The sequence below is a fragment of the Schistocerca serialis genome, chromosome 11, assembly GCF_023864345.2.
Source record: "Schistocerca serialis cubense isolate TAMUIC-IGC-003099 chromosome 11, iqSchSeri2.2, whole genome shotgun sequence".
Taxonomy (NCBI): domain Eukaryota; kingdom Metazoa; phylum Arthropoda; class Insecta; order Orthoptera; family Acrididae; genus Schistocerca; species Schistocerca serialis.
The window spans coordinates 138838492-138910580 of NC_064648.1; the positions used below are offsets into that span (position 1 = coordinate 138838492).

The following is a 72089-nucleotide window of genomic DNA, read 5'->3' on the forward strand; positions in this document are numbered from 1 at the left end:
CACTCATACTTCGTTATATTGCCTCATGGACAAAAAGAACACAGAATTTCTAAACTTTCCGAATGATATTAGTTACAATATAAAATCCAGTATAGAAAAAGAGAAAGAAGTTGAAATATTTTAAAATGTAGGGCTACTTAGAAAATCCACAGATGTTAGGCACAGAAGGTTTGCAAAAACCTCATTCACACATGTGGATACATTCACAAAAATTCCAGTCATTGTCCCAAAATGAAAAGAGCAGTAATGAGAACATTGGTGGGCTTGGCTTAAATAATGTGTCGCCAGAGTAGTTGGAGGAACGCTCCGACCATTCAAACACTACATTCAGAAGAAATCATTAATATGAGAAAGAGATAAATAGGGCAATAAGTCCATAAAGGTATGGAGCTTCTCGTGAAGAAGAAACAAAGGTTTACTCCCATTCGTAAAAGCAGTCATGGTTCACATGATCAGAGTACGAGGAATACATAGTATTGATGCAGTGTTTATACCAATTACGAAGGATCGTGAATATTTTGAACACTGTAAAGAATGTACGGCCAGCACTTACCACAGGAGGAATCTATAAATTGTCTTGCACACACAGTCAAGCACACATGTGTATTACAAACAGAAGTACTCATTTCTGGCTTAAGGAACAGAAGAGCAGTTGTCATCTGCGAAACAGCAATAAATCGGCAATACAGAACCAATATTACTGTGCTTGAATTTACAGAGAGAGCATTCAAATTCCAAAGCACGAAAGCCACTTTAACGGAAAGAAGAATGAGAGAAATTAGACTAGTTGCTGGCCTCAGTGCTGAATACAGAAACCAGCGCCAAGTGTTCCTCAGCAGAAGCTCGACAACACACGCACTCGTGACTCTGCGCTCTTAAGCAGCCGTCTGATGACATCACAGGCCGACTGTGGCAGGGACCGAACAAACAGTTCAGCTTGTAGAGTTTATAGAAGTTTCAAACTGCTGCCTTTTCAGCCTCTGAAGATGTCTCCAGCATTTGGAGACGAAACGTTAGAGACCTTTCCATTCTTTTTTTTTTTTTTTTTTTTTTGAGTCATCTGTCTTCTCATTCGTTTGATGTGGTCCACTACAAAGTCCTCTCCTATGCCAGCCTCTTCACCTCAGAGCAGTACTTGCGACCTATGTCCTCAATTATTTGCTGGATGTATTCTCCAATTTCGTACCACGGAAGTCATTCCCTGATGTCCTAGCAGATGTCTTATCATCCTGTCCCTTCCACATATTCCTTTCCTCTTCCATTCTGCGCAGAACCACCTCATTCCTTACTTTGTAAGTTGACCTACTTTTCAGCATTCGTCTGTAGTACATCATCTCAAATGCTTTGAATCTCTCCTGTTCCAGTTGTCCCACAGTCCATGTTTCACTACCATTCAAGGCTCTGCTCCAAATGTACATTCTCAGACAATTATTCCTCAAATTAAGGCCTATGTTTCATACTAATAGACTTCTCTTAGTCAGGAATGCCTTTTTCGCCGGTGCAAATCTGCTTTCGATATCCTCCTAGCTCCATCTGTCATCGGTTATTTTACTGCCTAGGTAGTAGAATTCCTTAATTTGATATACTTCGTGACAATTAATCCTGATGTTATGTTTATCTCTGTTCTCATTTCTCCTACTTCCAATTCCTTTCGTCTTTCTTCGATTTATTCTCAACCCATATTTTGTACTCATTCGACTGTCCATTCCATTCAGACCATCATGTAATTCTTCTTCACTTTCACTTTCAGAATAGCAATGTCATCAGCGAATCGTATCATTCATACCCTTTCACCTTGAATTTTAATCCCACTCCTGAACCTTTCTTGTATTTCCATCATTGCTTCATCGATGTACATACTGGAAATACGGGCGAGACGCTACATCCCTGCCCACATCCTTTTTAATCCGAGCACTTCATTCTTGGTCATCCACTTTTATTGTTTCCCTCTTGGCTTTTGTACATATTGTGTATTACCTGTCTCTCCCTACAGCTTAACCCCGTTTGTCTCAGAAGTTCTAACACGTTGCGCCATTTTACATTGCTCAACGCCTTTTCCAGGTCGACAAATCCTATAAACGTAACTTTATCGTTCTTCAGTCTTGCTTCTATCAGCGACAGCAACGTCGGAATTGCCTCTCTGTTGCATTTACCTTTCCTAAGGCCAAATTGATAGTCATCTAACTCATCCTCAATTTTCTTTCCCATTCTCCAATATATTATTCTTGTCAGAAATTTGGATGCCTGAGCTGTTAAGCAGACTGTTCGATAATTGTCGCACTTGTCAGCTCTTGCAGTCTTAGGAACTGTGTGGATGATATTTTTCCGAAAGCTAGATGGTATGTCGGCGGACTCATACAGTTTACACACCAACGTGAATAGTCGCTTTGTCGCCAGTTCCCCACAATGATTTTAGACATCCTGATGGAAAGTTACCTATCCCTTCTGCCTTATTTGATCTTGTCCTCCAAAGCTCTTTTAAATTCTGATTCTATTACTGGATCTCCTATCTCTTCTAAATCGACTCTTCTTTCTTCTTCTATCACATCAGGCAAATCTTCTCTCCTAATGGAGGCCTTCAATGTACTCTTTCCATGTATCCACTTCCTCCTCCTTTTTTGACGGTGAAATTCCCACTGCACTCTTCATGTTAGCACCCTTTGCTAACAATTTCACTCAAGGTTGCTTTGACTTTCTTATGCGCTGACTCAGTCCTTCCAACAATCATTTCTTTTTCGATTTCTTCACATTTTTCAGGCAGCCATTTCGTCTTAGCTTTCCTACACATCCTGTCTGTTTCGTCCCTCAGGACTTGCACTTCTGTATTCCTGAATTTCCCTGAACATTTTTGAACTTCCTTCTTTCATCATGGGTAATAAAAGAAATACTCCAGTTATTTTTTTATTTCCCATGGTTTCTTCGCAGTTACTTTCTTTGTACCTATGTTTTCCTTTCCAACTTTTATTATTGTCCTTTTCAGAGATATCCATTTCTCTTCAAGTGGACTGCCTACTGCGATATTCCTTGTTGCTGTATCCATAGCCTTGCAGATCTTCAAGAGTATCTCGTCATTCCTTAGTACTTCTGTAACTGACATATTTGCGTATCGATTCTTTTTGACTTATCTTTTAAACTTCAACGTACTGTTTATCATTACTACACTCCTGGAAATTGAAATAAGAACACCGTGAATTCATTGTCCCAGGAAGGGGAAACTTTATTGACACATTCCTGGGGTCAGATACATCACATGATCACACTGACAGAACCACAGGCACATAGACACAGGCAACAGAGCATGCACAATGTCGGCACTAGTACAGTGTATATCCAACTTTCGCAGCAATGTAGGCTGCTATTCTCCCATGGAGACGATCGTAGAGATGCTGGATGTAGTCCTGTGGAACGACTTGCCATGCCATTTCCACCTGGCGCCTCAGTTGGACCAGCGTTCGTGCTGGACGTGCAGACCGCGTGAGACGACGCTTCATCCAGTCCCAAACATGCTCAATGGGAGACAGATCCGGAGATCTTGCTGGCCGGGGTAGTTGACTTACACCTTCTAGAGCACGTTGGGTGGCACGGGATACATACGGACGTGCATTGTCCTGTTGGAACAGCAAGTTCCCTTGCCGGTCTAGGAATGGTAGAACGATGGGTTCGATGACGATTTGGATGTACCATGCACTATTCAGTGTCCCCTCGACGATCACCAGTGGTGTACGGCCAGTGTAGGAGATCGCTCCCCACACCATGATGCCGGGTGTTGGCCCTGTGTGCCTCGGTCGTATGCAGTCCTGATTGTGGCGCTCACCTGCACGGCGCCAAACACGCATACGACCATCATTGGCACCAAGGCAGAAGCGACTCTCATCGCTGAAGACGACACGTCTCCATTCGTCCCTCCATTCACGCTTGTCGCGACACCACTGGAGGCGGGCTGCACGATGTTGGGGCGTGAGCGGAAGACGGCCTAACGGTGTGCGGGACCGTAGCCCAGCTTCATGGAGACGGTTGCGAATGGTCCTCGCCGATACCCCAGGAGCAACAGTGTCCCTAATTTGCTGGGAAGTGGCGGTGCGGTCCCCTACGGCACTGCGTAGGATCCTACGGTCTTGGCGTGCATCCGTGCGTCGCTGCGATCCGGTCCCAGGTCGACGGGGACGTGCACCTTCCGCCGACCACTGGCGACAACATCGATGTACTGTGGAGACCTCACGCCCCGCGTGTTGAGCAATTCGGCGGTACGTCCACCCGGCCTCCCACATGCCCACTATACGCCCTCGCTCAAAGTCCGTCAACTGCACATACGGTTCACGTCCACGCTATCGCGGCATGCTACCAGTGTTAAAGACTGCGATGGAGCTCCGTACGCCACGGCAAACTGGCTGACACTGACGGCGGCGGTGCACAAATGCTGCGCAGTTAGCGCCATTCGGTTGCCAACACCGCGGTTCCTGGTGTGTCCGCTGTGCCGTGCGTGTGATCATTGCTTGTACAGCACTCTCGCAGTGTCCGGAGCAAGTATGGTGGGTCTGACACACCGGTGTCAATGTGTTCTTTTTTCCATTTCCAGGAGTGTATAAAAGGTAGCGCGGTATGGTCTTTCTTGTCATCCAAATGGCACAAGAGAGACATGGCAACGTCTTGAAAACGTGGTCTTATAGTGGAAGTGCTGCTCGTGACTATGGCGCCAAGGAGCAGACGGTGAGCCATGTTGTGGGGGAGCGCCCACTCCATGCCTTTGAAGGCGGTCTGCTGTGCTTGTCCAATCATAGTTCTGGCTGCATGTTTGTATGTGAATTCTTGTATTTCGTCAGAATTCATCAGTTCGCCAGAATATGTTAGCAGACTCGCATACCAGCCGTAATTTACGCCAGAATTCCTGTCTGACACCTCGATTCGTCTCTAATGTGCTGGCGACCTCTATCAATGGGAAACGTAAAAGCTGGAGAAGGGCAAGTTGAGTTTAGTTTTCACTATTCTATTCTACAAAATACAGTCAAGTTTCAGAGTATCATCTGTCACATAAGCTGACTCCATTTTATTTTGAAAGGTTGAACAACATGGAATGGAACATGACAACGCTGCAAACGGACGATCTGAGGCATCATATCCTGTCCCAGTCAGCGCATGCTGTTCGACTCGTCACAAGAGCCACGTTCAGCAGGGCGAATTGTGAGTGGTGGCGTCATGTTCAGTTTCAGTGGAGGAATAAACCTGGTGAGTATATTATTTGGAAGTTCGTTATTGTTAAATAAAGTGTAATGTGCTCATTTAGGTTTTCTATAAAAACTCTCGTCGAAGTTAGTCAACACATGGTGATGGAGTTGCACTACATTTGAAAATTCTATTCTAATTAAAGTGCACAGAAATAAAAACATAAGAACTAAATAATAATCACACTGGAGAAAAGAAACAGTTACCTAATCACAACCGATTGCATCTAACAAGAGAAGATGACCAACCTGGTCTCACATACAAAACGCACACTTGTAAGGTGTGAGCCCCAGCTGTCTATGTCGCGCGGAGATTTGCACCACGATTATGACTGTACGCAGTTAAGACCTTCTGAACACATAGGTTTTCAACGCTCGTGTACCACTTGTTTCTGGCACGCTCCACTGCGTTCGCCCATTGTCCGAGCTCGAACTACTGTACGGTACGGTGAGTAAGAGGTTCGCGTTTATAGTGCCGGTGAACCGACAAGCGACAGTGTGGTACCTCCAGGAGCAGTATACAGCGACGGTCAAATTGCAACGTTTAAACGTTAAAGCTCGCGACAGTTGTGACCGGTAAGCGTCGTTATATGTGGCTATTCGACTAACTCTTACACGAGGCAAAAGAAACTCTATGAGCGTTTCTTTGTGCTACTATTTGTACCTTGCGATTCAGTTGCGGCAGTCATAGAGAAGACCCGTTAAATGGAGAGAAGAATAGTTGATTGACGTTAGACTATTCTTTATGAGAGGATGGTGGTGACAATGATGACGATACCCTTTCACCACGATCATTGTCGTCAAACAACTTCATTGGCACAATGCGACGGAGACGTAAAATCACGAACTGACTGTTTAGGAAGCTTGCTTTGAAGAAGTAATATTGTCAGATTTCACCTTGCCTCTGCCCGTAACAGAGATCTGTGTGTGTGTGTGTGTGTGTGTGTGTGTGTGCGTGTGTTTTACAAAAAACTGCTGCAGAATATGTCCTAAAATATTGCTAAACAGTGTTAACCATATATGCGCATGGCATTGAAATACTATCTGCTCATATTGCTTACCCGTTTTTCAAGTTAAATAACATGTGTTCTACTTGAAGAACAAAGTTTCGAAACACATGGGGCAGACGTGACCGGCTCCACGCACGTCTTCCCACACTTGCGACATGAAGCGGGTCTGAGGGCTCTGGACCTCACCCCGCTGCACAGTACTCTGCACTCGTGCATCAGGCAGCTGCAGTGGGGCGCAGCCAGTGGCAGGCAACCTGCACCTACAGAACTTTAAAAACTCTGCATTCAAGACGTCTGAAATGAGAATTACCTTAAGTACGGCCATTTATTTTAAGAGAGAGCGGGTGTTTGGCATCTAGGGTTGAGATCTCGCAAGTGTACTTTTTTCTCCTTACAAAACAAGGTCGAGTTAGTTATGTTTATGTGGAAGGTTAAAAGCAATAAACATGAAGGTTGAGGACAGATTTCATTCGGTGTCACATAAAGAGAGATCATGGTGACACAGGAGTAGAGCACACCGCCTCTAGCCCTGACAAGGGCCTGAGTTGGCCGACAAAGAGAGTCCACGAGTCTCTCCAGTTGTGTCGTGTTCAGCTGACGTCACTCAACAGGTCCTGTAGAGCCGCCAGATCGCAGCGACGTTGAGACCGCCGCTGTCCACACGCTGGAGCCAGACATCTGCTGTGAGGCTGAGACCGGATGGCTTAGCGGGCATGTCGGGATGCGGCAGGACGGCTGAGTGTTCGGCAGTCCAGCCAGGAGCGTGTCCACGCGGTCTGTGAACACGGCTGCTGTCTTGGGAGCGTCCCCAGGGTACTCAGCACGAAGGTAGCGCACAGGTCCGGATTAAAAAATCACTATGCGATGTGATGCGATCCAGACTGCTCGCTCACTAAACTTCAGCACAGATCTCTGACACGTGACGTTTTAAGACTCCCGTTCATTGTCGTTGCGATAAAAGTGACAATGCAGGAAGGTACTGTAACTTTTACGAAATTTTTAGACCTTTAATGCCATATGCTACAGAGCGTACGGGGATCCACTACACTATGCCAACCCCAGCAGAACAGACACTAAGAGTCGCAAGAAAAGACAGAGCCCATGTCCTTAGAAATTGTGTAAAGTGCGTTATAAAAAGTAGCGAAATTTGGCACATTGTGTACATTTATTTACTTCTTTATGCGTTTATTCCACCTGATAAAATTAAGGCATTCGTGCACTCTCTTATATATAACCTGTCATCTCAATGAGTCAACATTACGACATGCGAAGTACACGAGCAGCACACGGTAGTGATAATTATACTACTTTTGCTAATAACAACAACAACAATGGAGACACATAAGAACACACGTTTCTCTTGATGGGACATGCACAACTGTTGATACACATCCCAGTGATAAAATCAACTGCTGATGTACAATTTTGCAACTGTAGCAGGTATTATCACTGATGACAGAAATTAATGTATGGGGTTTCACAAATTCCGCATGTTATGCTTTACATCAGAATACACATACTAAAAAAATTGTAGCTCTGCATGTTTAAGTTGACTTAGATGTAAAACAGTGTAACTGTTTCAAACTGTGGATGCATTACTTTTACATGTTCGTTGGCCTTTCTTTTAACAAATTACATAATGATAAAAATATCAAAACTTTACGTATTGCAATTACGTAACATTATTGCTTCAGTACAAACAGTCATGACTGCACACGACGTTTGGCCTTGGAGCGGAGTGGAAGAGAGGGGAGTCCCTTTCTCTCTCCCTCTGTCGCTCTTTGTTTTAACTCGCAACCGTCGGTAGCTATAGAAAACTCTCGCTTCCCCACGGGAGGTATGCTTCCAAAAGGATGGAGGCACAGGAAAGTTCCATGTGAGGTAACGTCGTGGTGAGGCTCTTGTTAATACTCGTACTTCTGTATTTATGGGAAGAATTTTCCGATTATCTACGTCTAGAAGTCGAAATCTATCGTTTTGTAAATCCTGTTCGTAGATTGTGTGGCACCCGTAGGGCCAGATATAAGCTCAGATCTCAGTTGAATTGCGATGAAGAGTGGATAGGAGTTTAAGAGAATTGTCTGGAAGAATAAATGCGGAAAGCAGTGGGACACTGAAGTGGAGGGCATTCATGAAATGCCTCTGAATTTCTCTTGGGCTGTAAATGCTATGTTGATGAATATCACACAGGCAGTTCATTTGAACAGGAATGGACATCTATGAAAAGGGCATCACAGAAGTTGGACAAACAAAGATAGATATAAGGAGCTAATGGAAAAGAAACCTTGGGAAACAGAAAAAAACACAGCAATTGATCAGCAAATCATTGGCGAAAGTGTCAACCAAGAATTATTGATATACCATTAGACACAACCACGAAGATAAGAGCAGATACTTGCAGGCCTATCGCACAACTAGCATAACACCCCATGTATGGAATTTGTCGACAGCACTAATATATACAGAGGAATGGAAAAGATAATAGAGAATATGATAGATGACGATCATTTTGACTGTCAGAAGGCTAATAGCATGAGAGGGCGGTACGTCTGATATTGTGACTGATGAGGGAAGCAAAACTTGGAAGATAAAATGGCCACATTCATCGGCCCTATAGACCTAGAAAAAGCATCCGGAAATGTAAACTTCTGCAAGATGTTCGAAATATTGAGAAAAATGGGAGTAAGTTGCAAAGAAATACGGCTGATACGTACAAGAACCGAGAGGAAACAATAAGGTTGCATGACCAAGAACAAAATACTGTCCCATCTTCCTACCAAAGCGTTTGGTATGTTCCATTCTTCACCGATTCTGCTGAGAACCTCATCATTTTTTCTTTTATCAGTCCATCTAATTTTCGACATTCTTCTCTAGCACCACATCTCAAACGCTTCGATTCTCTTTCGTCCCTGTTTTCCCACTGTTCATGTTTCACTTTCATAGAATACTGTGATCAAAACTTAAGGGGTAGATTTTGGGAAAGTCACCCAGAACTGTGGGTCAGGGGAAACTTACTGTACGAGATGGGAGGGGAAGACTAATTGTTGAGGACTGCATCGGACGAGATTTGAAAACCTAAGAGCTTAAGACAAGATGATACACACGACAGAGATTACTGCCAAAACATTGATCACAAGTTATTAAGAGTGAGAAGGTAAGCACATTGTACATAACAGAGGTGGGATGGGGCGCTGAAAAATAGATGGGAATGACAATGAAAGATGCAGGAAACTGAAACGGAGTGAATCAAAGAGTAGTTACAGTGATAAAAAGCTGGATGGCGAGAACCAAGGACACGTTGAAGAGTTCGTTCTCACCTACAGAGTCCTGAGATACTGGTGTCTGGGGGAGGAATCCAGGTGGTGAAAAAGGCGCTGGTGTCACGATTGTCACGTTGTAGACCATGCTCTGCAACAGGATATTGTGAGTTACCAGTATACACCCTCAGCCTATGCCCATTCATCCTAAGTGATAATGTGATGGTAGTCATGCCTATGTAGAAGGCTAAACAGTGTTTACGCAGTAGCTGGAATATGACTTGTATCTTTTCGCAGCTGGCTCTCCCTTTGATAGAATATGTTTTGCCAGTTACAAGGCTATTATAGGAGGACACACTCTTGTTAACTCGACATCAATGTTTTAGCAGTAATCTCTGTCTTGTATATTACCCTATCTTCCACCTTTAAGCTCCCTGGATGCGGTCCCCAACATTCCTTCTCATTTTGTACGGTAAGTCTCCTCTTAACCGCGGTTCTGGGTGACTTTCCCAAAATCTACCCCTTTTCCCCCTTTTCCTAGACCTGTCCAGTCCTTTTCCTTAACCCTTCTTCCTTCCGTTTCAACCCTTTTACCTTCAGAAGGAGCCACTGGCTCCGAAAGCTTGCCAGTCACAACAGTTTCTATGTGTGTTCTGCCGCTGCTTCGTGAGTCCATTCTTTTATCTATCCTATTAAATAATTTTATCAATGATTGTTTGATTTCGTTGTTACAAAACTGACAGTTGATGTTAGTTGACTTCGTTTGGTCGTGAACATCCTCTTTGAATGTTCTTCTCTACTCCTTATGTTCTCTTTCATTTTTCCACTATGAGTTACTTTGTCCTTGGTTAAAATGGCTCTGAGCACTATGGGACTCAACTTCTGAGGTCATTAGTCCCCTAAAACTTAGAACTAGTTAAACCTAACTAACCTAAGGACATCACACACATCCATGACCGAGGCAGGATTCTAACCTGCGACCGTAGCAGTCTCGCGGTTCCAGATGCACCGCCTAGAACCGCACGGCCACTTCAGCTGGCTACTTTGTCCTCAAGGTAGCAGAATTCTTTCAGTTCGTCTTGATCCTCGTCTACAATTCTGACAAGTTGAACACTGATCTGATTTCTGCTAGACATCATTAATTTAATCTTTCTTTGGTTTAGACTTAATTCATAGAGTCTACCCATTAGATTGTTCATTCTACTCAACATCTCCTACTGTTACCTCTGACTTCCATTGAGAACAGCAATGACATCAGCTATTCCTGTCACTGATAACCTTTCAACATGAATTTTAATTCCATTTTTGAACCCCATTTTTAATTCCGGCATTGCTTCTTCGATGTACAGATTGAATCGTAGGGGCGATTAGATGTATGTCTTTTACCTTTCCTAACCTAATCTGTTTGTTATTGGTCTTCCTATTTTATCCTCTAGTTTGATGTGCAAATTGCACGTAACCCTTCTTTCCCTAGAGGTTACACCCATTTTCCTTAGAGTTTCGGAAGTCCTGCAACATTTTAAATTATCGTACGATTTTTATCTAACTACAAATCCTACGGACATGCCTAGATTGTCCTTAAGTCTCGCTTTAATCATCAATCGCCAACTGAGAAGTCCTTCGCTGATGCCTTTATCTTTCCTAAAACCAAATTGATCGTCATCTAGCACTTCCTCAATCTACTTCTTCCTCTTATATACATATTCTTGTCAGCAACTTGAGTGTGAGAGCGCTTTAGGTAATTGTGCGGATGTCCTCGCACTTATGTGTCGAACATACAGAACTATGTGAGTGATATTTTCAAGAGATACTGATTGTTTATCTGGAGAACTAGTTTGAATAATAATTGGGCTTCGAAATTTTCGAAATTCCTAAGAACTCTTCCATATGCCTTCCACATGATTTGATCGCGAGTCTTCCTGTTTGTTTCTGTGGGCTGCAGAGGTAGGCATCTCGACGACCGCTGCTTCCCGTGACGTCTCACGAGGCCACCTGAGGACAGAGCAGCGTCGACCTGACCGCCACAGGCAGAAGCGACTCCCGCCGCTGAACACCACAGAACGCCCTACACTATGCTGCTTGTGGTGTGGTGTCAGTGGTAGCTACAGATCTCAACCCAGGTTACACTGGTCTGTCTGTGATGGCTGGTGAACTTCTCCCAACCCGTGGCTATACATTCTGCAGTCGTTGCCCTACAGCCAGATGCCAGTGTAATGTGTCGGTACGATGCTCTCAAGTCCCTCATGCCGATGACTCGTTTTTTTTTTTTACAAAGTCATTAAGATGCACGTTCTTTGGACTTTCGATTTGCGATGAGTAATTCCAATAGCATTAGGAACAGAACAAACATCGTGTACACACATCATTCTCCATCTGTAGCAGTGTCTTTTTTGTACTGAAAATAGGCTCGCATAAGAACGAAATGCCAAAAATCTGGCACAGGCATAAAAATAATGCAGTATTTTTCTTAAAGACGTTGTGTCTGCCAATAACTGTAACATTATTTGTTTTCACGACTACATTTTCGATCCTATGCCCTTTATACAGGTATACAGCAATAACCGAAAAGTGAAGTGCAGATGGCATGTATAGAACGCCACTATCCTCCCATACATGAGGCAATTATATTACAAAAAATGCTAAAAGCAGCACATCACTTGCACCGGGCCACTGGAGGTGTCAAAATTTACAAATCTTCTGACGTGTGTATATCTCACTGTTGTCTCTGTATGTTGAGTCTCCTAACTCAGAGTGTACATCAACTTTAGATGAGCGTAAGGATCATAGCAATGGCTTAAGGTAAATTTATTGTTACTGATGTTAACTTCACTAACATGAATCTCCTCAAATCACTGTTCATGTTGTTTATACGACATCTGAGGCGGTTGGTGGGGAACATATTCACAAGTAGTTTCTTCTTTGCCCTTAGCAGTGATTGTACATGCCACAGTAAACGTTTTATACCAGAGTATCTTAATATCGTGTTTACATTTGTTAACAAAATTTGGCATTCTGTTTACGATACAAGCATTTGGCGTAAAGAAAAAGATAAGACATTTCTTTATTGTGATAGTGCGTAATAGTACATATGGTATCCATCGTCAAAGGCTTACAGTAGCTTGGCTGCTCATAAAAACATGGCAGTAATAATCATATATATATATATATATATATATATATATATATATATATATATATAATTTCACACGTGTATTCTTTGTACCACATTAACATCACAAAGGTATAAATCGCATTCACAACAACTTTCGTACATGAATTGATCTGGTGGACAAATAAAAAGAAAAAGGAGTACAAAAAAAGAGATAAAAACATGTGATGGGATACATGTCACACATTACAGAACATTATGTGTATCATCATGTAATTGTAAAATGTACTGTTAATATGTAAGGTACTGTACCAGTACAAATGTAGTCATACATTTCCATGCTCCTTAGGAAGTTTAGGCCGAGAATGGCTTTTTCAGCTACACTTGCAAAACACCTTATTCAATTTTTTACTGAATTATTAAAATATATTACTTATGTTAAAATAAATACATCCTAAATATAAAAACGTTTATGAGTGGACATAATTCTTCCTCATTTCCATACATATCATACAAGTCACGGGAAACATAGTAAAGACTACTCATATTATAAAACCAGCATAGACACGATTCTGTGCAAATCGTTACGTCCTATGCTTGTCAGTATGTCAAAGTCAAATAGCCAAACTATACATTCTCATTTATGTTACTTTCTATTATTAGCACGTAAAACTGACTGGAATTTATCTCGAGGTCTCTTATTTCTTAAATCTGTCTTATTGTTGGGCAAGCCGTGTGGGTGATTTTTGAAATAGTTGTATATTTCCACTTCTTCAGGTATTTTGATACGTCTACCATTAGGCTAATTTTTATTACTGGATCTACGTTAGGTGATGGTACTCCTCTCTCTTTGCTTGATGTGCTCTTTAAATTTGTCGTTGGAATATGAGCTTTGTAACGTCCGGTCAAGGTGTCCGTGCTGTAACTCATACGATTACTGACATTGTATATTGATCTAGTTTCAAAAGGTAAATGCTACCTGCATACGCTTTGTGGGGGCAGAAAGTGAAAGCTGTGCTTCCTACAGAAGTCTGATGCACTGGCTTGTTCACCAGTCCGGCGTCTCACCTCTTGTGCAGATCTGCAGGCCCAGGCGGCTGTTTTCCGGGAACGCCTCTCCAGCTACTGGCGGGACGTGGGGCAGCTGCTCTCACACGGTGCGGCGCACGCCCCACAGCTGTTGGTTCCCCTCGCATTCGAACGAATGGTAAGTGGAGTTTTTTCCTCCTCTTATAAACTGTATTATACGTACAGAGGGTGAGAAAATGACACACACCACCTGGCCAGTTCTTGGAGAGTGTTTCTCAGTTTACCTGCTTCACACTGTAGCTATCTTTGGCTCTCCAGTTCTAATACTAACCTTCTGGAAGAATTCTGAACCAACCTCTACTTCTGTGAGCCTTTTGGGGCTATGATACAGAGAGGCTAAGTTCGGAATGGTTAGAGATCGAAGAAAATCGTCTGTATCTTTCTTTTCTCGTATTTGCTAGCTACTTCTTTTACAGATTCAGATAACTTTACATCCAATCCTGCTTTACAAGCTGAAGCATGTTAGCTTCATATGTGGTGGAGAGTGGTCTAGAGTCTCAGTGTGGCATTTCAAGTCTCCATCAGCATCTTCTCTTCCTAAGAATCTCCATATTGAAGGCCTATAAAATTACTTCTGCTCAACATGGAGGTTCGTCAACTTCAAATCTCCTTATTAACCTGTATACATACCACATAAATCATACATTTCGACACAACTGTTCAACGACTTCCCACCTTAACATTCACGTGACCATTTCCCAGGACTCCATGACCAGACGATAGCGCAGCTGACACTTGTGGCTCGACGCCATTGGCGGCCCCCTGTGCTCACTACTGCCAGCCAGCACTGTCCGTGTGACACGGCAATGCCCCAGCCGCCGCAGCCATAGAGGACGCGCGTCAATAACGAAAACCTGCAGTTGAGGTCCACCAGTTAGCGCGTGTTGCGTCAGCGAGTGACTTTGCTAAAGGCACTGTGCTACTACAGTCACAAGCGGAATATCTGGCGAATGCGTCAAGGCCAATGAAAATCTGTGCCAGGCTAACGTGAAACCGGATGCTGCTTTCTGAGAGCATTCATCTCAGTCGTTAGCCTCTCTGCACGTGTCTCGTGGCCTAACTCGAACCATTATCGAGTCTGAAATCTCTGCCTATGATTTATGAACACTACCACCAGTGATTTTCCACTACCGAGAATAACAGCTATGTGGTCTTAACACATACACTGGACTCGCATTCGGGAGGATGACGGTTCAATCCCTTGTCCGGCCATCCTTCCCTAATCCGATGAGACCGATGACCTCACTGTCTGGTCTCCTTCCCCAAACAACACAATCTTAACACATAGAATGGCCACTGTGCATTATGACTGTTTGGATTTTGGCAGTAGTATACATGGAAAGCAAAAGGACGCAGTATGATCTGTGTCTTTGTGTAACTTTTTGTGGCGTATGTAGCAACGTGCAAGTCCCTAAAATATCGTGTGAGCCTCATTTTGGATCCTTTGAGAAGAGAATTACGCGATACCTTAGTGAACTGTAAAGGTTCTGAGTACATTAAATCTTTTTCCTATAAATATTACGGATGTTTGCTGGATGGTAATTTCAAAGATTGATAGTTGCAGGTTCCGTATTAAAGAATGGTTTCTGCCTACATCGTATCATGTCCTGTCATTGCATCTTGTTTTCGTTACCATCATCCATGCATTTCACTGTAGCAAAGGCAATTTACCTGATACGTATCCAATATTTTGTAGAGTTACTACCTCATAGCTTGCGAGAACATTTAAAGGACGACTTCTTTATTACATTTGCGGTGCAGCTACGCTTCGTTGATGATACACTGCACCTGCTTAGGAAAAGTGTAATTGCGAAAAGTTATTCAGTGAAACCAATGTTGTACAGATAGATTCGATTTAAGGCCACACTTTGCTTTCTGAATGAAACTTAAGTCTTCCGACAGCTGCAGCAGTCTTGAGGTATTCGTATTCGAGATAATTCTTCTCGTGGTTCTTCACTACAGCCCTGCAGAGAAGTACGGCAGGGCGTGCTGTGGCCCAGGTAGCGACGCAGCTTACGATTTTGACCCTGTGCCCCTGGTAACTGGGCTCTCACATAATACTGTGTACAAATATGTATGTATGTATGGTCAGAATAGTTCAAATGGCTCTGAGCACTATGGGACTTACTAGGTCATCAGTCCCCTAGAACTACTTAAACCTAACTAACCTAAGGACATGACACACATCCATGCCAGAGGCAGGATTCGAACCTGCGACCGTAGCAGTCGCGCGGTTCCAGACTGAAGTGCTTAGAACCGCTCGGCCACACCGGCCGGCATAGATTAGGTCTAGATGGCAGAAAGAGCAGTGCCGCCATGGCAAGGACGACGGATTCAACGTATTGGAAGGTGCCGATTCAAAAGTGTGCAGCACCTTCCAATTCACTGCTCCTGCACAACGAGGGAAATTCTGAATTTTATTTTCCGTTTTCTATACTGCCTATCGACGTACGGGTAAGAGTCGACTGCAGTCACGTGTCACCACTACAGTGATTTTGGGTCGGTCCGTACGCCGGGCCCCTACTGTGTGAACTCGCCCCGTGTCGCTCGCTGGCCTCCCTCGCCCTGTGTTGCTGTGACGCCCACAGCCGGGCTGGCGGAAACTGGAAGCGGCTCAGACCGCAAACGGGATGTTAGCTGCCCGCTGACGGCTAACCGCATGCTGTCACAGCGAGGACGTGACGCACGTCCCACGCACGCACACACACACACACACACACACACACACACACGTAAACGCGTGCAGTATTCCTGGCGCACATCCGCAAAGCTCTACTTACGCAAATACGAATTGGAGGTGATAAATCGCGATCCCGTCTAGAATCGGTCGGCCATGTGTGTATATATGTAAATTTAAAAAATATTGTATTCGAAAAGGATTTCTTTTTTCTCTGGCTCCTGCCATCAATATAAAACTGATAAAGGAGGTATTTCAATTAAAAAATATGAAAAAGAAGAACAACTGTATTGTGAAAACAACTGAAAGCTTTTTAATTTCCATTTTTTCTCGTATTTGTTATATACATAACAGTTTTGTTATTTCGTAATTGATTCATTACAATATACACATTCATTTGTGAATAAGGTAATTTTTTAATTTCCAGTGTCTATTAAACAGTAATTAGTAACTCAGACAGAGAGAGAGAGAGAGAGAGAAGTTTCTAGTGTGTACACACTTAGAACAGCAAAAGCAATGGCAGCTCAAAAACAATACACAAACACACACACAAACTCACACACAGACGCACCATAAACATATAAAATACTTTCTTTACACGGATGCATATCGTACATGTTCCACACGAAATATATACTCTGTCTCTCTCTCTCTCTCTCTCTCTCTCTCTCTCACACACACACACACACACACACACGCACACACACATGGACGCACGCAGTGTGCAATGAAACATTCATAATCTCAAACATGCAGTCAGAACTGTGACGAACAGTTCATCAAACTATTCCACACACACCCAGTCAAGTGGAACACCTTTTTATCTTTTTACTAACTAATAAACCCACCCAGACACATCAGTAAATAGTCTGGGTGCAGCAGATTTCCACACCTATGCCCCCCGATCAACCACTTGTGATCGTGGTAGGACACCCCTGCTTCCAGCTGGAATTGCAGTATATACCTCAGTATATAACCTCGATCGAAAGGTCTCCTGATAAGCATTTGTGGCGCAGCGCCAATGCCCTAGAGGAGGCGCCTGTTGAAGTCCCTGAACGTGAAAGTCTTTCAGGCTGTGCAAATCACCGTGTTTGTCATGCAGACTTGTGGGATAGTCCAGCTCTACCTCTACGACATATCCCTCAACAGCATCAGCGGCCACATATTTGATCTCTTTCCTCAGTCTGGTGATTTCCCCTTTGGACATCCATCAGAACCCTCCAAATGGTAGACGTTGTTGCATGGTTTGCCTGTAGAGACCGTTTACATCCAGGTAAAGGATGATACTGAAATCGTCAGACAATCTGTACTCCCCGTCGATCATTTGCAGGTTATTTGCCTTGGCATACCTGCGCACACGTTGGCATGTTCCAGGAAGACAAGCATGTCAACGTTGGTCAAGAATTCGATGCTGGCTTGTGTCTTTCTTAACATGGCATCCCACGAAATCTCATCCCTATGCTACAGAACTTCTCGATGTTGTCGGTCAGATGTACATTGGTGTTCATCATTTTACATGTTCTGATAAATCAGAGATGCCGTCCTGCCATTCATTCACCAAGTGCCTGTTTTTTGCATTCATTATGGAAATGCCTCTTAGTTTACTAGAGAGTCAAGATATTCGTATGGAAAGACCTCTTCTCCATCACAAGCTGAAACTCTACACCATCGAGATAAGTGGCTCCCTTTGCTACGAATATCTTCAGGACATATTGGTTCAGCAAATTTCTAAAGAGACATGAGCATGAAGCGTTGTGAATCCAGGAAGTGGTGTGATCCTCTGTGAAGCGGCATGTATTTGTCAACGGTGTCAGCAATGACACTGATCTTATCATCCTACTACCCAGACTCGTCAAAGTGCTGAGTTAGAAAGTGGGCATCATGCTCACTGAAATTGTGGAAAAGATGGCTGTGTGCTGTGGCAGTTACATGGGTTGTCGGCTGCACTCTGGTACTTCCCCGTTACGTGGCAACAGTCTCTACAGGGAGCTTCCTCACCTCTGTCCAGTCACAGTCCCCAGGTATAACGATCAGCTACCTGCTTGTACAGCGCATCATTCTCCTTCACGTTGGTCATGAGGACGTTTTCACTATAAATGTTATAAACGTCCCAGACAAGACTTTCAAGCTCAGTGAGCAACCATCTTGCACTATTCCCTTGACATAAGATTTTAATTTTAGAGTTATACGTGCACAGAACTTGATGGGTAGCCATATGTCACAGTCATCATTTTGTGACAGTGATATGGGAGGCAGAGGCACCACGTTCACACTGTACCACAGGAGCTAGGAGGCGCTCTAAATCGACGTAAACGACGAAGGGACAGAAGTGTTGGTGGGAGGCATTCTTAAACTTCTAGAACCGTTTATCCTTGATAATCATTTCCACACATATTGTTTCCTGGCTCTAGCAGTCAATCAGGTCTTTCAAGATACATGCTCTTGGTAAACGAGACATCCACAGCAAAAATGTCTTGCACCTTTTCTGTTTTCATTTCAGAGGAACGTAGGTGGGACATGCATTTGACCCAAACGCTGTGTTGCTTATCGCCTTCAGAGATTAGAAGCACGTCTACACTTTTTGGATGTTTCTCAGCTAATATGGACAAGAAGAAGGGACCACCTAATTTACGCTTGACTTCTTTGTCGATGTGCCACACAGTGTGTTAATGTTTGCCTTCTCCTTATGGCTTTCCAACATATACGAGAAATTAGATCGTCAGTGGATATCTGGTGTTTGTTGTGTATCTGTATGCCCTGCATTTTTAGGGTAATTTCTATCGCTAGCGAGAAGCAACCATGGAAATCAATTTAAATTCCTCTCATCATGATTCTGGGCATTAGGACATGCCTTTTTTAGCAATATGTACTTCTGAAGAGAGATGTAACTGGACCTGACAATAAGTTCATCAAAATCTTATGAACATAAATCAAGGCAGAGCATACAGCTGAGTGTCTTACACGACCCCCTTTCCTGCACCTCAGAAAAGTGACTCAGTATGACCGCTCTGGTATCGACTCACCCCATGGTGTCACGACAGCTCTCCCCCTAACTTGGACAATGCTCTTGCCCTCAACAACACGTCGAACTCCTAATAACTCTGCACACCAGAAGGAGAAAGAGACGAAGTTGATAAGTATCTAAGGAAGGAGAAATAAAAACCCGTATTCGTATAATAATAATAATAAATTCTGAGAACTGACACGTAAAACTGTTGTTGTGTTCATTACTGGAATACACTTCCAGCAACTCATCATCAGTGGGCATGTTTGTCATTAAGGGCATATCCAGCATGGGTACTAGAGGAGGTGTATGACGTCGGCAGGGGAATGTGTCTGAAAGAATATGGACAAACCCAAACGAAAACACAGGTGCAAAAGAACTAGTAGCTGGTGCTCGTGTCTAAACACCGATGTTCGCATTGAGAACGTCTACAAACTAGAGCATCCCAAAAATAACAAACAAAAAATTTAATACTGTAGAATAAGCGATATCTGCCTCTGAACAATCGAAGTCGTTCCCCAGAGATTATCATCATCGTCATCATCATTATCAGCTGCTGGGTTCAGATCCCACAGCGAGTAACGCCAGGTCGTACCTAGAAAAGAAGAAGTAGGACCAATAAGAATCACTTACACTACTGGCCATTAAAATTGCTACACCAAGAACAAATGCAGATGATAAACGGGTATTCATTGGACAAATATATTATTCTAGAACTGACATGTGATTACATTTTCACGCAATTTGGGTGCATAGATCCTGAGAAATGAGCACCCAGAACAACCACCTCTGGCCGTAATAACGGCCTTGATACGTTTTCGCATTGAGTCAAACCGAGTTTAGATGGCGTGTGCATGTACAGCTGCCCATGCAGCTTCAACACGATACCACAGTTCATCAAGAGTAGTGACTGGCGTATTGTGACGAGCCAGTTGCTCGGCCACCATTGACCTGACGTTTTCAATTGGTGAGAGATCTGGAGAATGTGCTGGCCAGGGCAGCAGTCGAACATTTCTGTATCCAGAAAGGCCCGTACAGGACCTGCAACATGCGGTCGTGCATTATCCTGCTGAAATGTAGGGTTTCGCAGGGATCGAATGAAGGGTAGAGCTAGGGGTCGTAAGACATCTGCAATGTAACGTCCACTCCTCAAAGTGCCGTCATTGCGAACAAGAGGTGACCGAGACGTGTAACCAATGGCACCCCCATACCATCACGCCGGGTGATACGCCAGTATAGCGATGACGAATACACGCTTCCAAAGTGCGTTCACCGCGATGTCGCCAAACACGGATGCGACCATCGTGATGTAAACAGAACATGGATTCATCCGAAAAAATGACGTTTTGCCATTCGTGCACCCAGGTTCGCCGTTGACTACACCATAGCAGGCGCTCCTGTCTGTGATGCAGCGTCAAGGGTAACCGCAGCCACAGTCTCCAAGCTGATAGTCCATACTGCTGCAAGCGTCGTCGAACTGTTCGTGCAGATGATTGTTGTCTTGCAAACGTCCATCTGGACATGGCTGCACGATCCATTACAACCATGCGGATAAGATGCCGGTCATCTCGACTGCTAGTGATACGAGGCCGTTGGGATACAGCACGGCGTTCCGTATTACCTTCCTGAACCCACCGATTCCATATTCTGCTAACAGTCATTGGATCTCGACCAACGCGGGCAGCAATGTTGCGATACGATAAACCGCAATCGCGATAGGCTACAATCGGAACTTTATCAAAGTCGGAAACGTGATGATGCGCGTTTCTCCTCCTTACACGAGGCATCATAACAACGTTTCACCAGGCAACGCCGGTCAACTGCTGTTTGTGTATGAGAAATCGGTTGCAAACTTTCCTCATGTCAGCACGTTGTAGGTGTCGCCACCGACACCAACATTGTGTGAATGCTCTGGAAAGCTAATCATTTGCATATCACAGCATCTTCTTCCTGTCGGTTAAATTTCGCGTCTGTAGCACGTCATCTTCGTGGTGTAGCAATTTTAATGGCCAGTAGTGTATAAACAAAAACAGTATAGAAAATATGTGTACTTGCTTTCATCCTCAGCCAAGCTGACCATGATGAATGACATCACACCGTCGTCGGTAAACAGTGACAACAGTGCGGCGTCATCATTGTTGTCCAACGTGCGTGGCCATGACTGCAGTCACCATCGTCGTCACGCATACCGCACGAGCGCTTGACTCCGATATCAGGGCTGGCTGGCAGTCGGAGAGGGAGCGAGACACGGGTCGCCCTCCGCAGGGCTGTTTACAAAACCCTTCAGCCACGCAGCGTGCGCTGATCTGCAATTCAAGTCGCAGTTCATCGCGCTTCTTCTCTCCCCACTAACACTACTTACACATAGCGCATTGCGACACTGCCCACCGTATTGGTACACATTTGAACATGCCTCTCTCAACTTGCTACTACTCTCATTACTTACCATGCGTGGACGCAAGGCAGCACAAACGGATTTATTTCTCGTAAGAAGAAGAACTTCCACATATTAAACTAGTGGGATTGCGCTGTGACAGAAACGCACGAAATGGAATATGCTGGCTGCAAGTAGCTGCTGATCGGCTACGTTTTGAGTGAGACATTGCAGAAACTTGGGAAATCATCTCGACAGTTCTCCAAAAAGAGTGTAGATGTCACCTGGTAAATAAACGTAGCTGACAAAAGAACTGTAAAAAATGAGCTCGGGAGTATCTAAACAAGTACAAAAATTTTATTGAGAAAATAATATTTGCCCAGATCTGCAACACAAGTAAATCCGTTTTTCTCTCCACCACCGTACACTTGCCTAAGGTGTCTGACTGACATACAGTTGAACGATTCCAAATTCAGGATGGCAGTGTTCTTGAAAATTTCCCACATTCATACCACCACCTCACGACCTTTGACGTGCATGACCCTCTCTCTGTGATCACAGTTTCGGAGTGATGTCAGCATATCCTCACAGGTCATTCCTGTATCGTGGCGGCTACTGCGATAGTGGAATCGAGTCAATCACGCTACTGTCTTCCAAGACATGTCACACTTCATTGTTCTGAGCAGCTGGGCAGAAGTGACAACTGTGTAGAAACTTGTCGAAACACAGACTGAGTCGATGCGTGTGACAACAGCCGCACCTTTAATCATCTTTAAACATGAAGCGGCCGCACTCGTCGTGGAGGCCTCGCTCGTGAGCAACAATGTTGTACCAGGAGGCGGGCAGCTTGGACCCTGGCAAGCAGGTGTTCAGCGGTATCTACAGGTGTTTCGTACACCTACATCTTGGCATCACCTCAGAGAATGCAGTCGAGGGTTGTAAGATCCAGCGATCGCTATGGCCATCAGAGAGGACCCCCCCTTTCCAGTCCTACAATGAGTGTGAGTATTCTTCAGGTGCTTGCAAACATTAACATCAAAGTGGAATGATGTTGGATAATGCCCTAAAATACCTTGACTGAGAATTTTTGCTGTTGGCCTCCGATATGGGTGGCGTGGGTGTTGTCCTCATTCTAGATCTGCCTGTTTGGCTTTTGAAAACAACATCACGGATGAATGAGGCCTCATCCACAAACAATACACACTGTATGAAGTTGGAAAGTACAGCGCTGTGAACGATACTGGATTGACACAAGCAGACATAGGGCTCAAAATCCGTTTGTCCCAGTGCTTGCACATTTCACCTTTGATTACTCATTGTGCACTGTACACAGCAACACACCTCACCATGAACACGACACAAGCTATCTGATGCAATGGACAGCTGACAGCAGGTTCAGTGGTGTGCTTGCGGCACAGGTTAATGCGCCACTGAGATGCTTGAGTGCTACGAGCCTAGTTGTGCACAGTAGGTCCGTTTGGTGGTCAGGTGTCTACACTGTTTATCAGATGCTACTGTTCGAGTGCACAACGGACACCCGAGACCTTTGCCAGAGTGTGAAGAACTGCAGGCCTCATTGCAATACATGCATTCATTCAGACTGACAGTCGTTGCTTAGAAGAATTGCTATGAGCTACATTGTTGTTAGGTGGTGTATGCTGTGTATGTCCTTAACACAATAAATATGCTCTTTCGAGTATTGGTTCCCTATCTCAATATAATCTATTGTGGAACCACTGTCACCTGTTTCAGTGTGACCCAAAAGGATTGGGGACCCCACGTACAGAGAACAAGAGCAGTTCTGTCCCACTTCCCTCAGACTCTCCCGACGGCACCCATGTCTGTGGTGAGCACTCACCTTCCAGAACAACATACTGGGTGATGCTAGGGTAGATAGAAGAAAGGAAAACGGAATGGGCAAGTGCGAGAGGGACTCACGCACTAAGGGTTCTGTACAAACTCCCCATCCTGGGAATCGAAATTCCCTATGATTTTTGCCTGTTATCGAGACTCTGTAACTTTACTGGCAAGATACTGGCCCCAGGAATACCAAGATCGATTCAGAAATTCTACGTTATTTCCTCAGCCCAGCCCAAACAAACAAGAACAAGCAAGCAGACGACTTCAGTTTACATATGTAGGGAGAGAAGATGTAATAACGTATTTCCGTTTACGTACTAAATCATGAATACAACATACATTTTATGTTTGGATGCAGTAATGTTCGTATGTTATACTTTCAACAGGTCATGAATACAATGTATGTCCAAATCGAAAACGACATTTTTATGTGATATAATGAAAAGTTAACAAGTTTCATATTTTTTGCTTTACTTGTACCGGAAAACTTAGTTGTTGCCAAATCTCATGATTCCAAGTCAATGGAGAGCACCCTATAGGTTTCGATGAGTGAGTTTTCGATTATCAAAACACGAGACATAAACGGCCGTATCTACTGACGGGAGTAAGCTATAAGCTCACAGTTTTTACGCCGCCAAGGGTCCACATACCTTTGTATGTGACATAATTTGAACATGATACCCAGAACTTATCCAGAGAAAAAGATTCCTAACAGATGGTCAGACGAATAGACAAACTGATAAAAAATAATACGAAAAGTATTTTCTAGAGTTATATAGTTACCAATTTTGGACTTTAATATATTTTCCTTTATTTGCACTGTGAAATCTGGCTTCTTTCAAAATGTCATGATTCTAAATCAACAGGGAGCACCTTATAGATTTCTGTGGGTGATTTTTCAAGTATGAAAATATGTCATTTAAATGGCCAGATCTTTATTGCAGTGACTTAGAACCCTAAAATATGTACAACGTCAAAGGAGTATAGACCTTAATATGTGACATAACTGTGAGCTTCGTACCTGAAAATGGTCCAGAGAAAATGATCTTAACACTCGGACAGTCAATACATTCCTTCAAATCTGCAATATTCGAGACCAGATACAGACGACATCGTGTTAGATGACGAGCAACAAACGCAAATTTTCGGCAAAAGCGATCAGCCAGGCAACAGAGAAATGCTACAAAATTTTGAGTGAAACTGACATTTCGTGTGTGCACAATTAACTCAGAGAATGTTTCACATATGGAGCGGCTGATGTCTATCGTTGCGTTTGTAGAAGGTCATAACATGTGTTCAGGTTTCTCAGAGCGTTGGTAACGAGTAGGGTTTTGACGGATTTGTCAACAGTCTGGCAATTCAATTTTCGAAAATCGTTCAAAAGTTTGAATAGAATCTCGTCAGAGTTCCAGCCACGCCATGTGGCTTTACACGTAGGAACTCGACGCTGCTGGCAGCTCCAGAACGTTTCAGTTGGATACATCGTCACGGGAGTATACATTCATACATTCAGACGTCTGTAATGTCAACTACCAAGAAATATCTGCACATCTCTTATCTGATGTCACAGTTTGAGAAATGTATTTATTTAATAAAACCCCACTAGGCATCTGCTGTGCATTAATGTCTTTATGCCTGTACAAAACTGAATGTACTACACTCATGCGCTGACAGTAATTTCAGTGTCATGTAATAGTGCTACATGTAACTGTATATTAAGAGAGGCTGCTGCTTGTGGATGTTATGAAAGTAATTTGAACTATTTTCTGTGTGTCTCAGAGTAACCACGCAAGTGATCAGCAACTCCACGGTTGGATTAAGGACATGGAACGTGTGAAAGACATGCTGCGCACGAAATTAACCGGATGGGTACATGACATGCAATTAGCCAACAAACAGCACTACGAGGTGGAAGAAGACAAGGACAGGCCAGGGAACATGATAATCAGGTATAAACCAGTGTACACTCAAATGTCTGTCGCACTCACTATGGTTTATTGGAATTTATCTCACTTTTATCCATGGAAGTATTCATTAAAGCTATAGAAAACACAGGGATCATTTAATTCAGATTGGAGTAAAGAACTAGCACTAATAGACAGTAGGGCATGGTTACAGAAACTCGTGATTTACAAAGTTTTTTGACTCCGCTTAGCCTTCGATATTTTGATTCGTATTGTGTCTTAAAATGTTCCACGTATTACGTAACAGACCAGCGGAGAAAACTGACACAAAAAACGATATTACTGGAATTACTAGAGAAAGTATTGATGGTTACAGATACTTCCGAAGCTTTCATAATTTGTGGAAACAATGATGTGGAACCTGAAACGAAAAGTGAGCGTGTCCTCGTCTTATTCGGGACAAAAAAAAAAAAAAAAAAAAAAAAACGAAAAAGAAAAAAAAAACACTTCGGGAGAAATTACGGTAATACCGTGTAGTTGCGACTCTAGTCCAGATACTGGCATCCAGTCGGTCAGGAAAAGAGGCCACAAGTCATGTTCATCTCAATAGATGGAGGAAAAATCTAAACAGCGATGAGGGCAGGAAGCGGATGGCCATCGTTCTTATATTTTGTCCTGTGTTTGGTGTGTTTAAATCAGTCCGTAGCATAGAGCGTAAATACTGGAGGTTGCGAGCGGGAGGAAAGCGGAATAGTCTCTCGAGTGTTTGACATATGGGGTCGTGGAATGGAGTAGTGTAGGAGATATGTTGGCACTATGGAGTGTGACCAGGTGGCCTCCTGTGTGGGAATGGGCAAGCTCCCAGCAGGCAGCCCAGGTCTTGTGGCGGTGTTGTTGGACTCTTTCAGGTGGCTTATTGTGGGGTAGCTATGGAGGTGGAAGACGTGGATTAGAATGGACAATTAGACTCAGTCGTGATTGCTATCAATTACATGAAAGACTTTTGCAGTTATATCTGAAGAGGTCGGTAGGGGAGCTACTTTGGGATGAGTGTGTCTGGGAAATGGACTAGGTCTTCTGAAACGAAGGTGATCAACCGACATCCACAGTTAAGTTCATCATGAGAATTGATGTGGGTAAACAGCTGTGGAGAGGCAGTGGTCAGTGTGAGGAACGAAATTACGTGCTATAGGATGATGACAGAGACAGGCAGTAGCACAGATCACGGTCGGGGTGGTAAAATACACACTCAGGATAAAGTATTATGCAGGATGATTGAACATGATTTGCAGCCAACTGGAGCTGTTTTTGAGGAACGGTATTGTTACTCCACAATGTTTATTGTGTGGGGATTTTTGGTTTGCTACTCCAGATCTGTCATCAGAACTGTGAGTGGGTTAGCGGTTCATTGTGTACGGACACAGGCAGGTAGTGTGACGGGATAAAACTATCGATATTGTGTCAGGCAGTGGGAATGAAGGTAACAGTGGTTGGGAAGGTGAACTGAAAATCGGAGATGGGTAGATTTCAAGACAGGGGTGCACTACACAAAGGAAGCAGCTGATCGGATAGCAGAGTACTTGAGGAGTGCACATGGGGGGTTTCAGGCTAGCCAGTAGTTTGAGGTACTGTCATGAACACTCGCCAGTTGGTACACATTTAGGGAAATCAGATAGCTTTCAGAGTAAAGTCAGTTCGACTCTGAAACTTTTATCAGTCAACTGTCGAAGTATTTGTAACGTAGTTCCCAAATTTGCTCTCCTCCATGAACGTTCTCAGCCTCAAATTATTCTTGAATTGAGAGCTGGCTAAGACCCAAAGTAAAAAAAACTCTGAGATATTTAGCGAGTCTTGGAATGTTTATCGGAAAGACATATTCGACGCCGTAGGAGGGGAAGTGTTCATTGCAGTTGACAAAAAATATTCTCTTTACTGAGGTTGTATTTGAGTGCAATAGTGAAGTTACGTGGTCGCACATAACAGGACTAGGTGAAACCATATCAGTTGTTGGATGTTTTTACCACCCACCCGGCTCCGCTGGGACAGATGTGGAGCCATTCAAAGAATCAGCATTGCATAAATATCCAGATCACGCGACACTAGCTGGCGGTGACCCTAACCTACCGAGTATAGACTGGGACGTCTATGGATTAGTGATCATGATGTCATCATAGCGACTACGGTTACGAAAGTCAGTAAATCAGTCGAGAACGCTAGGAGAGTTGATATGCAGTTGTCAGCGTCTCACTTAGACAATAAAATACAATCATTTAATTCCAGAATTATGGCCGTAGAGGAATTATGGCTAAAGTTTAAAGAGACTGTAAATCGTGATCGGGAAAAGTATGCGCCTACTAAGTGGATCAAGGGCGGAAAAGACTCATCGTGCTTTAACAACAAAATTCGGAAAATGCTGAGGAACGAAATGCTGTTACATTCTCGGTTCAGAAGAGAACGCGCAAATGAGGACAGCAAGATTTGTAGAGATTCGTGCATCTGTGAAAAGATCTGTGCGCGAAGCATACAACAGCTACCACAGGAGAACCGGAAAAAGTTTTGGTCCTCTGCAAAATCGTTAAGCGGATCTAACGCTTCCATTACAGTCACACGTTGACCAGTCTGCTTTGGCGCTAGAATATTCCAAAAGGAAGGCCGAAGTTAAAAATTCCTCGTTTAAGAAATCGTTCACGCAGGAGAATGGTACAAACGTGCCGTCGTTTGACCATCGCACAGAGTCCCGTATGGAAATCATAGTAATGAGTACCGCTGGCGTAGAGAAACAGCTGAAACAGCTGAAAATAAATAAGTGGCAATGCCTAGGTGGAATGCCAGTTTGGTTTTATAAAGAGTAGTGTATGGCATTGGCCCCTTACTTAGCTTGCATTTACCGCGAATCTTGCTATCAGCGCTAAGAACCAAGCGAATGGAGAAAAGTGCAAGTGACTCCAGTGTATAAGAAAGGTAAAAGAACGGACCCACAAAATTGCAGACCAATATCCCTAACACCTGTTTCCTGCAGAATCCTTGAACATATTCTCAGTTCGAACATAATCAACTTTCTTCAGAGTAAGGAGCTTATATGCACAAACCAACACGGTTTTGGTAAGCATCGCTTCTGTGAAACTCACCTTTTCATTTTCTCGCATGATGCACTGAGAGCTATAGATGAAGGGCAACAGGCAGATTCCATATTTCTAGATTTCTCGAAAGCATTTGACACGGTGTCCCATTGCGGGGTGATAACGGAAGAACGAGCATATGGAATAAGTTGACAGATATGTGTGTGGCTCAAAGATTTCTTAAGTAATAGTATGTTTTCGTCGTCGGCGAGTGTTCATCAGAGACAAGGGTATCATCAGCAGTGCCCATGGAAGGCGTCGAAATTGAGTGACTGCAGGTTGACACAAGATAACGTCGACATAATTTCTAGTTGGTATGATGAATGGCAGGTGGCTCTTGCTGTAGAAGAAAGCGGATAAGTGGCAAAAACGAACCCGTAATATCCGGATACGGCATTCCAAGTATCCTGCTTACCCCAGTCGCTTCGTTTAAATATCTGGGCGTAATGTCGCGAAGCGAGATGAAATGGAATAAACATGTGAGGATTCTGGCAGGGAACGCCAACGGTCGGCTTCGGTTTATTGGGAGAGTTTTGTGAAAGTGTGGTTCGTGTGTGAGGGAGACCCCGTTTAGGATGCCAGAGCGACTTCTTGTTCAGCATTGCTCGAGTGTTTGGGATCTGCACCAGGTCGGATTGAAAGAAGGCATCGAAACAATTCAGGCGGAGCAGTTAGATTTCTTACGCGAGTTTCGATCAGCATGGAAGTGTTATGTATATGCTTCTGGAGCTCAGCAGGGACGAAGACACTCATTTCGAGGAAAACAACTGAGAAAGTGTAGAGAACCTGGCTGCAGAACGATCCTAATGACGCCAGCACAGATTCCTGGTAGGGACCACGAAGACAAGATACGAGGAATTACGGCTGCTAAGGAGGTATATAGACAGGCGTCTGTCCCTCGCTCTGTCAGCGAGCCGAACAGGAAAGGAAACGACTAGTTGTGAAACAGGGTACCCTCCGCCACGCACCGCACGGTGGCTTGCGGATTATGTATGTAGATGTAGATACAAAGGACGATAGTGGAGAGGAATTATTCGTTTCATGTCCGTAAATTTAGTGAAATCATTTTTGTCTTGGTTTCATTTGAAATCGTGAGGTTTTATCTATTCTGTCTCATCTGTTTGGTCTTATGAGTGCATGCATGAGGGTTGTGGTGTAATAGGTGGCCCCAGTTGTGTGTAGATAAGGACATTGACAGGAGTTTATGACGGCGGTGACGAAGCTACAGTGGTGGTGGATGTGGTTGGAACTTCCTGCACCGGCAGTGGTGGGGGCGATGGGGCGGGCCGCGGTTTGGGGCTGGCGACGGTGTTGGCGACAGAGCCAGCGGCAGAGGCTGCTGGAGAGGGAGTCGACGGTGGCGCAGGTGGCGGCGACGGTGGTGGAGCATTTGACGGAGGCAGTGGCGAAGGGGCTGCCAGACTACGGCTCTCTGTGAGTGGTGAAGCAATGAAGACGACGGCGAAGGGTGGGAGATGATCGGCGAAGAACCGCTAACAGAGTCCAGGTGAGAGCTGAGGTGCTGGCGAAGTATAGTGGGGCGTATCAGTAAAACGGAGGATATACTTTGTACTGGAAATTTGGGGAGGACATTTTGAGGTTAACATGAGTAAAGCGAGTCAGAGAATATACTCCAGCCGAGAATGTGCTCAACGTGAGTAAAAGGGTGAGGGATGTTGCTTAAGACAAAGAATGTTCTCCGATGACGAATGAATAAAACTAGAGGAGCTTCTCACAATCGGAAAACATTGAAAGGAGCTCTTTGGCATTCTTTGAGCTGAGCAAGTTCTGTTCAGGTTAAGTTTTACATACTTTTTGACAGTAATGGCAGAATTCATGCTGCTTCGAAGGCAATGAAAGATATATGTAGCCCAACAAAATGCTGAACAGAGACACTGTAGAAGTTTATATGGGTTTCACAATAAGAACATTACTTGCCTCCAGAAAATCACCAAAGAAGAGGGGACGACCTTTCAAAAGAAGTTAAAACATTCTTGCTGGTTTTTAGTAGACCTAAGTTTTCAGACTAACGTACGAGAAAGCTTCGGTGTAGACCTACACCAAACGACGGTGTCACTGACACTTTCAGATGTTCACCATGTTGTCTTTTGACAGCATAAGTCTTATAGTTTGGTACGTTATAAATAAGTAGGCGGATCACAAAAATTAATAACTGGTTTCTTACAAACCTAGCGACCTGTTTCTCGTAACGAACAGAGCGCGCGACCGCTTCCGAACTTGATAAGCGAGCAGAACACTGTGCGCCGTATTTAACCAAAATTATCTCGTGTTAGAGAACTCTGACAGAGTTCCGGCTTGGAGTAGATAAAAGTCATGTAATCTTAAGATTTCGTTCGCATAATGTTCGCCTAACTTCTATAACTGAAAAGTTTTCCGCATGTTGTAAATTCGGTAACATCTCAAGAAAATGCATTTTCGTAAGCTGTACGTAATTGTCTTAATAATTTGTTGCCGCACATAAAATAAACAAAATGAAACGTAATGCAACTCTGCCTGAACACACTGGTGTCGTTGTCAAGTAAACAGTGATAACCAAGGACCATACTACAAGGAGTAGAGGGAGTAATGATTGTTCTGCGTTGTATCTGGCAGTATGGAGACTTTCCATCGTTGATGGGCTATAGGGAATGCAGTCGTAGATTAATCAGGAAAAAAATTGTCTCATACCCGATCCTGAGGGCTCCATTCTCATGATAAGATGTACCTGACACAGATGCATCGAATCGATGTATGGAACACTGACCTTAGGACAAAGTTTTACGGCCAACAATTTCTGTATGATAATTTCCACAGCCAAACGAGAGACCCGCGCCAACCACTCACGAAACGAGACCGAGCGAATGCTTCAGAGCCAAGTAAGCAAACATTTGTATGCAATACTGAAGCGTCATTTTGTCAAGTTTTACGTCAGCAGACATGTACTTCTGCACGTGAAGCATACAAGTGTGAGATGGTGGGCTGCGCACTGCCGGATGTAAGCGGAAACATTATAAAAATGCCACAACTGGTAAGGGTATAATGAGTAAAGCAAAACACGTATTGTGAAATAAAAACACATGTTTGGTATTTGGTTCAAATGGTTCAAATGGCTCTGAGCACTATGGGACTCAACATCTTAGGTCATCAGTCCCCTAGAACTTAGAATTACTTAAACCTAACTAACCTATCACACACATCCATGCCCGAGGCAGGATTCGAACCTGCGACCGTAGCAGTCCCACGGTTCCGGACTGCAGCGCCTAGAACCGGACGACCACCGCGGCCGGCTGTTTGGTATTTTCAAAGACGGATTTGAAATAGTTTAAGTCATCGTATAGTGCTGTCCTTAGCCGTTGGATTAGTTGAAGGGGACTGAATAAGTGAACGTGCTTGACGGTGCATTCACGTTTGTCCATTGAACTCATCTTCCTGTAAGAGTTCTGCTTTCAGCTGTTTTACAGTCTTTACGGAAAATTATCGCAGATGTCACATCACCTAATGCAGATAGGAAACTCCCTGGCAGGTCGGATCCCCGACGTTTGCACTCAACACTGCAGAGTGAGGATTCGCCCAGGAAGCAACTCCCGGGGCCTCTGGTGACTGCAGTGCCCATCCTTCCGGGAGCGCTGGTGCCGCCGGCCGTGCGGGGGAGCTTCCGTGACGGCTGGAGGGCAGCGGCTGAGCTACTGGCGGAAGTAAGGCTGTGACGGCGGCTCTCGGTTCCTGCCAGCCCAGCTCGATGTCTATTTTTTTAAGGACGTCATATTCGCCATTGACTATAAAAATTGTTTTACAATTGCAGTTTCGGCGTTTTGTGCCATTTTCAAGTGGTAATGTGGAAGATTTTGCTTCAGCTCATGACAGACATGTGTACATGTCAGCGTCTAAAATCATCTATAACAAATTTGAACAAGTCATTCATATCGTTAACATAAATATCACATGTTCACTCTCTTGCAATGCATACGAAATTCTTCTTTAAAGAAAAAGAGGTATTCTGCGGCAAGCTCTGCTGTTTGATGTGCCTGAAACCACTTAAAACGGTATAGCACCACAGAACGGAGTGGATGACCTGCAAGAAATAGTTATAATCGGTGTCTCACTCAAGTGCTCTGAAATCTAAAGATGAAATCTCGATGCGCTAAAACACAGTACTGATCTGCCAGAAAGTTTCTAATCCACTGCTGAGTGGAAATCCGTTCTGAATACTTGTACGTTCTTGCATAAACTATACATGCTAGGTTTTCAACTTTTAACCTCGCACCTTGTGTGCTACAGGCGGCCGCTGTTGAGTGAACGCCTGCTGCGCTATCAGCCGTGGAGCCTCTCCTTTGACGACGACTTCAGTGCGCTGTGCAAGGAGCGGCAGCCAGAGGCGTCGCAAATGTTCAGCCTCGCTGACGAACTGTACGCCTTCCATCGTGTCTCCTGGTACAATGCAGCTGACTACATCTATTCATTCTACGAAGATGACTTCAAGATTGTAGGTAAGTTTAATACTGGGACCCGGCCACTTCACGGTTATGCGCTGACAACTGAGATTCAAATATCCTTCTGAACATGTAGTTTTAGATCTTGCGTGATTTTGCACGCCACGCATGATCTCTGGTGCTCTTTGCAAAGTCAGTTTTTAGATTCCTCGGCAACTCTCCGTCTGGATCTATGACAACCTAACTACTTCATTTCGATGTATTATTGACTTCTTCATTATGCAGGGACTAAAAAAAGACTACGTACACAAAATTTTGGAGTGTTTAGAGAAGATTAAAAAGAACAAATTTTATGTGACACAAATGTCACAGGTGTGATGTTTTAGAGACGTTACTCAAGTGCCATCTGGCTGCTAATGATTGTGCAACACACTCGAAACAAGTGGTCTGTGTCACAAATAATGTTTGCAGCCTCAGCCTAAGAGGCAACCACCTCACCTGGGGTGTCCGCCAGTGTCTGTACACTGAACAACTCGTCTCCCTCCCGTAGGAGGCCCGTAGCACCTCTAAAACAGGGCCCATCCCACAGCACTTTGAACAACGTCTCTGAACGCCAGTGCAGATAAGACCTTCATACGTGTGCGACACGTGCCTCATATAAAAAAAGTGTTCCTTCTTATCTTCTATAAACACTCTAAAATTCTGCACATGTAGTTTTCTTCAGACCTAGTCTAAGGCTTTTTAAAAATGGCGAATGATCTCTGCAACATAACGGCTACAGACAAGCTAATTTTCTGTCAATACTGTAACTGGTGTAGTGTTCTAGATTTCTCATGTGTGATCCTAGCACGATACTGTTCGTATTTACTAATTTTCTTTGACGAACAATATTTAGATTTGTAACAGAACAGTTAATTGTATGAGATACACTGTTAATATTATCCTTAGAAATGTTACTACTATGAACTGTAGTAGGACTGAGGAAACACTGTATTTTCAGCTATCGCACCTGTTTGTTCGAATCACTATATTCTTTAAATTTATTATTTTACTCTCGTTGCTGGACTTTATCTCTTACTCGATCATCTATCTACCGTTGCACCAGACATGAAACGAGCTGTAATCGTTCATTTCTTTCTTTGTAACTGTCTGATAGCTTCTTGTTCGGTAGGGGGTAACTCCATTTAAATGAGAGGAAGGGGGGACAGTGAGCTTGTGCTCCCTCAGCGGAAAAGTTATTTATGCCTGCCGTTGTCACTCTTGACCGCTTCAGGCAATCGAACTTGCAGGGTTCTAATTGGTAGTAAACCGACTAATTAAAAAACTACGGTGGTCGAAAAGGGTTACAACACATAAAGAAGTAAGTTATCATAAGAATATGCGTATATTAGAACCAGGGACTGTAATACTGCGAAGAACGGTCTTTACAAAATTTCGGCTGCAGTCGATAATTTAGTGCAAACACTCATAAGAATAATAGTGGCACATAAACGGAAATACGCATTGTTAGCAAGTTACTAAACAAGCAGACTCTTACCCCATCTGTTTCTAGACTGAGCTGCACTCTGCAGCAAGTCTGTAAGTATGACTGAAACTGTTATGGACACCGAGAACAAACGTGTGAGATGAAGTTGATGTTTCTATTCCTCGCGAGTTGCGACAAGATATTAAAGAATGAGCAGCGACAAGAGCTTACAGAGTTGTGGACAACTAGCCGTTTGTCTGGAAGCTAACTTTAAGCCCGACATTGAAGATATCTTCAGGGGAAAGTTCTCGTGAAAATCCAGAGAGATCGGAGAGATCGTGGCAGTTCGGGTGAGATAGGGAGGGGGGGAGGGGGGGGGGAGGGAAAGAAGAAACGGGTGCGAATCTCTTCTGAGCACGTGGCGATGTTGGAGATGGCTTGCGACATCCAGCAGGCTGCTACAACGGCCCTGTCTGAAAGAGTTGCCCTCGCCACTATTAAAACCGTGGTGCTTTACTGTCGGTTGTTTTACGCATCACTGACCAGCAGAACTAGATGCTTGCCCACAACAGACCAACGTATCAGGAACTGAGTCCTGATTTGCTGTCACTGCCATTGTGTAAAATCAACTAAATCGCAAATCCAAGGCTACAGATGTCAAAAATACTTCCAGTGTGACGACTATCTGACCCAGTATCGCAGAACCACCTGGCCTATCCCAATTACAAACAAGACCAGTCCAAGTTGCAAATTTTTATTTTTTATTGATTCGATGATTTGTTTCGGACCGAGACCCATTTTCAAATCGCCAAAACATAGTCGAAAATGGCATTTCCGAAGATGTCAATAACGTGCAATGAACAGTTACAGTGCATGCAGATAACTCATCGAATGAACAAACCCTCGGAACGGTTTTTCGTTCACTGATTACCTGAAGTTGCTGACCCAAACTACAGCAGCATACTGGAAGTTCGTAAAACCACCCATGTTAAATATGCCAAATGTACAATCCTTGCACAACTGCATCATCTACACAGCCTCAATTCTAATAAATATAAAGTAAACGCATTATTCACGACACTAAACTTACATTCCGCATCCCAACAACTACATGCATTCCATCCTCACCATCAAAGATATTGAGTTCAGATCCACAGTTTTCTACACCGTCAGTCGAGCTCACCGTCTTCATCACTCACATGTTATCTCAATGCTACAACTATACTTTAATGAAAATTGTTACAGTTTCGTAACACAGTCCCAGTCCCTCTACACTCTACAAAGCACAGATAATTGCTACAACATACAATCAGATGGTATTGCCAATGGGTGCTTGTGAGATATCCTGATACCAGCACCTCATTCTGCAGATCAGAAACCCTGGGATTGGTGATACACATGAACAAAAACACTGCCCCATTTTCCATTAACTGAACAATCTATTGAAAAATGATTCATTCTCCTCTCATCCATAACAACCACACGTTACCAAACAACCTCAACAAGCCAGACTCAGTGCTTCATATCTTAAAGATATACTCACTGTATCTAATGACTGCTCGACAATTCGGTACATACAGTGTCACACAAATACGACCACCATATCTCTTGGGCCCAGTTTAAAATACCTGTCTATAACGTCACAAAACGAATTAAATATAGCATTTACAACACAAGACTATAAAGTCACACATTTTGTGAGTGTGTGGGTTGGTGTTATTCTGTTATTCTGCGCAACAGAGTAACCTGAGATGTACCCTTTATCCCCTGCAAGATGCAATTTCCACCCCCACACTACTACAGAAGTCAGACGGACACTCCTAAAGCTCTAAAGAGAAATGCCTGAAAAACTTTCAGCAATAAATACCTTCTGGAGTCGTCCACTGTAAGGAAATGACACAAAAATTCACAAAATTTCTTACGTAACTAGTGGGGTACTGGAGTAGTGCTAGTTAGTATAAGATAAACATGAAAGCAACGAAAATTATTATTTATTTTGCAAAAATTCTGAGAAATCACAATAGCACTTTTAGTTATGAATTGAACACGTTATTTGTGGGTTCTTTTCAGAATGTGAAGTTACCTCTTAAGGATAGGATTCGCTAATGAAATTTCTATACAAAGTTTAAGATTGTTATTGACTTGGCAGAATGGCTGAGAGCCGCACCTATTCAACTTGAATAATTATCAGTTAGAATGTTGCTAGGTACAGTCGAGGCTGTCACGTGTGATATGCAGTGAAGCGTACTGTTGTGGAGGAAATGTGGGGGTCGCAAGAGCTGTAGCTGTGATGACTGCTGTCTGCGCTGCTCGCTGCCGACAAATAAGATAACTCTCGCTCTATCTGGATTGACCTTCGCCAATCAAACTCTCCCTACACCTTGATGAAGTCAAGGACTCCTATTTGCCCCTAGTCTATTGGCGTGGTACACCGGTCACATAACCAGTCCACCACGATGCCACTCAAAAATTCGCTCGCAGGTGTTTAACTATTACTCAGTCCGTTCACACCACACAATAAGTGTGGTGGCCAACACAGTGAACAATGCTTAATCGCAAGGACTCAATATACAGTCGCACTCCAATTGGCTCTCGACAGAGGTGCTCTCCCAGTGAAGTACTGAGGACAGACTTGTTCCTCGCTCTTTGAGTACATGTACGAGCGCGCACGCTCTCGTTACGTGTTTTCGCTCCAAGAGCGACAACGGAACGGCCCCTCTGCACGCCAGACGTGAAGGGGTATATCTTTCGATTTCTTCCATTACTCCTTCAGCTCAAGGCGTCAGAAATATCGTCTGCCAATCAGCATTGCTCTTCTAAAACGGGAGAATGACGTTTTGTTTAAGGTGACCAATCCGGAAATCTGTAGTATCAGTGTTTGGCGTTTGCTGTCTCCCTGTGAAAATCTCTGAAACTGCGTTCTATGTGTAAAGAATGCATAGGCTAACCGCTCCCACACAATGTAGCGGAATTTGCTTTTAAGCCGAACACGGGGATGTCCTTTCACTCGGGCTAACGCTGTCTGCTCTACAGGCGGTAACTGGCCGATGTAGATAGCTTGGGACCGGCCTCTCTCGAGCTAAAAGCTCCTGTGACCATCGTGTCTGGAATGTATGTGTGTACGCCAGCCTCGAGTATTTCAACCACAGTGCGCACTTGCGATTTATTAGTTATTTGCATATCGTTTACATGAATTCATACAATACTGACTTTATCTTATCGAGTTTGGGCTCGAATGAAGCGTCTTGATGTGCAGAATATGATTGTGAGGGCAGAATATGTAAGCAATGAAGGAGACCACGACGTCTTACAATTTCAGGAAATTTTTATGAGAGGCTGCTCATGACTCCATTACTTTCGACCTCCTTAAAAAACTCTTATTTCCTACTAGCTCTAGTGAAGTTGTGTGATATCATACTGTATGCAAGTTTATATCCCACAGCTCACCTATGATTTAAGGGTAGTGTCTTTGTATACTAATCAAAACGTCATGGGACCAAGGTTCAAACCTCGCTACTGCTTAAATTTAGAATAAAAATCATCAGTAATGATGGATGGGCGGATAGAGCTTCAAGGAACTTTCTTCCCCTGCTCCTAAAACCCTGAAGAGTCAGCAGTGCTCAAAGGCATGAGAATGCAGAAGGTAATGGGAACCACTGGTGTCTGTCCACAGGACATGTGGCCTATAATTGAAAAGTGGTATGATGACTGCTCCACTGGCGAAATATTCCGCAATAGTCGCACATTCGGATCTCTGGGAGGAAACTGGCAAGTGCCAGGTGTCCCAATGAATTATGTTTACTGTATAGCTCCTTGTCTGGCACACCATGCTTCTTTTGTTACTGTAAATCTTACTCAACAGCATATCTCCATCTGCCTCGATAACTTCACCTCTTGGTGTAGCCTCTGCTACATCAAAAACACTTTTGTTAAAAACCCAAGGAATTATTACAATAAATACCACCAATCATTTCTCTCTCCCTAACTTCCACCATGGCACACATAAACAGGACTGTGTGGTGGTACTCTGTTCAAAGGTAAGCTGGTTCGAATCCAGGTGATGGAAGAAATTTGCATTGCTGGTATATCCCCAGTAATGGGAGGGGAAATTGAAGCATAAAGTTTCTCATCACCAGACCTCGTGTCAGTGTTCTACATTACATTACCTCTCCTCAGTGTATCATGATACACTGATGACGCCTGTGACACTGTTGAAGGTCACACATGTGGTGTCGACGATAATCGCCTGCAGCAAATCGTCAATCGACCACCGCAGAGATGCTGTACACCTAAGCAGCATCGCCACCGCCTATGAGAAAGAAGTAGTAAGCCACTCCTCCTGTAGCTTCGAGGCGCCACACACGACAAGTATTTCCAGCTCTGCCAGTGCCTGGTACGAGTTCTGCCAAAGTCCAGCCTGACTTCTGTTCTGTCTACGAGGGTATCAACAGTTCCATGACGACTGCAAAGAAGCGACGAATTTCTGCCTTCAGAGTGCAGTGTCGGCGTAACGTCACTCAGTCAAGCCTAGGCCAAGCATGCACATACAGAGAGTCGAGGGCCAACAACAGACACATATTTGGCACAGTTGTAGTAAACGTTCAGTGCTCATCATGTGCAGACTTGCACTGTAATGCCGCTCAGTGTTTTCAGCAGCTCCTGTGTAGTTGGACCCCAATTAATACCACACGTGATCACACAGCCACAGCCACGAGGAGCTAAAGATAAGTGTATTGCTTTCCAAACAATAAGGCGTTCTGATCATTGACTGTTTCATCTATCTACTTGTAAATTTATTAAAAGCATGACACAACAACATGTGTGTCAGATGTGGATGTTAAGCTCTTAACGCATCCATTACAGTCACGTACACTCAACAGATAACTCCGAGTCACAGTTCTCTCACAATGCAAGGACAGTGCCCAATTACGTGGAGGAAGATAAGCGCTTGCAGTAAGGCGGTGGACCTGCTGCTCCATTCCTCTCTGCTGACATGGGCAGAGGACTCTCACTTTCTCATATCTTGGAATAACAGCTTACAACAAACAGGAAAGACAGGAAACTCGACAATGTGGGGATTCCATCATTCAGCCATCCTCTGTACTTGGGTAAAACCCACTAAACGAGGCGATGCTGTGGTAAGCTGTTGGCTCCAAACTTGATTTTCGACCATATTTAGTTTCTCTGCGATGTCCCTACACAGCTTAAGGTGAATGACACGACGGTTCCTATGGATGGACGCAGCTGTCCTGCTTTCCCGTTCTTCCCAATTCTGGGTTATGCTCTAATAGCTGTTTCACCAACAGGACGTTAACCCCTGATCTTGTTTCTTCCTTCGTCTTTCCAAAAGCCTTAGTGGCCCCAGTGTTACTTTCGCCAATATGGCTTGGATCTCAGCACTCTCAAAAATTTACCATTCCTTACAGTCTTAGAACACCTTGCACTCTGTATCATATTTGCAGTCTCAGACGCAACCTCTACCAGCTGATTAGATTGCCCTCTCTTCTGAAGTTCATCAGACTTTGTCACAAATTGTAAACGTCCCATAAACTTGGGGAACACAAGCAATTTTTCTCGCCTATCCTCTGGATACCTAGGCTTCTGGTGCGCCTATACCAACATGTCATATCCACCCTCCACTTGCCACCATTCTGTATCCTATTCGAGCGGAACTTCAGCTGGCTAGTTCCTGTTCCAGAATAGTATGTAGACACTTAGTCCTCCAACCAGCTATAATCCTAGCGTCTACGCCTCTTCAATATGTAGATGATCCTGCTTCCAGCCTCCTGACCACTGTCATCCCTCCCTCACACCTCCCTCTACCCTCATCAACTTGTCAATCATACTTCCCAGCCCACTCCAACACCTTGAATACATACACCCTTTCTGGCCGGCACCTGCATCATACTGTATTACCCTCGTAGTAGTTATTGGGAACTGACTGCCAGTGACTTGCCAGAAGCAAGAGCCTTATCTTCACCATAGCACCATCATCAACTTCAATGTACATGTGTTTATGTAGAAACGCTATGTCTTTTATTTTTTTGAAACCTATCATTTTATTCATTCTCCCATAAAAACTATACTGGCCTAACTTCGATAGGCTGAAGAGCAGCAAAGTGTCCGAAGCTTGCGCACCACACGATAATGTGGTGGGAGAGGAATGAATAACAAAGAAAATGGAGTGTTTACGACAAAGTCGTGCATTCGGCCTTTCACAGAATGTGCCTGTGTATAAGAATCTTTCACAACTTATTCGTCTTACTGGGTATACATTTGCGCTCAACACGGCAATGAACGATACAGGGTGAGTCACCTAACATTACCGCTGGATATATTTCGTAAACCAGATCAAATACTGACGAATCGATTCCACAGACCGAACGTGAGGAGAGGGGCTAGTGTAATTGGTTAATACAAACCATAAAAAAATGCACGGAAGTATGTTTTTTAACACACACCTACGTTTTTTTTAAATGGAACCCCGTTAGTTTTGTTAGCACATCTGAACATATAAACAAATACGTAATCAGTGCCGTTTGTTGCATTGTAAAATGTTAATTACATCCGGAGATATTGTAACCTAAAGTTGACGCTTGAGTACCACTCCTCCGCTGTTCGATCGTGTGTATCGGAGATCACCGAATTACGTAGGGATCCAAAGGGAACGGTGATGGACCTTAGGTACAGAAGAGACTGGAACAGCACATTACGTCCACATGCTAACACCTCTTTATTGGTCTTTTTCACTGACGCACATGTACATTACCATGAGGGGTGAGGTACACGTACACACGTGGTTTCCGTTTTCAATTACGGGGTGGAATAGAGAGTGTCCCGACATGTCAGGCCAGTAGATGTTCAATGTGGTGGCCATCATTTGCTGCACACAATTGCAAACTCTGGCGTAATGAATGTCGTACACGCCGCAGTACATCTGGTGTAATGTCGCCGCAGGCTGCCACAATACGTTGTTTCATATCCTCTGGGGTTGCAAGCGCATCACGGTACACATTCTCCTTTAACGTACCCCACAGAAAGAAGTCCAGAGGTGTAAGATCAGGAGAACGGGCTGGCCAATTTATGCGTCCTCCACGTCCTATGAAACGCCCGTCGAACATCCTGTCAAGGGTCAGCCTAGTGTTAATTGCGGAATGTGCAGGTGCGCCATCATGCTGATACCACATACGTCGACGCGGTTCCAGTGGGACATTTTCGAGCAACGTTGCCAGATCATTCTGTAGAAACGCGATGTATGTTGCAGCTGTTTGGGCCCCTGCAGTGAGGTGAGGACCAATGAGGTGGTCGCCAATGATTCCGCACCATACATTTACAGTCCACGGTCGCTGTCGCTCTACCTGTCTGAGCCAGTGAGGACTGCCCACGGACCAGTAATGCATCTTCCGTAGATTCACTGCCCCGTGGTTTCTGAAACCCTCTTCATCGGTAAACAGGTAGAACTTCAACGCATTCTCTGTTAATGCCCATTGACAGAATTGCACTCGATGAGTAAAGTCATCACCATGTAATTGCTGATGTAGCGACACATGAAACGGGTGAAAGGGGTGACGATGCAGTATGCGCATGACACTACTTTGACTCAGTCCACCGGCTCTCGCAACGTCCCGTGTACTCATGTGTGGGTTCATGGCAACAGCAGCTAACACACCAATTGCACCCGCTTCTCCTGTGACGGGCCTGTTACGGACCCGTTTGCGTGCTACGACCATACCTGTTGCATACAGTTGGCGGTAGATGTTTTGCAATGTGCAGCACGTTGGATGCTCTCTGTCCTGGTACCGTTCTGCATACACCCTGCAAGCTTCAGCTGCATTTCGTCGACACTCGCCATAGTTGAGTATCATCTCCGCCTTTTCAGAGTTCGAATACACCATGGTCACAGTTCCTACAACACTACACTATCACAGACGTCTGGTAACACGGTGTACTACAGTTGGTCTGCGTGCGGAGACGAATGCAGAATAACAATAGCAGCAAGCGCTACATGCGGACACTGCGACAGCTAGGCCAAACCACAACAGTGCACTACAGCCACACTCGTAAACACGGTCGTCATCGTAAACATGTCCCTGCAGATGCTGCTCGCCGACCGTGGCCCGTGTTTGTTACAAGACGCAACTGAATGTCGGAGGTTTCAAGCGTCAACTTTAGGTTACAATATCTCCGGATGTAATTAACATTTCACAATGCAACAAACGGCACTGATTACATATTTGTTTATATGTTCAGATGTGCTAACAAAACTAACGTGGCTCCATTTAAAAAAACGTAGGTTTGTGTAAAAAAACATACTTCCGTGCATTTTTGTATGGTTTGTATTAAACAGTTACACTAGCCCCTCTCCTCACGTTCGGTCTGTGGAATCGGTTCGTCAGTATTTGATGTGGTTTACGAAATATATCCAGCGGTAACGTTAGATGACTCACCCTGTATACATTGGATGATGTGTAGCATGTGTATCATTGTCCTTTGATTTGTACTCTGAACAGGAATAGTGCTCGAGGAAAACGACCATCAGCACTTCTCAGAATGCAGTAGGTAAAGCCGTCATCAAGCTGAAGCCTGGTTTGGTCACCACAGTGCTTCGCGAGCCACTGTCCTACTGCAGGTTGTGGTCATTCGCCGTCTTCCTACTTCTGAACTAACTTACCGAGTTAATAATTGTGGGACACAGTTAATTATTGGGTCTCCGAACAATTCTACAGTTCCAACATTTTCGATTTCCATAAATCAATGTCAGAGGTGAAAGAAGAGATAAGTGAGAGAAGGAATCTCGGGAGCAATGCCTGAATCCCAAATCTCTGGAGTTGTAATCCCACATTCATCCACTCAGCAGCTGAGACATATATGTCCCAATTGCATTTATTGCTGCATTGTTATCATTACACAAGGTACGAGTGAGAGGAAGTAATTACATTTTTCTGCGTGTTTTTGAATTTATGCAAACAGAGTATTAACAGCAAATCGTTCATTGTGGTAAAGGTACTTCCAAAATCGTCGGCTACTGTATTTTGTTGTGCCTTTTCTCGACATTCTCGTTCTAACGAAACAAACTGGTGACAAATCTGCTCCATCACTTTTTTTTACGCTGCGTGATGGGGTCACTACACGGAGGAAAGTGAAATATCAGAAAGACGAGAATTCAGCCTCCACCCTATTTCTTTGTACAGCACGCCTATATAGTTATGTCAAAAGAGTATATTCAATGTGGACGTAGTTAGATATAAAAAAAAATACGTTTCCAACGGATCAGCGTGTGGACGATCACACCTTCCTCAGATATCTATGTGTCTCGCTGTCCCCCTTGCTTTATTGCGGATCGTTCTAGTAATTCTGCTTAGAAAGACTTCCTCAACACTTGTGTCAATTTTCCATTAATCTTTCAACGTTGAGCCACATGAGGCTTTATTATTCTTCATATTCAGTTATTTGCGTGGTAAGATCAAAAGTTTGTCATGACAATTTCAATAGGTTGTTGAGGTGGTAATGTTGGGATTTCGTGGTAACCATTTTAATGTGGCTTTAAATGCTGCAGAACCAAATAGAATCCGAGAATAAGTTGTTCATTAAGAAACCCACACATCTGAACAACGAAACGAGACTCAAGCTCCTTCCTTCTACAACCACACAAGATCCGTGACTGCCTTGTCATGGAGCTGAGATACTGAAAACTTCTGTTGTACAGAGAAATAGAAGTTCCCATTCATGTAAGCTTCAAAAGAATGTGGTCCTAACAGGTATTCTGATCAGACAATGGCCCACATAAGGTGAGGTAGGTTCCTTTCCAACTCTTGCTGATAATGGGTACTTCCCTTAGACAAGAAAACAATATTTTTCCTGAGCAAACAGTGGTATATGGCACATTTATACGTAAACAACACTCTTGAGCGAGACATGGCACAAGTCGGCACAACGAAGTACGGTAGGTTACAAATCGTTGCTCCACACTACTGTCAGATAATTCAGTAACAAATATGGGCCTAAATCCTTTCGTATTCATATTTTTTGAGTGTGGTGAAGAAGATGCTTGAAGTCCAACTGCTCTTTTGCAAATGATTTTCATTGGAGACTGCTCATCTGATTAAGAGTGGGTGACACACGTTTCCTCTCAGTTTTTATTGCTTCCAATATGTGGTCTGTCTCTGAGACAGCCTAAAAATACAGGACATTTATCTCAATCAGGCATGGCTACTTTACGAGGGGGACTGAGGCAAATGGTCCCATCATGCCTTACATAGTTTCTCCTATCTGCGGATGTTCATGCACCCACGAATCCTCCACTAATCTCTCCTTTACAAGATAACTGTTGGTCCATGGATTCGGAACTCAAAGACTGCTGTGCTGAAACAAAAATATAATTCTGATAACATTGTTTTTTTAATATCTTCAGTGCAGGACTATCAATAAAACCTATTTACTTCCTTATTTTTACTATGTCAAGAGCGATACAGGGACTTCTTGGACACCCTGTAGATGAAATAGACGTGAATATTAACAATGATATCTCTGTTTGTTAATACTCTTACTTTGTGTTGACATGCCGCCTTACATAGTTCTGGGTAACTGAACCAGGGTAATGTGGGTAAACAACGCCCAGGCTCGTCATCCAGAGAAGACTTTGGATTCAGCTGCCTGCAGTGTACGGGCACCACCTACTTGCTGTCGTTTTCTTGCAGACGAGGAGTGGCAGCTGGAGGACAGAAGCCACGATACGCTCTCCGTGGACACTGACTGCGTGCAGCTGTTGGTGAACGCCCTGGACCACCCCACGTGTCCGCTGGAAGACCTGCCACTGGAAGCCGTGAAGCAGCACGAGCGGTGCCGCGAGCAGCTGTGGGACGACGTGGTGCAGAGGTCGCCCCACATACCCGTCACCAGCTACCTGGCCTACACGCAGAGGATAAACGTCAACCTCTGTCTGCTGGCCTGGATGGCGGTCAACTCGTACGGCATTTGTCAGGACGTCCCGTTCAGTATGATACAGTCCGTGCACGATGCTCGCTGCTATTTCGATAGTCCTGACGATCAATCATGTCTGCAGTCGAACGCTACAGACGCCATATGCTCTGTTTCCAGAGCTATTCTGTTGCTAAAGTGTAGCGAATATTCCTCCATTAAGACTTCCCATAATTATACGTACACTAGTTTCGGATTTGGAGTATTCCGTAGTACTAACAGGATGCTCTATCAAAAGCTAACAGAAGAAACACTGAACTACAAAAACAGTTTAAACAATGCCACCTTGAAATACAAGGATTTTAAAATCGACAGCTTGAAGCCTTTAGAAATCTCATTTATACTGGTAAATTTAATTTTCCGTTTTTCGACTGCCGGGGTATACTTGTATCTTCCCCAGTTACGTAATTTGCCTGGAAAGATATTCTTGTCCTTTCAGATCACGTGCATAGTCCAGATCCTGTGTTCTGAGGTCGTGTATCGTATGGCAGGCGTCCCTGACTTACCAACAGCAGTGCTGATAGACAGCGCCCTCACACTTCTCAGCTGTATCTGGCTGAACTCATTCTGCTACCAGATGTATTCTTGTGTCCGCCATCTCAGGCTTCCTGACCAGCTACTACCTGCTGAACTAAGCCAGTTATTCCGTCGTGAGGTGCTGTGTGTGCTTATACCGTGGAGTATAGTATGTGTGGCAGCTGCTGCTTTGGAAAAGACGGGTAAATATTACCTGATCTACAGTCGTATAGTAGTCCTTGCAGGGATTTCAGTGTCTGTGGCATTCAACTTGGTTTGTCTCGGACTGCTTGGATACATGTACCTACGTAATCGGTGCTCCATGCGGCAACTCGAAATTGTTGATAACAAGAAATTTGCCTCAAAGAAGGAATGTCTTTTTATGTCAGTTAAGGCCATTATATTAAGTGGAACAGGAATTATTATTAGAATTGGGTTCCACCAGGCTCAGGGAATAGCGCAGTTTGTGTACTATATGCATCTAGTTACGATGCTGCAAGGACCAGTGCTCTTCGTCTGTTTCGTTTGCAATGGAACGACGCTCCCCATACTCAAGAACAGGATACTTCTTTGGTGGGACCCAACCAACATCCCTGCAGGTGTAGAGCTGTGTTCAGCAGCCGAGAGGAATCTGGCCAGGAGAAACAATGAACAGTCTCCCTTTTCAGAATCCTCGCTGTAGCCTCCTTCAGTATTTTTCCCAAATAACTGTCTCCACACCACACTGCATTAAACCCAGCAATAAAAATGGACTCTACCTGGTATGACAATATCAAATTTCATTAAATCTGATATCGTACAGCCAGTACTTCTCTTTCCTAACGTCTCCTTCATTTATAACTGTGTGCTTATTTGTGAGTGGTAGCCCCTGTCTGCCTATTCTAATGCATTGAGACTATTTACTAAAATTGTTGGGAAATGCTTCGTGTATACAATAGGCTGCGTTAATCACACGGCCTGTTATATACAAGGTAAACGCAGCACGTTGTCGGAGGAATTCCCGTTCGTCAGTGTCATCTACCGTGGCGATGGTGCATTTCTGGACAGATGTTCGTCGGACGTTTTTTCTCCGTTTTCCTTCGAGGATCTGTCTTTGCAGTTTGTCGGTTTTATTAATGTACAATGTATGATATTAGTATATAACATTATGTCTGAAACAAGGAAATTTTCCATATGTGTGTGAAAGATGTACTTTTACATGATTTGTAATTCAAGTACCATGACAAGAGACATTCAGATATTTATAAAATCAAAAGAGAGGGGCCAATGACTGAAGTGGTGTGTGCATGAAAGTGTAAATGGGTTTGTTGAGCTTATTAGTGGTTCGATTACATAGTGACTCAAACAGGTATAGTAATAAAGTAACACATGACTTGTTGTGTGAAATGTGGCTTGAAGTGAACGCAAATTGTCGAATGGCAGAGTTATATGAGATTAGCATTATTGGGTTTGTGAGACAAGATGGTGATTTGTTAAGCTAGAGGTTTGTAAGGGTACTATGGCAGATGTTAAAAGTTAATGTTCCATGTGCCACTCTTGGGCAAGGAAGAACATTACTTAAAGGCGTATTTACAGGAACAGTACTGTGGAAGGATAAATTTGTGCCAGTACTGTGAGTCCTGGAAAACATGTGCCATAGTAGCTTCACTAGAAGCACACAGTACGCAGAAATTGTTGTGATTCGTAATCAATAGACGATCTCCCATTCGTTCAAATAAAACCTGAGTGAGCAAAGTAAAGGAGTGTCTGTGTGTATTTAGTATCCAGCCCAACTGAAAACCCTGTGATAAATAGTACTACGTGGAGTGATTTTCGTGAATTGTGAAACTACAGGCATCATCGCGCACTTAGCAGGCACCCGCGGTGATAACCGCGATTTCCATGCTGGACGCAGTGGAACCAGAGGCCGCAGCGCCACGAGGGAGGCAGGTGCCGGGTGCAGCCCGCCAGCCCGCAGGGGGGCGCCGGCAGCTCAACACATTCTGTAAAACCGTTTGACGAAGATTTGCAGGCCGTGCGCCTCGATTCTGTCAGCGCAGCGCCAAGCCAACCCTGGCCCGCTCTGCGTGACGTCACAGGAGCGCGCCGCGGCCTTCTCTTTAGGTGGTGCCGGCCAGAGCCGACACGGGGCGCACTGGGGGTGCTTAGCGGCCCACCCACACAAGCGTCCTGCACCACCGGGACACGCGTAAAGTTTGTCCGACACAGTGGTCGCCAGCCGAGCCTCGACCCGCTGGAAAGTATCGAACCTCATCGCTCGAAAGCCAGTAGTTAACGGCACTCGTGCTACCTACTTACCCCCAGGCAAGATCCCGAGTTACGACCGCAGTACTGGGAACATTCACAGGCAAGCCCAGGACATTACTATCGACTGGCTGTACGAAATACACAGTTCAAACTCAACAGGAAGACGGTCACTCAAAAAACATTACTCCCAAATTTAGATAACAAACTGAGATTATCGCTATCCAATTACCCCAGCCAAGTCAGTCTGAGTCGGAGGACCACTACCACTTCGCTAACATCACCGAGTTTTCCCTGAGCTACAATTCACCGTAAACGCCCACACTAATTACTAGTGGTGGGCAGGAAATCGCGTATCTGTTAGAAATCGCAGTGACTGAGAAGTCACAGATATCACAGTAGCAACTTTACACAATCTAACTGCGATTTCAGTCACAGTTAGCAGTCGCAAGTAGTATTTCACATTCAAAGACGTGAGCCATCTATTGGTCGAATTTAGCACTGCTTTCTGCGGTTTCAGTGACAAGTCGCAACTAACAAGGGAACCTCTCCATCGCACCCCCCTCAGTTTTAGTTATAACTTGGCACAGTGGATAGGCCTTGATAAGCTGAACACAGATCAATTGAGAAAACAGGAAGAAGTTGTGTGGAACTGTGAAAAAATAAGCAAAATATACAAACTGGTCATCAGTCTTGGTCACATACGCAACATAAAGGACAAAGTGAGCTCAGGAGCGCCGTGGTCCCGTGATAGAGCGAGCAGCTGCAGAAAGAGAGGTCCTTGGTTCAAGTCTTCCCACGAGCGAAAATTTTACTTTCTTTATTTTTGCATAGTTATTATCTGTCCGTTCGTTCATTGACGTCTCTGTTCACTGTAATAAGTTTAGTGTCTGTGTTTTGCGACCGCATCGCAAAACCGTGCGATTAGTAGACGAAAGGACGTGCTTCTCCAATCGGAACCGAAAACATTTGATCGCAAGGTCATAGGTCAACCAATTCCTCCACAGGAAAACACATCTGATATATTCTATACGACACTGGTGACGGCATGTGCGTCATATGACAGGAATATGTTGTCGACCCACCTAACTTGTACACTTGGCGAATGGGTAAAAAGATTCTTCTACTTTGCCAGATTTAGGTTTTCTTGTGGATGTGATAATCACTCCAAAAAAGTGATGAAAACGTAAGAGTTTGTCACATAAACTGAAAATAAAAAATTAAAGATTTCACTCGATGGAGGATTTGAACGAAGCACCTTTCGTTCAGCAGCTGCTCACGTTACCACGAGACCACGGCGCTGCTGCGGTCCCATTGTTCTTAATGTTGCCTATCTTGCCATGAACTACTCAGTTTGTATATTTTGCTTATTTTTTCACAGTTCCGCACAACTTCTTCCTGTTTTCTCAATTGATCTGTGTTCAGTTTTTCAAGGCCTATCCACTGTGCCAACTTATAACTAAATCTGAGGGGGGTGCGATGGGGAGGTTCCCTTGTAAGAGTCGCAAGTAGCAACTAGAAAGCGCGGTTAACAGTGCCATCTGTGGGTCAAAGTTCGTACTACGCCCATCTCTGCAGTACGCTATGGAGTCTAACTGCGATTTCCGTGACAAGTCGCAACTAAGAGTCGCAAGTAGCAACTAAAAAGCGCAGTTAGCACTGCCATCTGTTGAGCAAAGTTCATACTACGCTATTCGCTACCGAGTCAAACTGCGATTCCTGTGACAAATCGCAACTAAGAGTCGCAAGTAGCAACTAAAAAGCGCAGTTAACATACTTTTCCTAGTGTCATCTGTTGACCGACGTACGTACTTCGTTATGAGAGCCTTGTGCCTCACGAGATCGATGTGCTGTGTGTGCATATGAAGGGCTTATTTCAATAGTGGTACAAGTCCATTTTTGTTAATTTTGAGATATAGAGTCGTAAAGTTAAATGAGTGCTGAAAAATCTGCAGTTGAGATACCAAAAATATTCAAGCATATGGCTTCTTGCTAGAGATGAACCTTTATTTATGTTTGTTTGGATCACTAATTTCAGAAGCATTATAGACAGAAAAGTGTAGGTAATGGACTTGTACCACTATTGAAATAAGCCCTTCATATTATATTTAGTATTGGAGGGCAGCGTGGAGGGTAAAAATCGTAAAGGGAGACCAAGAGATGAATACACTAAGCAGATTCAGAAGGATGTAGGTTGCAGTAGGTACTGGGAGATGAAAAAGCTTGCACAGGATAGAGTAGCATGGAGAGCTGCATCAAACCAGTCTCAGGACTGAAGACCACAACAACAACATTATATGACGACATGCACATTCAGCATCAGTTATGGTTGGTCAAATACTGCTGTGACTCTGAATGAATGTATTATATTAATAAGAAGGAACATTGCCTTTTTCTCCTGAAAATATCAAGTAACGTAACAAATGTGTTTGATTCTGCTTCCAATATGACAGTTTTGGTTAATACTCCACATGCCTACAGGACTTTTCAATGTTAACATAGCAGAACTCAGACATCTGTATAAGTGTAGAGAAATGAAAACAGTAATATGAATGCCTCACTTTTGTTCCGACACAGTTCAAGACTCGGGAGAAAAGTTTTACACCTGGTGTTCTACATGGCAACATCACACACAAGAACTTTTTGCCGACACTACTACCACCTACATAAGTAAGCTTTTCCTGTGTCACTTTCAAGTAATGCACTTAAGCTATTCCTGATTTAACTGGAAGATCTGTACTTCCCACTTTCATATCAACAGCCTCAAAATGCATATTGTAGACTTCGAGATATGTTACAGGTCAGTGTCACACCAAGATTGTGGAGAAAGGGGGGGGGGGGGGGGCGGCACGTCGGTATCCAACAAGTGTTTACCAATAAATAAGTGGCGGAAAATTACGGGTATAGGACGGCTTAAGATGTGGAAAATGAGATTTTTATTATTCACTCAATGTATTTAACATTTATTATTCCTTTAAAATCGCACAACAACTTCAATAAAACACTTTAATCAGTCGCACACTTATTTCATAATTATTTCACTTTTAAACTGCAAATCCTCTAAGAGCTGTCTTGAATCTTCACGAGTCTCTCTCAACAGCCTTGATGTGGATAGATATGTACAGCAACCAGTAATCAGTCAGAACTGCGTCTGCAAAAACACAAGGATTATTAAACAATTTTTGCTGTCACTAATTACTAGCAATATAATTGACAGAGTAGATTGCTAATATTTGCTATATCACATTTGCTAATATTTGCTATATCACATTCGCAAGAACGATCTCACAGAAGTAATTAAGTCCATCAAAACGCTTAGAAACTAACCTCTCGTCTGACGAAAACGGTCTAAAGACTGGCAATTTCTTCAGATCTGTTGACAATGATATTTTGAATCATCACTTTACTGAGTGACAGAAATGTAGTTCAGGTACCTATGAACATAACAATATGTTAGAATTCATTTTCTAAACACGAACTATAACGGTACTGTGCGGCTACTTACATATTAATTACACTATTAATATTTTCACAGTTGTTTCTTTAATACAAAATTAAAGCCAACGGAAGAATAAACGTAGAACATACTTACCGATGACAGGTTAGTTGAGATGCAATTTTCTGTGTGGACGGATGTAACTTTTTCATACGGTGGTACGTCGCAGAAATCGCAGAAGTAGCAGAAGTCACAGAAATCGCAGAAGTAGCAGAAATCGCAGAAGTCTCGCAGAAGTCGCAGAAGCAGCAGAAGTCGTAGAAATCGCGGAAGTAGCAGAAATAGCAGTGGCGGAGGGATACGCGACTTAGGTTCCTTAACTGCGACTCTTAACTGCGACAAATCACAGTTAAGAATAACAGATACTGAAAAGTAGCATTCACAGAAATCACTGATATCGGAAAATCGCAGTTTAGCCCATCACTACTAATTACTATTTCAACATTCGCAGATAACGACAGGAAAGTTCTTAAGCGGTAATGGCTGCGCGCAAACGAGAAGGCGTTTGGAAACTCGAGAACACTGTGCGTCGCGACACAGAACTCCGCTCCAGAGCGCCCGCGACCCGCCACGTCGGCCACACGGGCGCCGACGGCCAGCTCTCGATTCCCCGAGCTCCGAGCCTCTCCACGAAATCCTTCTACACGTGGGCCTTTCAGCCAATCAGGAGCAGCAGAGGACTGCAAGCCCCACCACTGGCCACTCCCTGCTGCTGCTTACAGCCGCTGCTGTCACGTTCTGGTCTTCAAGAAGGCGAACCAGCGAGCAGATATGGGTGGTCAGGGAATCACCTGTTACAACCCTTTCACTCGTGGGGTATCAAGCATTAACTTCTGCAACCGATATACCTACTAAGGGGTTTCCTCTGATATATCTGGGGACAAGCATTCTCGCAGCCGAAACTGCTTGAACTGTTGTTACATGTACGTAGTTGTTCGACAGCAAGCGTGTTACTCAGACGATGTCCCCTGCAAAGTGCATCATGCGTAACTCGCGCCACTGTCGTCAAATGCAGCATTGTCAGAGCGTCTCAGACTTGGGATCCGCAGTCTGCACAACTGCCACACTTTGAGACAAGGACGATCAACTCGCATCTGCCGAGCCTAAAGGCACAGGAATCAACGCTGACTGGGAGCGTTCTCAAGCAGGGCGTGGGGACTATGGATCGTCGTGTTTCCGATATGCAACAACAGTTTTCAGCGCACCAGACTGAAGCAGGGAACTCTGTCGGCACCAGATCTCCAGGAACGCAACGCTACGCCAACTAGCCGAAAACCCGGACAAGAAACCCGAAGTAAACAGGCAAAGTCGCCACAAACACGGTACTCCAATTACAAAAAGTTTACACTCATGCAAATACATCTCACGAAGAACCAGGTTTACAACTGGTTGGATGCAGATGGAATTAAAGCACATCTAACACAACTTATGGCACATTAGCAAACCCTACAATAAACTATAAACTAAGAAGGTGGCAAAGAAACCGCCAAATCGTTGTAACCTGCACTAAAACAGTTGCCTGGGCCACCAAAACGTTCACAAAAAAAATCCGAAAAAGTTTGCCAACATCACAACACACCCATCAGATATCGAAACCCAAGAGAACAGTTTGAGTTACTTACCGATCTGAAGCAACAGTAACAGAAATCACACCGCACGCCAAACACTAAGCAAAAGAGAACCCACGCAGACTCACGCTCGCCTTTGTGATAACCAATTTTGACCGTGATACAACAAACGAAAAAACTGAAGGGGACCTAAAGGTACCGGGAAACTAAATCAAAATTCCCCGCTATTCCTTCCAGTCATCTATAGTTACAAAGAACCAACTAACAAGCTACTTGTTCACCATATCAGAATGCACTGTGTACCTCACAAGGTTGGACTATTTAAACACTACCTCCTCAATAACAGCTACGTCCATATTGCAACACTTTCCAATAACACACGAAAAGCTGCGATATAAAGAGAAATGTGAAGAACGGAGTCGAGCACATCGAATTTTTAATTACAAAATAGACCCGAAACAAGAAGCACCAAAATGCAGGAGGTGCAACACTGATAACGTTAATAGTGATGAGAGTTGCAAAGAAAGACCAAAACAGCCTATCTCAGCAAACAAAACTGAAAACATTAAGCACATTGATGAAACTATCACGGTCTTCGTCCAAGAATGTCACGAAAACAATCAAATGGAAAACATACTCTGAGTCTTCACTACAGCCCTTCCCAACATGATATTTGAAAGAAGGGAAACAATAACAGCAGTTTCTAAAAACCTCCTACTACGTTCTTTGGCGAACACGGATCCACGTCTATATCGCCATATTGATAGACAAGGAGGCCAATGCCCAACCTGGCCTGAGACACCAGGAACCAAGAATTAACCTTCACATTCAAGCCTAAGAAAGATATTGCCACTATCTGCATTGTCAACACACTGGGTTTCTGCTCTAAAAACAAACTCCCTAAAGGCATAGTAAGAGAAAAAGAAGTTGGTATTATAGTCGCAGCACGTACCTCATGAGCAGGTAGAGAAATCAATCTAGAGAACTGTATCTGTCACGCAAACCAGACCGTAGTAGAAGCTGAGATAGATGCTTCAGAGTCTTTCATACAAAACACCACAACGATGTATCCTGCCGAGGAACTGCCAACTGATCTCGTTAATTATATACCCTCATTGTGCCCAGCTAAAGGAACAGGAGACTCAGTGTTAGATCTGCGATATTTGCTGAAAAATTGAACAAGAAAGACATTAAACTTGTTGTAGCCATTTTGAATCACGCAAGACTCAGAAATGACTCGCCGCCTTTTATCAATCACTATGGCACTTCTATCTTAGAACATATACTACGTACAACATAACTACCCAGATTCTGAAGCTACACTGAATTTGGCGGCTGCATAGATAACGAATACCTCACATTTATTATGCTGTGAACCGCAAAACATCAGACGTTTCTTCATCGCGGCCATGAAACTGAAAATAGTCTCTCTAAAATAGAAGCAAGCTAAAATCAAGATGATTTCCCAACCCGAAATACCAAAAAACAACACCAAATCATAGGTTACCGTGCTCTCAGTGACAGGGAAAGCTTTCGAGACAGACCAAAATTGTTCAAGGAATAGAGCAACATAATGGCACAAGAACAAGCCGGGATCAGCGGCAACCACAGCACAGGCGACCCGGTCCCAGGACTGAGCAGCAGAGCGACGCAGGCTGAACGCAACACGGCAGGCGCGACGCCAGCACGCTTTCTCGTGGACAGCGAACGCGCCTTGCATTGGTTGTGGCATGCTGGGCTGCTCTTTGAAACGTTACTTTTGAACTTCGCATGCCAAAGTGTGCAGTTTCTAAAAACGTTGCTGGAAACAGGCAAGTACAAGCGCTGCTTGGTGGTCACCATTCGACAAATATTATGCCAGCCGCAGAGACGTCACGTGGGACAGTCACGTCTCCACTGCTACACACCAACAACACGGCTGACATCGCTGAAGGTCGATGATCGAAAGAAGAGCCCTGTACACAGATGACACTGCGTACTGTTGTCAGGGCCCGACATGTGGCAGAATTAACGAGCAGGTCAGCCCATTCACAAACATGCAGGAATCATCGCTAAGCAAGTCGAGTAGGTTAAAATACAGTGGATCCACGAAATCTATTCTTCAGCACCAACCTGTGATCTTCAAATACCCCTACTTTAAGTAAATATGTATTCCTCACATCATCTTCAGAGGTACTCTGACAGTCAGTTATAAACAATGAAGAAATACGCCAACTGGAAAATAAGATGTTATAACACAGAGAGAGGTTGTTGCGCCCCTCAGTGTCAGGACTGGTTTTAAAAACAGCTCTCCATTCTACTGTATAGCTTGCAGGCTCCTTCATCTCCAAGTACATATTGCAGCCCACATCCATCCGACCTCTTACTGTATTCACCACCCGGTCTTTGTCTACGGTTTTTAACCTCCACACTTCCCTTTAGGTTTAAATTGGTTACCTGTCGACGTCTCAGAACGTGTCCTACCAACCGCCCATCCATTTGGTCAGGTTGCGCCTCGCATGTTCCACGTTTCTCAGGAATCCAAACTTATCTTCCCTGAGGTCGGCGTCTACCAGTTTTTTCATTCTTCTGTAAAGAATTTGAGTTAGCAAATTAGGGACACTGTTGCTCCTGGGGTATCGGCGAGGACCATTCGCAACCGTCTCCATGAAGCTGGGCTACGGTCCCGCACACCGTTAGGCCGTCTTCCGCTCACGCCCCAACATCGTGCAGCCCGCCTCCAGTGGTGTCGCGACAGGCGTGAATGGAAGGACGAATGGAGACGTGTCGTCTTCAGCGATGAGAGTCGCTTCTGCCTTGGTGCCAACGATGGTCGTATGCGTGTTTGGCGCCGTGCAGGTGAGCGCCACAATCAGGACTGCATACGACCGAGGCACACAGGGCCAACACCCGGCATCATGGTGTGGGGAGCGATCTCCTACACTGGCCGTACACCACTGGTGATCGTCGAGGGGACACTGAATAGTGCACGGTACATCCAAACCGTCATCGAACCCATCGTTCTACCATTCCTAGACCGGCAAGGGAACTTGCTGTTCCAACAGGACAATGCACGTCCGCATGTATCCCGTGCCACCCAACGTGCTCTAGAAGGTGTAAGTCAACTACCCTGGCCAGCAAGATCTCCGGATCTGTCCCCCATTGAGCATGTTTGGGACTGGGTGAAGCGTCGTCTCACGCGGTCTGCACGTCCAGCACGAACGCTGGTCCAACTGAGGCGCCAGGTGGAAATGGCATGGCAAGCCGTTCCACAGGACTACATCCAGCATCTCTACGATCGTCTCCATGGGAGAATAGCAGCCTGCATTGCTGCGAAAGGTGGATATACACTGTACTAGTGCTGACATTGTGCATGCTCTGTTGCCTGTGTCTATGTGCCTGTGGTTCTGTCAGTGTGATCATGTGATGTATCTGACCCCAGGAATGTGTCAATAAAGTTTCCCCTTCCTAGGACAATGAATTCACGGTGTTCTTATTTCAATTTCCAGGAGTGTAATTGTATCTACATCACATCTATGCAGAAGACAGTCAGAGTGCACACCAGAAGACAGATTCAGAGACCAAGTCTCGTTGTACTGCATTACACCATAATACATAGGAACAGCGCTAGATAGAACTCTTGACTTACAAGTAGCACCTGAACTCAAAACGAGAAACAACAGTCTTAAAAATTTGGTGATATCTTATGGGGAGCTAATGCTCGTGTTTTGAGATCCATAGCTCTAACCCTATCATAGGTGCTCTGTTGCTGAAGATTACTGTTCGACCCGGATCAATAGTGCTCATACTAAGAAGATAGATGTCCAACTGAATCAGGTATTATGGGATGTATTCAGAGTACAATCGCTCTAAGACTTCCTGTTCTCAGCATCATCCCACCCCCAGCTCTAAGAAATCAGCTCTCCTAAAGGTCTGGAAGAACATTCTGAAGAATCCTCAGCTGGCCAGTCATCGAGATGCTCCACAGGCAGAACATCAACACTTGAAATAAAGGAGACCCTCATCGTACACAGCAGAAAACCTCGTGTTCTCTTTGTCAACCATTTACGGAAAATTCAGTGGAATCCTTCACCAATAGTCAACAAGCATCTAGTCAAGGACCCATTCATGCAGACAGGATTCGATCTCCCCAGACATCAGAGGATCTTGAAATGGATTAGCAGTGGAGAAGGCTGATGTGCTTATCTCAAGCATGGGATGAGTGTTCTAATTACAGACAATTCAATGTCGCTTTCTAAATATTCCAGTTTCAATGGCCTCAGTATTATCATAACAGAAACAGGGTCACATGTTGCAGCACGCTTGAGGCAGCTGCATGTCCTGCCCGCTGCTGTGACGTCACATGATGATCAAATCTAATGCTAATTCCAGAGATCTCTTTATCCTCATTCGATATCCTGATTCGATTATGTGTATGCTTAATTATCAAGATATATAATTTCCCAAGGGGCTGTCTTCTGGATCCTGAGGTGTATGTCATAATTTCATCAAATAATTACATATGATTTATTAGTTATGCTTCTCCCATGGTCTGGGTCTCTGTATCCTGAAGTGAACTGGGCTGTGGATACTGATATAGTACTTACCGGCGACAGTCGTTGCACAGTGTCATTTTCACTATGTCGTCACTGCTTAGAAAGTGTGTTAATTGTCCTGTCGTCGTGAAATATAATTTTTGCATGTTATTGCATTAAGTCTTGGGATTTCGAGGTCATCTATACTGCAGAGAGGTATATAAACCATACAGCTCTATGATATTATCAGTTTATTTCAGAATGCTACTATTTATCAGTACATACATGTTAGCTTATGGTTCAAAACATGTAAATGTAGGATTAGCATGAGATCGTGTCAAGTTATGGTGGAAACTGAGTATGTCCGTCGTAATGTAAAACACAATTTACAGATACGATTTGGGGCGAGCATTGTTTGCCGATGAAGCAAACTGAGAGGTTGATGACAACAGACTACGATCCTTTTCAACTTCCTCTTCACATGAACATCTGTAGCAATATGGCAACCATCATCGACCTGTATAAAAGTGTCGTGAAGTTGTATTGGTTATGCAGTGCACTACGGATTGCAACAGACAAATACGGTGACAAGTATATGTGAAAGCGTTACTAAACGATGTTGTATGTTATGTAAGTGAATGTTGCATACAAGATGATTTAGAACAATATGTAAACATATGTATGGTTGCAGCACCAAGGGCTGCTACTATAATCCTATAAATATTGAAACTGTAGAGCCTGGTTTACAGACAGAGAACGGAGATACACCGTTGCTCCTGTTGGATTGAACACAATGGAAGCAGAATTTATAGCATAAAAAAACCAATTATTTAAAGAATAATGTTGGGATATAAGATAAATGAATAATAAATGTGTCAACAATCGTTTTTTTTTATTTTGTGCATGTATAAAACGTTAATAAACAAAGTTCTTTAAAATATGTATTTGTCTTTCATTGAAAGAGCACCAGTGCAAAACAAATATTATGCAAGATATTTACAGATATGATAAATACGTCATACTATTATGCAAACCCTCAATCATACATACAGTAAATATATTCACTCATTGAGTGAATAGAGCCAGTATGGAACAGTGTCAAAAAATTTTGACGATGTAAACACACATTTAAACAGCTTAAGAAGGGTTCAAGTTACGTGCAAATACCCACATACTTAAAACAGAGATATGAGCAACTGAAGACGGTATTGACTTTGTAAGTGGAGGTCCAATAGTACTACCTTCAGGCTTTCTGTTAGGACAATGCTTAGCATTTGATGCTAAAAGGTTTGCAAATCCTATCTGCCTGTAGATACACGCATCAAAATGTATTACATCACCTCGGTTCCGAGAGATCCAGAACCTGTACAGAAAACTGGAATAGAATCAAGATAAACATAATTTCCGCTCTTTTTATTGGTCATGAAAACCACACATTGCATATTGTTCCACCATACAGCGAGACCCTCAGAGGTGGTGGTCCAGATTGCTGTGCACAACGGTATCTCTAATACGCAGTAGCACATCCTCTTGCAATGATGCATGCCTGTATTCATCGTGGCATGCTATCCACAAGTTCATCAAGGCGCTGTTGGTCCAGATTGTCCCACTCCTCAACAGCGATTCGGCGTAGATCCCTCAGAGTGGTTGGTGGGTCACGTCGCATATTAACAGCCATATTCAATCTGTCCCAGCCATGTTCGATAGGGTTTATGTCTCGAGAACATGCTGGCCGTGAGATACAGGAGGATTCCAGTTACATTACATTATAGTCAGGCAGAGGTTCCGAAATCAGGTATTGGATTGTAAGGCATACCCAGGAGCAGTTATAGACTCAGCTCACAATTTAATAGTGGTGAAGAGTAGACTGAAGTTTGAAACATTAGTCACGAAGGAACAATACGCAAAAAAGTGGAATACCTAAGTACTAAGTAATGGAGAGGCAAGCTTAAATATCTCTGATACTGCAATATAGCGCATTAGCCAGTTCAGTAGAATAAGAAGGACACTTCTATAAAGAGCGATCAGAGAGAAACGGTCCAGTAAACGAAGTTCTAAACTGCATACCTTATGACGTATGAGCACTTTTTCATTTTCGATACTGTGGAACGGGCAGTAAATAGTTTACCTCTCACTCTTTTTGACGTGTCAGTCCTTTTGTATTTCGTTCTTTGTGTCTATAGTAGTCGAAAAGGCCAGTTACTCGTGTCCTGATAGCAAAGTTTAATTATCCTCCGCTCGACCGTCATTTCAGCATCGTCAGAGTTCTGAGGTGCAGCGATCATGGTTCATTAAGTTACTTCCTCAGTTCGCACACATACCTACAAATCCATCGCTATCTTCCGGTGGAAATGATGAAAGTAACTGTGACTGTTCACATGTATGAGCTACGCGTGGACATTATCGAGGCATTTCGAGCCGTGAAACAGAGAATAATTTTAGGAACTGGAAAATATATTTTAGAAAATGCTGCTTGTTCCGTATATAGGCACAGAAGCTCAGGACGACTCACGAGAAATATGCACAGACAGTCCAGTTACGCTGGATTCCCTGAAAAATTACAGCAATCTTAGATAAATAAGGGCATAAATGAGAACAGCGCAAGGGGAAGTGGCACCTCATCTTGGAATGATCAGAAGTCTGCAGTCCTGTGAATGAATTGGGAAACAAGCTGGCCAAAGAGCGAAAAAGTGCAACAGGAAACTAGAGCGGAAATTTTGTGTCAGTGAGGAAATGACAGATGCAGCGCGAAAGAGAAGTGAGAAAGAGTGCTCTGAAACCATGAAAGAGACTATGACAAAAAAATTTTTTTCAGCTGTTCAACATCGCCATTCTACCATTTACCACTGTCGCCTAGTCTTACAGCTGTGTCGGCTGTGCAGGGGAGATTAAAGGCTCTCTCCACCTTGCTGAGACAGTTGAGTCTGGTGGGCCTGGCGGAGGGGCGCGAGCCCGGAAACCGAGGGGTCACTCGACGAATTCTCCTCGGGTCTTCAGCCGAGTGGCGGCGTCGTCTCGTCCCAACACTCTCTTATACTATGGCTAGCAACCCGCGATCGCGTAAAAGCAGTGGAATCTGGGGTTTCTTCGCCGATTTAGGTGATGGGAAATCAAAGTGCAGCTGTTGTTCTAAGTGTGTTTCAGATAAAGGAGGAAATACATTTAACCTAGCGCGTCATGTTCGAGTGCTGCATCCGACAGTGTCTTTGTCAGTCAGGCGCTTAGCGCCCCCTGCTCCTGCATCTTCCGATATTTCTTGGACAAATAACGCGGACAATCCGGAACCAACACCAGCAATTGTCAGAAGCGAACAGCAGTCGGTGCCAGAAAATAACAGTATCACTTCATTATCAGACAGCAGGCATCAATAACACAGGACATTACCTACGTATTTTTCGAAACCTCCTTCGAACAAAAGAAATCAGGTGATAGATTTCACACTTCTGGAGATTGTTGTAAAGGATTATTTGCCCTTCAACATAGTGGAAAGCAAACATTTCCAAAGTTTTGTAGGCAAACTAAATGGTGCTTACAGAATGCCAGCTCGGAAGACCATTTCAAATACACTACTACAACAACAGTACACCATGATGGAAGAAATTGTAAGAGTCAAAATAAATTCTGCGGAAGCGGTTGGGCTGACAATTGATGGGTGGACCTCAACCACAAATGAGAGTTATTTGTTGGTGACAGCACTCTACGTTAAAGACCTGGAGCTGGCATCTTCCCTCCTAGAGTGCTTTAAATACGACGAAAGGCACACGTCAGAAAAACTCTCCGAAGAACTGCAACATGTCACAAGGGAATCGGACATTCAAGAAAAAGTCGTGTGTGTTGTTAGCTACAATGCTGCTAATATTGTGGCAGCTATAAGACTCACAGCCTGGAAACACAACCCCTGCTTTGCACACACAATCAATTTAATTGCTCAGAATGGGCTTCCACACATTCAACCCATTCTGAATAAAGCAAAAAAAAAAAATTGTTCAATTTTTTAAAAAAGTTCACAGGCCTGCACGAAACTGAAAATGATGCAGGAACAGTTAAATGAGCCAGTTCTGACACAAAGACAGGGCACTGTTACAAGATGGAATTCAACCTATGATATACTGCCAAGAACAATCGAGGTTAAGAATTCCCTAATGACAGTTATCACCCTGAATTATCCGGATCTTCCAAATCTGACTGCAGAGGACATTGCAAGGGTAACACAGGCCTGTGACCTGTTGAAAGTGTTCAAAGACTGCAAGGAGAAAAGGTCAAGTGAAAATGTTGTCACTGCTTCTAAAGTTATACTCCTTAGTCGCTCGTTGAAAAAATGGTGTTGCAGGTTTGTTAATAACACTGAAATTCATGTAGATGTGCAGCAAATGGCCGAAAAGCTAGCTCAGGACCTAAAATGGCGGTTTCGAAATGTAGAGGAAAATTCCATTTTCGCAAAAGCAACTTCATTTAATCCCCGGTTCAAATTACATGGTTTTTCTGATAAAAATTCTGCTGAGAAGGTGAAATTAAACCTGATCAGGCACTGTGAGAAATTTGTGACGAACACATCCACTGCTACTGCAACAATCTCAGTTCCAACCACTGAATCTACTTCTAGTCTCTGGCTCGAATTTGACGAAGTGTTTTCCAGGCTGCAGGGTAGTCGACATCCGAGAGCTGCTGCAATAGTGGAAGGGGACAAATATTTTCAAGAGCCCCTGCTACAGAGACAAGGCTGTCGGTATACCTCTCGCTCTTTGAACTTGGAAAAATACGACTGTGTATTGTTGCAACCTCCACGCCGTCTGAAAGAGTGTTCTCGAAGGCAGGACACCTTATAACTGACAGAAGAAATCGCCTGACAGGAAAAAGTGGAACAAATCATGTTATCAAACGGAAATCTCTGAACATTCGCCAAATCCATTGATGTTTATTCATAAATATATATGTATTTTTTAAAGTATAATTAGGACAATCTTTAAATTGATATTTAGTGTAATTATTTCAATAATATGTACGAGATAAACAATCCAACATGAACGATTATCTTTCAAGCGTGGATTCGACTGATGCTTCAGTTCCAGACTCAGAAGGTAAGCATTTTACTTTCATATTGGCTGTGCGTGCTCACACAGCCAGCCTCTTCGTTTGTATCTTTAATATTCATTTGTCTGCAAGCGCTGCCAACGGTAGGCTACCCATAGACGCGAAGTATAACTGCACAAACAGTCAGGGGTAATGTTGTCAGCACTGCAAGAAGCAGCTGACGCTGCCTTCCCCTCGCCCCTTACCTCACCAACCCCTCCTAAACCTGTCGTTCCCCACAAACACCGCGCGATTCGTCGACAGGCAGTAGAGGGAGGACTGAAGTGAAGGGAGGATGAGTGACGTAGCGCCGATGTAGAGGGAGAGGGGGTGAGAGTTAGTGAACTAGAAAAAAGTGTGGAGTGTGCTGTCTGTGAATAGTCTGAAGTACCAGTTCACTGAAATTGAGTGTATAGTTCACACTTCACTGGAGTGAAGCGTTCATTTGAACGACTCATTCACGAGCTCCCCATCACTAGCCGGCAGTCAACTGTTTCGCGATGGCGATCTACCTGCCCAGTCGTCAACCGGTCAGACTTTCGTGTCCTGAATGAGCCTTCAACCTTGAACCTTGACCCTAACTTCTTACCGGATGAGCAACCCGGCCACATCTAACGACACTGGTCAAAACACATCTAGACGTGGAATGTTTATCTACGCCGTACTCTCATCTCAATGTGAAACGGTTCTGTACTGTGCCACGTCGGTTGTAGTTCACTGACACTGTTAACGGGTTACCAGAGTACAGACACACTTCTACAACTATGACTGGTGCCGTTTTTACTTTGACCAACGCTTCCCCTAAAAGGTAATTTTATATAGTCAAACTATGCTGTCTACTATTTGTAGAACTTTTGCCCTACTTCGTTTTCTGAGGCTAAAGTGTCAGTTTTTATGTAAGAGGACTATTCTGAGCAAATCCTTACTTTGCTTTTGTTTCCATTCCATCATGTGGTAGCAAGGTGAACTGATGCGACGAAAATGACGTCAATAAAGTAACATCCTATGTTCTCCTACATTTTGAAATCACTAAAAGATTCTTTTACACAACAAAACGAGTGAATATATACCATTGTGAAATTCGCCTGTACTCCGCCTCTTCATAAACTGATGTCAATAGCGTTAGCAGATTTTTGTGAATCGAGCTTACACACTCCATGGTTAGCGGCGCCGTCTGGTAGTCGGCGCTTTCGTGTAGTAAAAACATACACACATATATACATTACACATGCGGCCAGTTCCCTGACGGCTGTAGTACAGCCACTCCCTGGTTCCTGCAGCGTTGCGAGTGACGGGCCATATCTACTTCCGCACATGGGCTGTGTGATAGTTACCTCTGTCACAGTCTGTGCATTCCGACACAATAGTGGCATTATGAGCAGTGGACCTGTATGGCTGACGTTGCACACTGCGTATCCAGTACGACCTACTTTCGGCAAGTTCAGTGGTTGATTTGTGACGGGACGCTTAGGTACTCCCCATTGATGTCTCGGTCTTGGGTAAAAAAAAAGGATCGATACTGCAACTTTTGAGATGTGGTATGATAGAACATTATCTTTTTAGTAGTAAAGATGTTGCACTGTCACTTTTGAAATGCGCAGAAAAGCGTTAAAATACCGTCTTAAGAGGTCAATTGCAGAAACACACACCTGTCCACCCCCCCTTTTTTTTACAAATCAAGCACTAGCTGAGGTTAAAGCTGTACACGACTTACCAAATGCACTTCATGTCATTATTTTTGTCACGGTATATAAAATTTTTCAGTGTGTGCATGGCAGCAAGAGCGATTCAGCTCAACAGATTATGGCGCTGTGTAATGCCTGGTGGCTGATATGTACCAATCAATATTACTACTTCTGTGTGTGAATGGAATTTTAAGCATAAAACGTGTTATGCTATAGTTGCCCTCTTTTATGCTACCTTTTTGTATTTTAGATCTGAAGAAGTCTCGTCAATGATCTGAAACTAGTAATCAGTAGAGGAGTTTTAGCGATCTTGAAATACGACTTTTATCCACACATTTTAACATAACAGATCGCCCATCATCACTTTTGAAAATAGGAATAACAACTAACTTTTGTGCCCAAGGGCATATTTTGCACTGGGTTGACGCCACCTGCGACCGCTATTCTAATTCGGTCTAAATCTCATTTGGCAACCCAGAATGCCAGTTTGATGGCGCATTGTTGAATGTCTAGTTGATTAGTTTCATTTTCATGGTTGATTTATAGACTAACCATTATTATTAGCAGTTTGTCACAGTTGAGCAAACGTGTTTCTTTTGAGGAAGATTTTCTACAATGAGTCATAGAGACCTGAACGAGGCGGAAATTTTCGCTTAACATCTAATAGACGAACAAGTATCAGAGTTAAGGGATTTCGAATAGAATTATACAGACACTGAAGAGAATAAAAATAAAGAAGATGCGGGGGGGGGGGGGGGGGCAATGAAGAAACAATGCACACGACAACACTCCCAATATGCTTCAAGTTCTGGTAGAGTGCATCCAGAAGCAGCTCCAAGATTACGTAAAAGTGGTTCTGCGAACTTGGCCCATAAACCTCAGCGAAGAAGTACAGCTGGGAAAGAAGTATCTGAATCAATCAAAATAATTTTCACTCCTGAAATGGTTAGAAAAACAACTGACGATACAATTGTATCATGTGAATGCAAAAAATTGATCTCTTGTTAGCGATCTTGAACTACACGCTGTACAGTAACACATACTGCAATATACTGCCTTACTTAACTTAATCTGTTACATTAGTTTGCTTTTAGCATGTAAGATGTACGTACTCACTTTGCATTTGACGATGTATTCGTTGTGACGCCTGATCTGAAACGAACAATCTGCAGAAATCGAATGTTTGAAAATAAGAGATACCTCCCCAAATAAGCGACAAAAAAAAACTAACATTGGATCTTACAGCCGATACATTTGTCCGAAAATGGAACAAAAATACGTAGTTTTATTCGGTAAGTCGCAAAAAGAGATGTCCTAAGGGACTTTATAAATACAGCGTTCATACAGGGTTTAGATGGGACCATTAGATTCCTGTGTTATAGCCTAAATACAGCATTCATGTACGGTTTAGATAGAACCATTAGATTTCGATGTTATAGCCAGTAAGTCGTTAAAAGTGATGTCGCTACGAACGGTCTCGACTGAATGTATCCACAGGACGTGTGGCATGTAATTGAAAAAGTGGCGTGCCAACGCGTCTCCTCGAGGCTTTCAGGCTTGCAGCGAAATGGCCACGACGAGAAAAACTGAGGAACTGCAGCCAATATAAGAGGCCCTGCCGACGATCGCCCCAACCACGCGACGTTCGCGAGCGGAACAGGAGTGGACGGTTAATAGTATGAGGAGAAATGTTGCTGAGAATAGGTTCTGGGTTCGAACCCCAGTCCAACACAAAGCTTCACGTCACGGCATTTCTAATAAGTTACATGTGAAGAAGCAATATTTAGCATCTCCCGTAGTTCGTTAACAAGGACAATAGCTGCTGGGTAGGAATCCGCGTCCGTTAAAAATGTTTACGTTATGTAATTTATAGTTGATATTTGCTAACTGATACTGTCTAAAATCGAGGTATATCACTCTCTGTATGCCTAGTCAGGAATGACTGTTAGTTTCCGTCAGTCACGAAATCTTTGCTTATTCTACATGACCTGGGTTTGAATCCATATGCAGAACGGGACGGTAGGTCGTGTCATTTGAAGTTCATAGATATTCTGAACTAGCTGCTCGTGAATAAATTAAATTTTTAATGTCATTTTGCGTTAAATAATAAGTACGGTATGTTACTTTGAAGAAAAAATCATGAATATGACGAACTTACTACGTGCATTACCTATCCGACGTAACAATGAGAGTGGTAACATTTGAGGTATGTCATTTATTGTAATAAATGTGAGCTTACAAGCGTTAAGGACAGTTTATATATGATAAGGGGTTCCCTGATATTTGTAGTATCGTGGTATTACTTTACATCTTGAGTTACTGCGATACAGGGCAGTGTTTCCTAGTGGTGACTTGTTGGAACCATTTTCAATAGTCAAACGACTGTACTGAGGGGCGATTAGAGGACCTGCTAAACAGCTGCGTTATGCGGATTGCATGCGAATCGGGCGTAATGCAATTCGATTCGTTCGGATACTTTTGAGCATGACTGTACGTACATAAGTTGTGTAACAGAAAGGAATATTATTGGTCCCATACAAGTAGGCATATTCTCACCATTTACGTACGTAATCGTTCATTGCTTACGCAAAGATTCCGGACAGTAACGTACACAGTGTAAGTACTGGCATCAGAGGCGGTACCTTCAGTGTCGGCGCTGTGAGGTCAGGAAAGGGCAAAGTGCAAGCACGTTCTGTGAAAGAAATATTAGGCGCTGCTGTGATTAATAGTTCTGGCGCTGCAGTCCGGAACCGCGGGACTGCTACGGTCGCAGGTTCGAATCCTGCCTCAGGCATGGGTGTGTGTGATGTCCTTAGGTTAGTTAGGTTTAAGTAGTTCTAAGTTCTAGGGGACTTATGACCTAAGATGTTGAGTCCCATAGTGCTCAGAGCCATTTGAACCATTTTTGTGATTAATAGTAAGGGCACAGAAGTATTTTGTTTGTAAACATTGTCGGGGGTGTTCTTGGAGGCAGATTATCTGTAAAAATATTCCTACGTTATTCAAAGAATTCGTAAATACAATATTGTCAACCGATCTGACTAAAAATTGAACTAACTTTTGGCATAACATAAAACCAGCAAGCGGATCGAAACCATGAGTTGAGTCGCTCAGTGACCATACTCTTACAGAAACGGAAGACGACAGACAGAAGGCGAAATACAGAGCTGCCATGAATCATTCACTCGTTTCCAGAACTCTAAATTTTCGGAAATATTGCTTGTACAAATATGATTGGAGCACGAATATAACAGCAAACTCAGCGAGTTTAAACTGTGCTGACCACCTCACATTAACAATGCAGCGCCTTGCCAAAATGCCAGAGAGAGAAGAGTTTTCTCGTGTTGTAATATGCGGGATATTTGACCAAATATGGCAGCTGCAACCGTTTGGGGGGCGGGGGGGTGCCGCGAACTCCAAACACCGCAGCAAAGTGCGTGGAACACCGTGCGTCGGCGGTCACACATCGAACCGCGCCGTCTGCATTTCTCACAACAATTAAAAGCAGAAGGTTGCGGCCGGCGCCTTCAGATTCGCGCCACTATGCACGGACCGGTTGAGGATGGACATTTCGTCTGCATGCTCATATTCAGCATCGAAGCAACCTTACATTTATCTGAAAATGTTTGTCTCCGCCATGTGAGAGTGTGGCGTCCTGAGGATCGTCGTAGTTCCTTCACAGATTAAAAACAGCCCATTCAAGCTTTGTCTGTGACACTGGACAGAAAACATTAACCATCTGCGAATCTGGTTCATGCACCGCAATTTCATGGGGATTTTCAGTAGCTCACACTCACATTGCAGAGATTAAGTTTTTCAGGTAAATTCTAGGTTGCTCCGTCGCCGAAGATCAGCATGGAGGTTCAGCATGGAAGTTCATCCTCCAGTCCTCCCTCCGTTGTGGCAGGAATCTGAAGGCGCCGGCCGCTACCTTCTGCTTTTAATTGTTGTACGAGCTGCAGACGGTACGGTTCGAAGTGTAACAGCCGACGCACGGTCTTCCACACACTTTGCTGCGGTATTCAGAGTTCGCGGTTTGTCGCTGCTGTTGACTTCTTTGTACAAAAATCTCGGTCACCCTCCTCCACGGCCGCAGCTGCAACATTTGGTCAAATATCCCACACATTCCAACACACGAAAACTCTTCTCTCGCCTTTTCGGCATTTTCACAAGGCGCTGCATTCGTAAGATCAGCTGTTCGGCACAGTCTAAACTCGCTGAGGCGAAAAATATTTCGGAAAATGGAGAGTTCTGGAAACCAGTGAACGATTTATTGGTAGCCCTGTATTTCGCCTCGTGTGTCGTCTTCCGTTGCTGTGACGGTATGGTCACTGAGCGACTCAACTCATGATTTCGATCCCATTGTTGTTTTCATGTGAGGCCTAAAGTTCTCTTAATTATTAGTCGGAAAGGTTGACAATGTTGTATTTACAAATTCTTTTAATAATATAGATAATATTTGCACACAAAACCTGCCTCCAAGGATTCTCCTGATAATGTTAAGAATCAAAGTACTTCTGTGTATCTCCAATTAATCAGCGCAGCGCCTAATATTTCATTCACAGAATGTACTAGCACTTCTGTACCATCTAATCACATACTGCCAAAACTATGTAGTGACTTCAGTGCTACTATTTATACTGCGTACATTAGTATCTGCCATCTTGCCGTAAGCAGTCAACGATGATGTACGTAAATGGTGAGTATATGCCTACTTGTATCCGACTTTTATAACTCATTTGCAGTACACTATTCATTACGTACGATCATGCAACCCAACGCAATTTCACACCTGACTGACGAACTCATAGACCAAGACACAGGTATCGTTAATAGGAAGTGTGTGTTTGAATTCCGTAATTAAATCTAGAACTTCTTTCTGTGCAGCCTCAAGAACGAAAAATTAATACGTCAATGGCTTTATTCTTCCTGCAAAACAATGATGAGAAATTTATGTATGATAGTGTTTTCTAACAGGTATGGTGAGCTATCAGTGCCGCTATTCATTAACTTTTAATTCACGTCTTGCTGACAATTTACTTATAGAATAGAGTGGCTCCTTTCCTTACCTGAAATACCGATTACAAGATACGAAGTGCCACAGTAACTGATCTAACGTTCTTTAAAGGGCAGATGGACCTGTACTGTATCACTGGCTTGTACCGATAATGTACATCATTTTCGTTACCACTCACGAATGATCCTGCGTCCTGTTTATTTTTCAATTAAGGCATACTGATTCTGTAGCTGATTTCACTGTTGCCTTTCATCTAGTAATGTAGTGTCCGAACAAAAAGCTCCGACGCCATTTGCATGGGAAAATTTAGTCGATAATTTCACATTTCCAGACAAAAACCGATCGTGAAGGTTTGATATTTTGCACAGAAATGAATATTCTTTTAAATGGCGGTTAACGCAAGTACTGATCAGATTTTGAAAGCCACCTAACAACTTTTTTTTGAAAATTGGAAACCGGTAACGGTTTTGTGTAAATAAACTTTGCATATCATATTCGTGGTTGACTGCTCTAACTAAGCTGTAATCTTTATAATTTTACTACAGCCTGGTTTCTCATGCTGTTTGTTTTCGAACATGCAGCGATAGCTAGCAGGCACTATATAGTGTGTCTCAAATCAACATGAATGTTATTCAAAAGGCCATTAGTAATTGATACGCGTTACCACTGCATTGGAAAGCACGTTTCCTCATATCATTAGCAGTAAAAAGTTCAACTCGATTATCCATTATATCACTCAGAAGACACACTAGAAGTTACCGATAACTCGCGTCATAAGTATGCACGATAATATTCTTCAGATCCATTTGTTCCTTTTTAGGCCACTCGGCCAATGGGTTAACGTAAATTTGAAAGCACACAAAAAACTGGGACTTAATAGTGCGACGCAGCAAAACGGAGCAAACGAAACAAAACCGTGGACGGGACAGCACGGCCTGTATTCGCCTGGGACGTGTTGACTGCCCACGCCCACGTGTCAACAGGCGTACGAGGCTGGCTGCACCGATGCCTCTTTGTGCGAAGGCTGCGTCCGTCTTGTGCACACGCAAATTTACACACGTGTAAACGTACGTTTGTTTACACCAGCTACGAACTGTGCCCAATGCTGAAAAATACTGAACCTGCCGCTCCAACTGTGTTTCGATCCATGACGACATCAAAACGGACAAAAAACACACGTCGAAATCTAACGTGCATAAAATATCTGACACAGCAATAATTATCGTTACTGTAACACTCCATTTCTTTGGCTCCGCTAACCGAAAACCGTACTGTAACCTGTCAACCCAGGCTAGACCTCGGGCTATGCAACACATCACTTTTCCACCACAACCTATATTAGAAAAAACACGTAATATAGCAGTCTTGTAAACATCACCGCGTTCTGTGGTATCCGTAAGTATATATGACGTCACAGAGTACATCATTACGCCACGGGGCAATGTCGACGCCCCCTATTTGTAGCTGCGACCTGCTCCAGTTTAGACAGTCGCCTGTACTGAGAAGACGGGTATTTGCAGAACCTAACGAGTGTTGATGCTTCAAAAAGGTGAAACAAGACGGAAGTCAGACAACTGCAGACTTTTTTTTAACTGGCTAACTACTAAATGGTTTATGACCAAATGGGCCACAAATGCGACAGCGAAATTTTGGCGAATCGCTTTTTCCTTCAGCAGAGGCATGGAAGTACCGGGTGGTCGTAAGTAAAATGCAGCCACTCACCGAAGTTCACTGTGGTCTGTAATTACCGCATGGTAACGAAACTTGGCAGGTATGCTAAGGCGTTAATGCGAAACCAGTTTGCGCCGGAGGAAATCAGTTCCGGTTTTAGTTAGCAGGTGCGAATCTATCGCTGTACAACCTCTCACCGAAGTCTTCGGTGCTCATACTGAACAAATTGTGCAGCTGGCGGTTAATTAGCAGGCCGATGTGGCCGTGCGGTTCTAGGCGCTACAGTCTGGAACCGAGCGACCGCTACGGTCACAGGTTCGAATCCTGCCTCGAGCATGGATGTGTGTGATGTCCTTAGGCTAGTTAGGTTTAATTAGTTCTAAGTTCTAGGCGACTGATGACCTCAGAAATTAAGTCGCATAGTGCTCAGAGCCATTTGAACCATTTGAACCTGGCGGTTAATAACAAGACCTACATTCTGCCTTTCTCACTTGTTTGACCCTTCCTGCCCACGTTCCGTTGCCAATCCATTACATATGGAAACATTTCTATACGTCTTTCTTCCGTTGACAGAGCCATTTGGTGGCCAAAATCGGAAATAATTTCTTTCCAGTGTAAATCGGTTCCGCAAGGGGGCTTTAGTATACCAAGTTTCGCTACCATACAATAGTTACAGTCCACACTGGACCCCTGTGAGTGGCTCAACTTCAGATTATGAGCACCCAGTGGTACAGCACCGTTACTGCCAGCCCAAGTATCGTGTGAGACACCACACTGTCAAATATTCTGCTGGTGGACAGAAAACGTGAAGAAT

General features: G+C 43.8%; 1 protein-coding gene across 1 annotated transcript; it reads left to right on the forward strand.

Annotated features, from left to right (window-relative positions):
- Positions 1–25503: 25503 nt before the first annotated feature.
- Positions 25504–47046, forward strand: LOC126426985 (uncharacterized). The gene is made up of 3 exons (XM_050089142.1): positions 25504–25548; positions 32901–33109; positions 45215–47046. Exons 1-3 carry the CDS (start codon positions 25538–25540, stop codon positions 46690–46692), a joined length of 1698 nt encoding a protein of 565 aa, XP_049945099.1. The 5' UTR covers positions 25504–25537; the 3' UTR covers positions 46693–47046.
- Positions 47047–72089: the final 25043 nt, after the last annotated feature.

Excerpts from the sequence above, each read along its gene's own strand:
- LOC126426985 (XM_050089142.1), top strand. Across the intron at positions 33,110-45,214 it reads AGATGACTTCAAGATTGTAG|ACGAGGAGTGGCAGCTGGAG; the intron begins GTAAGTTTAATA and ends GTTTTCTTGCAG.